General features: G+C 45.9%; 2 protein-coding genes and 1 long non-coding RNA gene across 3 annotated transcripts in view; 1 reads left to right on the top strand and 2 right to left on the bottom strand.

Annotated features, from left to right (window-relative positions):
* Positions 1–43,980: 43,980 nt before the first annotated feature.
* On the bottom strand, positions 43,981–44,335 carry LOC136484416 (uncharacterized). Its single transcript, XR_010765938.1, has 3 exons — positions 44,301–44,335; positions 44,122–44,214; positions 43,981–44,029 (listed from the first exon to the last, which is right to left on the bottom strand). It is a non-coding gene; the product is annotated as an uncharacterized lncRNA (long non-coding RNA).
* A 680-nt stretch (positions 44,336–45,015) lies between these two features.
* On the bottom strand, positions 45,016–45,819 carry LOC136481115 (proline-rich receptor-like protein kinase PERK13). Its single transcript, XM_066478479.1, has one exon. The coding sequence runs from the start codon at positions 45,817–45,819 to the stop codon at positions 45,016–45,018; it is 804 nt and encodes a 267-aa protein (XP_066334576.1).
* A 25,949-nt stretch (positions 45,820–71,768) lies between these two features.
* LOC136481114 (uncharacterized) overlaps positions 71,769–72,089 on the top strand; it is a 1,348-nt gene continuing 1,027 nt past the window's right edge. Inside the window, exon 1 of the mRNA XM_066478478.1 lies at positions 71,769–72,089. This exon is cut by the window's right edge and continues 86 nt beyond it. Within this exon, the coding sequence (XP_066334575.1) occupies positions 71,769–72,089 (321 nt within the window).

Below are 72,089 nucleotides of genomic sequence, written 5' to 3'. Positions count from 1 at the left end.
AAATAGTTCACTTTTCCCAAGAACTTTTGCAAGTCCTTCTTGCATGTAGGTGCCTGAACTCCCTTGATCTTCTCTATCCTCTTGGGATCAATCTCTATGCCTTTATCATGAATAATGAAGCCCAAGAACTTTCCAGCCGATGCTCCAAAAGCACACTTGAATGGGTTCATCTTCAAACCATAGCGGCGCATCCTCTCAAAAGCAAGACGTAAATCAGCCAAGTGAGATGCATGGGTGGCTGATTTAATCACAATATCATCAATATATACCTCCATGATCACCCCAATTATATCATGGAAAATCAAATTCATAGCTCTTTGATAAGTAGCACCTGTATTCTTCTGCCCAAATGTCATCACAACCCACTCAAAGAGACCAACAAACCCAGGATATATGAAAGCCATCTTAGACATATCTTCTTCGACCATGAAAATCTGATTATAACCATCATTACCATCAAGAAAGCTAATAATCTGGTGTCTTGAAGCATCATTGATAGGCATATCGGCTATAGGCATAGGATATTCATCTTTTGGAGTAGCTCTATTCATATCTCTAAAATCAATACAGACTCTAATCTTCCTAGAATCTTTCTTCTCAATAGGCACAATATTAGAGACCCACTCCGCGTACCTGCATGGCTGAATAAACCCTACTTGCAACAACCGATTAATCTCCTCTTTAATCTGGTCATAGATTGTAGAATTAAAGTGGTGAGGGTGTTGCTTGAAAGGCCTGAATCCATTTTTAATGGGGAGCCGATGCTCAACAAGCTCTCGGCTCAATTTAGGCATCTTTGTATAGTTCCATGCAAAACAATCAACATATTCCTTGAGAAGCGTGATTAACTCAGCTTTGTAATCGGCTTTTAAGTTTTGATTCACAAACGTCGGCCTAGGCATAGAGCCATCCCCAATATCAACTTGTTCTAAAGGGTCAGCTGACGTAAAACCGTGGCCCAACTAATCAAGCTCATCAAAATCATCAATAGCTTCAAAGGCATCGGTCTTAGAATCCTGATACTATTCAACATGATGTTTTAACGATTCAACGTTGGCATCCATTATAATAAATGATTCCACGATGATATTGAGCCGATTATTAATCGGCTTCAGAGATACAGGTACAAAGCCTTTCTTAGTAACACTAATAAATTTAAAACTAGAAAGATCTCTACCAGATAAGCAGGCAATAACATCGTGCCCCTTGAGCGAAGGAGCATCGGCCATAGCAACATCAGCCAATGAATTTGAATGCACAACCTCAACAGCATCTCCCACCGATTGGATGAGAAACTAGTGCAAGCTAGATGGTACACAACGATTGGCACAAATCCAACCACATCCAAGTATCAAGTTATAACTACCTTGCACGTCGGTGACAAAGAACGCCATGGCCAAAGTCTTGCTTCCAATGGTGAGCTCCATGTTAGCAACTCCTTTGGCTAGGATGGGAGCACCTCCTCCAACAGCGCTAATTGTCATGTTGGTCTTGATCAGCTCCTCATCAATGCCACCGAGCTTCTTGTAAAGTGAATATGGCATCAAGTTCACAATTGCTCCACTATCAACCAACATACTGTGGACCGACGTGCCATTAACATGGCCCTTCACATGTAGAGGCTTGAGATGGTTGACGGAGTCATCTAGTTTCTAAAATACAACACTCTCTGTAGCAAAATTAAACTCCGCCGCCGTTGAATCATCTCCCACAACATAGTAATCGGTGGACAAACAGACCACATTGACCTCTACCCTCTCCGGGGTAGCCTCATAGTTCACCATCTCTTCTTCCAGAACCTTAGAGACATCCACAACCTCAATACCAACTATAGCAGCAAGGGTAGAAGCAAAATCACCTAGAGGCACGTCGGAGGCACCCGAGACAGTGAAAGTCGGCTCAGCCAACTCTGGAATTGGCTTAGCCAACTCTGGGTGTTCCTGGACGGCAAGGGCAATAGTAGTCGGCTTAGCCGATTCTTGAGTCAGCCTAGCTGACTCTGGGATCTCTAGAGCAGCAGGAGTAGGGGCAGTCAGGTCAGCCGATTGGGCAGCAGCTGGAGTCAGATGGGAACCTACATGAGCACCGTTGAAAGATCCTTGTGTGATTTTGGTAATTGAGTGACAACCTAGGTGGACTAATTGTGTTTATGTGAGATACATAGGTGATTAGTCCATATGTACATATGTGTGAGCAACACATGCCATGAAGGTGAAAATGGCTTGGAGATGTTGCAAAGCTCACACATGTGATGATGAAGGAGCTCATTGCACATGAGACATGACATTGAGTCATGTGATCAAGGTAGAGAAGATCAAGACAAGACTTGGCTTGATGGACCGGTTGCAAGCATGAAGGGCAAGTCGGAGGCTTTGGAGCGATGGACCACGTGGCGGTGAAGCTTGAGCAAGACTTGGCACCGATGGATGAAGGCAACAGTGAAAAGCAAGTGAAGTGAAGATCGATGAACCAATATGATCATGTGATGATATGAAGTGGATCATATCATTGTTGATCGTGTTGGTGCATGTGTTGCATCGACATTGGAGGAGATGGAATGGAATACGCAAGGCAAAGGTATAACCTAGGGCATTTCATTTAACCGGTCATAGGTGTGTAGAGAAGTTTGTGACCGGGTTTAGGATAGATGGCCGTACTATCAAGAGGGGCAAACTTGTTTGCATATCGGTCATCTAGTGCCACTCAAGTGATCTAACTTTGCATCGTCGCTAGGATTGAGTGGCGTGGCAAGTTGAGTGGCTAATCCTTTGAAAAATGATTCTGAAAATGCTAACACACATACACATAGCGATGTACACTTGGTGGTGTTGGCACATTTCCAAAGGAGATGAAGTTGGAGTTGATGTGGATCAACTCGGCGATGGAACAGAGGTAAGAAGGGTTTGAAACTCCACCGGTAGAGTGTCCACCCGTAGAGTGCGGATAGTCCAACGGTGCCACCGGCGCTGAAAGCTCTAGTTTGGTTTTGGTTAATTGATGAAACCCTAAGTACTAACCTTGTTTATTAAGATGATCATGAGATAGGTAGCACTACTCCAAGTGATGAAGCAATGACGAAGATCATGACATTGGTGATGTTCAAATGCTTGAACTTGGAAAAGAAGAAAGAGAAAAACAAAAGGCTCAAGGCAAAGGTATAAAATGTAGGAGCCATTTTGTTTTAGTGATCAAGACACTTAGTGAGTGTGATCACATTTAGGATAGATAGTCGTACTATTAAGAGGAGTGAAACTCGTATCGAAATGCGGTTATCAAAGTGCCACTAGATGCTCTAACTCATTGCATATGCATTTAGGATCTAGTGGATCACTAACACCCTTGAAAATGTTTATGAAAATATGCTAACACATGTACACAAGGTGATACACTTGGTGGTTAGCACATTTGAGCAAGGGTGAAGAAGATAGAGGAGAAAGGAACTCAGTCTCATTGTTTTCACTGTGACCGGACGCTAGTCTTGGGTGGACCGGTGCGTCCGGTCAGGTGTAGTAGTGAAGACGACAGCATCGGTCTATTGACCGGACGCTGGGTCTGAATTGACCAGACGCTGGAAGTCTGGGTCCGGTCGAACTGACGGGTCAACACAGTATCCAGGGTTTTGCACCGGACGCTGAGGTGTATCCGGTCGAGGTGGACTGGACATGTCCGGTCGAAGAAAACCTGGTTTGGAACCTTACTGTAAACGACCGGACGCTGGGGGTCCAGCATCCAGTCACTTGTGCCAGAGCATCCGGTAGCTACTTAGCCATTGCGATCGGGTGGTTCCTGTTGAATGGACAATGACACGTGGCTTACATCGGTTGACCGGACGCTGGGTCTAGAGTCCGATCAGTCTGGCCGGAGCGTCCAGTCAGCCCGCAGTGTGCCCAGTGTAGGGGTACAACAGTTCTATTTCGTGGGGGCTTCTATTTAAGCCCCATGGCCGGCTCAAGCTCACTGACTTGTACATTTTCATTGACATAGCAACCTTGTGAGCTTAGCCAAAGCCTTCCCACTCATCTCCATCATTGATTCATCATCATTATGAGATTGGGAGAGAATCCAAGTGCATTGCCTGAGTGATTGCATCTAGAGGCACTTGGTATTTGTGTTACGCTACGGATTTCGCTTGTTACTCTTAGTGGTTGCCACCACCTAGACGGTTTGGTGCAGCGGTGGAGGATCGGCACGAGTTGGTGATTGTTCGTGGCCGTCTCCGGTGATTGTGAGGGGAGTTGTACCTTCCCTAGCGGAGTGCCGAAAGGTAACTCTAGTAAATTGCTTGTGTCATTGAGTTATCTCACTTGTGGGTAGGTTCTTGCGGTGTCCAATCGTGTGGACGAGGTTTGTGAAACACCTCTTAGCCGCCAAACCACCAAGTGTTGGTCAACACAATGGGGACTAGCGTGTTGGCAAGCACGTGAACCTCTGGAGAAAAATCGGTTGTCTCTTGTCATTTGCATTCTCCCGGTGATTGGCTTGATCTTCATCTTGTGATTGGTTCATTCCTCTACACGGTAGTATAACCATCCTACTCACTCGTTTATATTCTTGCAAACTAGTTGTAGCAAGCTCTTTAGTGTAATTAGATTTGAGAGCTTGCTTTGCTATTTGAGTTTGCTTAGTGGAGCTCTTTAGAGTAGAAAGATTGAGAGCTCTTAGTGAGTAGTATCATAGCATGTTGTGTGTCTAGCTATCATTGCAACTAGAATTGATTGGATAGGTGGCTTGCAACCCTCGTAGAGCTAGAGTAAGTTTGCATTACGCTGTTTGTCTTACTAATCAAATTGCTCTAGTTGATTTGTAGAATTTTAAATAGGCTATTCACCCCCCCTCTAGCCATATTAGGACCTTTTAAGTGGTATCAAAGCCGTGGTCACCATTTGATTAAAGGCTTAACAACCTCGGTGTCAAATTATGGCTCAAGTTGTGTTCAACCATGTGGGGGGCAAACCACCGTTCTTTGATGGCACATGCTATGATTATTGGAAGAGAAAGATGAGGATGTATCTTGGTTCAATCAATGATCAAGTATGGGAAGTGACCGAGAATGATTATGCTATCATCGATCCCGACAATCCCACCAACCAAGACAAGACTAACAAGCAATGCAACACAATGGCTCTCAACACCATATACAATGCCATTGATTCTAAGGTGTTTGAGCAAATCAAGGATTGTGAAAGAGCAAATGAGGTGTGGACAAGATTGGAGGAAATGTATGAGGGCACACCAGCGGTGAAGAGTGCCAAGTTGTACATTCTCAAGGACAAATTGACAAGCTTCAAGATGAAGGAAGATGAGAGCATTCTGGAGATGTTCCATCGATTGCAAGTAATTGTCAATGACTTGAAGGCTTTGGGAGAGAAGATCAAGGATGATGACGTCTCTCATTGGTTCTTGATGTGCCTACCTCCAAGATTTGAGATGTTGAGATTGCTCATCATAAGAGGAGGATTGAAGGACATTACCCCCAACCAAGTACTAGGTGATGTCATGACACAAGAGACATACCGTGTGGAAAGGGAGGGGGATGACAACGATGACAAGAAGGAAGAAGAGGACAAGAAGAAGAAGAGTATAGCATTCAAGGCTAGCTCATCATCATCATCCAAGAACAAGGGCAAGTCCAAGAAAGAATCAAGTGATGATGATGATCTTAGTGACATTGATGATGAAGCCATGACTCTATTTGTGCGCAAGATGGGCAAATTCATGAAGAACAAGGGCTATGGTGCAAGAAAGAGAAGAGATCACACCAAGAAGAAGGAGTATGTGAGAAGATGCTATAATTGCAAGAGCCCCAATCATGTAGTAGCAAATTGTCCCTACAATAGTGATAATGATGAAGATGAGAAGAAGAAGCACAAGGAGAATAAGAAAGAAAAGAAGGAGAAGAAGGAGAAGAGGATGACCTTCCAAAAGAAGAAGAAGGGTGGAGGTTATGTGGTCACATGGGATAGTGATGGCTCTTCGGATAGTGATAGCTCTAGTGATGATGACAAGAAATCTATCAAGAGAGCACTAGCAAGCATCGCCATCAACAACAAGCCCTCCATCTTTGACACTCCATCGACATGCCTCATGGCAAAACCTACCAAGGTACAATATGATGTGAGTGATGATGATGAATGTGAAAGTGATGCTTGTAGGAGTGATGATGATGATGAGGAGTACTCCAAGGAGGAGCTCATGGACATGTGTGAGCAAGTGCACACTTGCTTTGAGATGAAGAGAAAGGAGTGCAAGGAATTGAATAAGAAAGTCAAATTTCTTGAGCAATCCCTTGATGAGCTCAATGCCACTCATGAGAGGCTAATGGAAGCCCATGAGAAGCTTGGCAAAGCTCACTCTAAGCTTGAAAAGGCTCGCTCCTCTCTCATTGAGCAAGTCAAAGTGGAGGAAGCCTAGAAGGAGCAAGTAATCATAACATGTGATCTTATTGATGAATCTTTTCATGAGTCCATCTTAGTTGCTTCCACTAACACTTCTTGTAGCACTACTACTTCCACTTCACCCTTGAGTGATGGTCTCACTTGTGATGCCTCACTTATGGTGGAAAATGAGAACCTCAAGAAGGAGGTGAATGAGCTCACTCGTGCCTTAGGTAATGCCTATGGTGGAGAAGCCCACTTGCTAAAGTGCTTGGGTAGCCAAAGATTTTTTCTCAACAAAGAGGGATTAGACTATACCCCCAAGAAAGGCAAGGCGGCCTTTGTCACTCCCAAAGCTAGCTTTATGAAGGGCAATGGTCGGTTTTGCAATAGATGCAAGCAAGTTGGGCATATAGAGCAAAATTTCAAGACTAACAAGAACAAGCTACCTAATGTATCCTCAATCAAATTTGATTCTTGTTACATGCTTTATAAGGGTGCCAATGGTGTGAAGGCTAAGTTCATTGGTACACCAATTGTGGGCCCAAAGAAGAAGGCCATTTGGGTACCAAAGACCTTGGTGACTAACCTACAAGGACCCAAGCAAGTTTGGGTACCTAAAAAGAATTGATTTTCTTTTGTAGGTCAATTATAAAGCCGGAGGAAGGCATTGGGTGCTTGATAGTGGGTGCACACAACACATGACCGGTGATCCAAGAATGTTTAATTCAATCAATGAAAACAAGAGCAATGGGATTGATAGTATCACATTTGGTGACAATGGCAAAGGCAAGGTCAAAGGACTTGGTAAGATTGCAATATCTAATGATTTGAGCATTTCCAATGTGCTACTAGTAGAGAGCTTGAACTTCAACCTATTGTCGGTAGCTCAATTGTGTGATCTTGGTTTCAAGTGCATATTTGGTGTGGATGATGTAGAGATTATAAGTGTAGATGGCTCTAACTTGATATTCAAAGGATTTAGATATGAGAATCTATACTTGGTTGATTTCAATGCTAGAGAAGCTCAATTGTCAACATGTTTGATCACTAAGTCTAGCATGGGTTGGTTATGGCATAGAAGGCTTGGTCACGTTGGAATGAAACAATTGAACAAGTTGATTAAGCATGACTTAGTTAGAGGCTTGAAAGATGTCACATTTGAGAAGGATAAGCTATATAGTGCATGTCAAGCCGGAAAACAAGTTGGTAACACACATCCTAAGAAGAGCATGATGAGCACATCTAAGGCATTTGAATTGATGCATATGGACTTGTTTGGACCAACCACATACAATAGCATTGGTGGAAACAAATATGGATTTGTGATTGTGGATGATTTCACTAGATACACATGGGTGTTCTTTCTTGTTGACAAGAGTGATGTGTTTGCAACATTCAAATCATTTGTCAAGGGCATTCACAATGAGTTTGAAACAACCATCAAGAAAGTTAGAAGTGACAATGGTAGTGAATTCAAGAACACTAGAATTGATGAGTTGTGTGATGAATTTGGAATTAGACATCAATTCTCGGCCAAGTACACTCCTCAATCAAATGGCTTAGTTGAAAGAAAGAATAGAACTTTGATTGACATGGTAAGATCAATGTTGAGTGAGTACAATGTGAGTCATTTATTTTGGGCCGAAGCAATCAACACGGCTTGCTATTATAGCAACCGACTCTATTGTCACCCCATGATGAAGAAGACACCTTATGAGCTTTTGAATGGAAGAAAGCCTAACATAGCATACTTTCGGGTATTTGGTTGTAAATGCTATATATTGAAGAAATGCACTAGATTGAGCAAGTTTGAAAAGAAATGTGATGAAGGTTTCTTGCTTGGTTACTCCACTACTAGCAAGGCTTGTAGAGTTTGGAATTTGGCTAGTGGTACTCTTGAAGAGGTTCATGATGTGGAGTTTGATGAAACAAATGGTTCCCAAGAGGAAGATTAGAATCTAGATGATGTGAAAGGCACTCAATTGGTCAAGGCAATGAGAAACATGAACATTGGTGAGTTAAGGCCTAGAGTGGTGATTGATGTTGAAGATGACAAGAATCAAGTACTCTCTAACTCAAATGTGCAAGCAAGTGGTTCTCATGATCAAATCCAAGCAAGCACTAGTGATGGCAATGTGCAAGATCAATAAATGGCTAGTTCATCATCTCAACCAAGTGATCAATCAAATGCTAGCAATCAAGTGCAAGTGCTTCAACCAACCAATGTTGCAAGAGATCATCCATTGGACACTTTCATTGGTGATATTTCAAGAGGTGTGCAAACAAGATCAAGATTGGCTTCATTTTGTGAGCATTTCTCATTTGTGTCATCCATTGAACTTAAGAAGATAGATGAAGCTTTGAGGGATGTTGATTGGGTCAATGCTATGTATGAAGAGCTAAACAACTTCACAAGAAACCAAGTATAGGAGTTAGTTGAGAGGCCTAAGGATCATAATGTGATTAGAACCAAGTGGGTCTTTTGGAACAAGCAAGATCAAGATGGAATAGTAATAAGGAACAAAGTAAGATTAGTGGCTTAAGGTTACACTCAAGTTGAAGGTCTTGACTTTGGAGAAACATATGCCCCGGTTGTAAGATTGGAAGCAATTAGGATCTTGCTAGCTTATGCTTGTGCCCACAACATCAAGTTGTACCAAATGGATGTGAAAAGTGCATTTCTAAATGGGTACATCAATGAGCTTGTGTATGTTGAGCAACCTCCCAGTTTTGAGGATGAAAAGAAATCCAACCTTGTGTACAAGTTGACAAAGGCTTTGTATGGATTGAAGCAAGCACCTAGAGCATGGTATGAGAGATTGAGGGACTTCCTACTCTCTAAGGGATTTAAGATGGGAAAGGTTGACACTACTCTCTTCGCCAAGAAGCTTGGAAAGGACTTGTTTGTGATGCAAATCTATGTTGATGATATCATTTTTGGGTCAACAAATCAAGAATTTTGTGAGGAGTTTGGCAAAATGATGGCTAATGAGTTTGAAATGTCCATGATTAGAGAGCTTAGCTACTTCCTTGGTCTTCAAATCAAGCAAATGAAGTATAGCACATTTGTGAGTCAAGGCAAGTATATCAAGGACATGCTCAAGAAGTTTGGAATGGATGATGCTAAAGCTATTAGTACACCAATGGGGACAAGTGGAATCTTGGATAGTGATGCTAGTGGCAACATGGTGGATCAAAAGATGTATCGGTCTATGATTGGAAGCCTACTCTATGTGACCGCATCAAGGCCGGATGTGATGTTTAGTGTATGCATGTGTGCTAGATTCCAAGCCTCACCAAGAGAAAGTCATTTGAAAGCAACAAAAAGAATATTGAGGTACTTGAAGCATACACAACATGTTGGATTATGGTATCCCAAAGGAGCAAGATTTGAGTTGATTGGATATTTGGACTCCGATTATGCGAGATGCAAAGTTGAGAGAAAGAGCACATTGGGCACATGTCAACTATTGGGAAGATCACTTGTGTCTTGGTCATCAAAGAAGCAAAATAGTATAGCACTTTCAACCACCGAAGCGGAGTACATTTCAGCCGGTAGTTGTTGTGCACAATTACTTTGGATGAAGGCCACTTTGAGTGATTTTGGAATCAAGTTCAGGCAAGTGCCATTGCTATGTGATAATGAAAGTGCCGTAAAGCTCACCAACAACCCGGTTCAACACTCAAGAACAAAGCATATAGATGTCCGTCATCATTTCATAAGAGATCACCAACAAAAAGGGGACATTTGCATTGAGAGTGTGGGCACCGAAGATCAACTTGCCGATATCTTCACCAAGCCACTTGATGAGAAGAGATTTTGCAAGCTAAGGAATGAATTGAACATACTTGACTTCTCCAATATGTGTTGATGCACCCCCAATTTATATGACATGCCTCTCCTTCGAGCAATACAAGGTAAAAATTGATTGGCATAACATACATCCTTGCTAAGGACATGTTTAGTGCATCTAGACATATTTCATATTTGAATAGGCTCATACATGAAAATCAAATGAATTTGATGCTTGTATGGTACCACTATTGCTTGTATGTTTGAAATGATCTAGTGGTATCATATGACATGTTTGTGGGCTTGTAAACCTAGTATTTGATCTAGAAAATAAGCTATAAGTGTTTAACTCAACATGGTACAAGATAACCCTTATTGGAGGTGTGAATAAGCTTGTCCTTGGATCAAACCGAGTTAAATATCTTTTGCAAATAATCTAGATTGAACCAAATTGGGAAAATGATCCTCATTTCACATGATTTCACCCCAACCTATCTATAATTTGAGGTCACCTTTTGTGCTAATTATTGACATTGATAATCCTACCCTATCTATACTTTAAACCTTTGTGGTCATTGATGACAATGAGGGAGAAATAGTGTACAAAGATAGTGAAAAGACAACAAAGGAACAAAGGGGGAGAGATAAAATATAACAAAGGAAGGGGATCAATTAAAGTTTTTAGCATACAAATAGGGGGAGCAAGCTCATGAACTTGTATGGTGCATTTGAATGTGCATTACATATATTTGCTTGCATGGCATAAGTTTTAAATTTCAATATCCGTGCTTGTGTGGTGTATGATAGTTGTAGGTTTGAATGTTGAAATGAAAAACTAGCATGCATAGGCTAAAGTAACTAGACCTATGTTCATTCTATAGAAACTAGACCCTTGCTTGTAATATTGATCTCATGAGGTATTCTAGTTTTTGTGTATGTCTAGTTACTAATGGTGCTAAGGATGGTACATTGGTGCACTCCGATTGGTATCACGCTTCAAAGGTCCATCTCTTATACCTTAGCATCATTTGGTAGAAATTGTCTCCTATATTTCCTATCTAATCATATGTGCAAAGCTTCAATCCAAACTCTTAGCACATATGTAGGGGGAGCAATTGCTATCATATGGAGTTCATGAAACTTGTCCATATCCTTTACACATGGTAAATATGCTTGGGCAAGCAACATGGATTCAAATGAACTTTAATTCATATCTTTGTATAAGGGTTGTCATCAATTACCAAAAAGGGGGAGATTGAAAGCTCTAGTTTGGTTTTGGTTAATTGATGAAACACTAAGTGCTAACCTAGTTTATCAAGATGATCATGAGATAGGTAGCACTACTCTAAGTGATGAAGCAATGACAAAGATCATGACATTGGTGATGTTCAAATGCTTGAACTTGGAAAAGAAGAAAGAGAAAAACAAAAGGCTGAAGGCAAAGGTATAAAATGTAGGAGCCATTTTGTTTTAGTGATCAAGACACTTAGTGAGTGTGATCACATTTAGGATAGATAGCCGTACTATTAAGAGGAGTGAAACTCGTATCGAAATGCGGTTATCAAAGTGCCACTAGATGCTCTAACTCATTGCATATGCATTTAGGATCTAGTGGATCACTAACACCCTTGAAAATGTTTATGAAAATATGCTAACACATGTGCACAAGGTGATACACTTGGTGGTCAGCACATTTGAGCAAGGGTGAAGAAGATAGAGGAGAAATGAACTCAGTCTCACTATTTTCACTGTGACCGGACGCTGGTCTTGGGTGGACCGACGCGTCCGGTCAGGCGTAGCAGTGAAGACGCCGGCATCGGTCTATTGACCGGACGCTAGAAGTCTGGGTCCGGTCGAACTGACGGGTCAGCACAGTATCTAGGGTTTTGCACCGGACGCTGAGGTGTGTCCGGTCGAGGTGGACCGGACGTGTCCGGTCGAAGAAAACCTAGTTTGGAACCTTACTGTAAATGACCGGACGCTGGGGGTCTAGCGTCCGGTCACTTGTGCCGGAGCGTCTGGTCGCTACTTAGCCGTTGCGATTGGGTGGTTCCTATTGAAAGGACAATGACACGTGGCTTACATCGGTTGACCAGACACTGGGTCTAGAGTCTGGTCAGTCTGACCGGAGCATCCGGTCAGCCCGCAGTGTGCCTAGTGTAGGGGTACAACGGTTCTATTTCATGGGGGCTTCTATTTAAGTCCCATGGCCGGCTCAAGCTCACTGACTTGTACATTTTCATTGACATAGCAACCTTATGAGCTTAGCCAAAGCCCTCCCACTCATCTCCAACATTGATTCATCATCATTGTGAGATTGGGAGAGAATCCAAGTGTAACAACCCAAAAATCCATACACTAAAAATACCAACTACAAAATTTTTCTTAAAACTCCCATGTGTTGATGAGTGTCATGTATAGAAACCCAACCTAAGAGATGCATTAGGTCTAACCCCAACCTAAGTCAACACATAAGCATGGCATAACTCTTGGCATAAACATGTGAATTAAGTTCCCTAGCTAAATGAACCTTGCATGCACATTAATACCACTGGTGATTTGGATTTTCATTTGCTTTATGTAATGCTTAACAACTCCTTTGAAGACATAAACCATAAAGTAATTATTACTCAAACCAAAGAATAAATGCTTAAAGAGAAAACTATTTCCATTTTTGTATAACAAAAACTCCACCAGATTTGAATTCGAATTCTAAAACAAATTTGAATTCAAAACGAAGAAGAAGAAAAACAAAATAGAAAAAGAAAAAGAAGAGGAAGGCCTCGCAAGCCACCTCGGCCTGCTCGGCTTCACAGCCCAGCCAGCCCAACCGCGCCCGCCTTCCACCCAGCGCGTGTGCACGTGGCCCACGAGTTGGCCCAGCACGCCGCTTACGCCCACGTACTCGTCTGCTTCGCCTAATGTCGCTGCCGCACGGGCCCCACACGTCAGCCGCCCCCAGCCGCAGTGTCGTCTTCCTCCCCACACCGAACACTCCTCCGACCGAGCCCTGACCGGCGTGGCAGGTGTGGGCCAGGGGTCACGCTGGGAGCATGACCCTGTCCCCTTGCGCCGCACCTACGCAACCACACGCGGGCCGTTGGATGTAATGCACGTGCCTCCACCGCTCGATCGTCGTCCGCCATGGGTGCCATGGAGCTTGGCTATAAAAGCCCCGGCCCCGGGAGCCCCTAAGCTCTCTCATCGCCCCGCCGCCACTTTGTGGCCGTCCACTACGCACCCGAGCCAAGAGAGAAGAGGGAGAAGAGGAAGAAGAAGGGGGAGCGCCGAAGCTGCGTGACGTCGCCGGTGTCGCCGGAGCGGAGGACATCGCCCCGATCAAGCACGTCGACGCTGCTTCTCGGCACTGCACGGCTTCATCTCTACACGGCCACGACCCGCCACTACACCATCATCCTATCTCCCATGACACCAACGGTGAGCCCCGGTCTTTCCCCTGCTCGCCGCCAGACTTCGCTGTTTTGGCCATGGCGCTCCTCACCAGGAGCGCGTAGGCCAAGGCCGTCTCCGCCCTCTGGGTACACACGCACTCACGCGCACATTCGCGACCATGCCGTGACCGCCCCATCGGAGCCCCGTAGTGCTCCTGCGTGCCTCGCCGTTGCCACCATGCCGCCATGGATGTCATGGAGCCCCTACCGGCCACATGAGGACCCGAAGCCCCGCCTTGAGCCCTGGACGCCCTCGCCGTGCTCCCACAGACCCACAAAAGCCCTTATCCGCCTAGCCGAGCCACCAGGGAGCCTACACGTGCGACCTCACCACCGGCGAGCACCACCAAGCTACCGACCGCCATGGCCAACGCCCTAGAAAGCCCCGGCCACCACCTAGACCCCACCATCATGTTCGCCATGGCCTGGTGAAGCTTTTCCCCACCTCAATTAGATGCCAGCGCCGCCATAAGAGCTCACTAGAGAGCACATCACCGGTGGGAGCACGCCGGGGAAGGAGGCAGAGGATTCCCTCATCGGCCGCATGCGCCTGCACCCGGTGTACATGGACCAGGCCAGAGGGAAGAAGCATAGACTCGGTCCACCGAAGACCCAGCCTATGGTCCATGGATCATGAACGCCAGTCCACCGTGAACCACGCAGTGTGGGCCGAGCTGTGGACGAAGCCCAGTGGAGGCCCATGGCAACGACGTGGCAGCGCCACAGCATGCCATGTGTTTGGGCTGAGCCGGCCCAGACCGGCCCAACCCGAGCCCGCTAGAGCCCGTTTGAGACCCAGTCCGAGTTGACCGTTGACCGTTGACCGGTCAACGTTGACTGTTGACCTGGGCCCACATGTCAGTGACACAGAGCCGCTAGACCCACTTGTCAGTGGGTGACGTCATGCTGACGTCATGCGGGTCCCACCTATCAGTAATAACACAGTCGAGGTGACGTCATGCTGACGTCACGATGACATCAGCTGCTGACGTCAGCAGCCCTGGCCCCACACGTCAGTGACCCTGACCCATTGACCGTTGACTCGCCGTTGACTTTGGTCGGACCCACATGTGAGTGACCTAAGAGCCTCTAGCCCCACCTGTCAGAAACGATGACGTTGATGACGTCATGCTGACATCAAGAAGACATCAGCAGGACCCCACTTGTCAGCTCGGAGCCAAAATGATGATGTCATGCTGACGTCATGCTGACGTCAGCATGCCATGTGGACCAGTCACAGCGTGACACGTGTCAGCCCGGGATTAATTCAGCCTTTTTCCATTTTCAGAGATGATTTAGTCTTCGAAAATTCATAACTAATTCATACGACCTCAGAAAAATATGAAACTAGGACCAAAATTCATCTAAAATCGAGATCTACACAATGAACCCATGTTTGATTGCATTTGGCTCTTTTGAATTTTCATTGCTTCTTTGTGCTATTCTATAAACATCGCTAACGCGACTATAATGTGATCGTTGCAGACTCGGAGGAGAACCAGACGGACGAGGATCATGAGTACCGTGAGGAGTACGGAGATGACTACACTGAAGGTGCCACATCCCACCCAATCTCGTAGCACCTATTACGCATGGCTAATATAGAACTGCTATTGCTTTACCTTACTGTTATAATCATACTATGATAGGACTTGCATGGTAGTATGCTTACTTGATGGCCTCTACCTTGACACAACCTTACCCCTGCTTACCCTGCTATTAGGCTAGACACACGCTTGCTGCTATATTTCATTGCTTATTACTTCTACTACGCTTGTACTACAGTGATGCATGGTGGAAACTGGTGTTATCTGGACTATGGGGAGAGTGCTGTGTGTGTGCCTTGGGTGCGTGGAGGGTAAGGGTTGTGTCGACCAAGTTGGAGTATACGACGAGCCTGCGGCAAGTCTAGCCATGGGGTGCTGCCTGAGCACCCTTGGAAATGGATACCTGTGGTGGGTAAATGGTATATAAGGTGGTCCTGGGTGTGAACCTGTGATGGGAGGAGCCCGGGATGGAGGTGCTGTGGTGGCACGGTAAATGGAAACCCTGATGAAGACATTCTGGCTTGGTCATCCCTAAGGACTTACTAGTACTCAGATTCACCGAGAAGCCTTACGAACTACTCGCCCTATATGGTGCGGGATGGCCGGACTACTTGGTAGGATATTGCCACTACTGCTAGATTGATAGCGGAAAGTGCGAGGGAGGTACGGGGTGCGAAGGATTCCCCCACACCCTTCCAAGACTTCATGGACACCTTGTGGACCTGGCTCATGACTCACAGTTTCAGCCACCCCAGACTAGACTTGGGGTGTACCAGGGCTGAATGGTAGAGTGGCATTATCCTAGGCTAGCAAGCGGCTGGAATCAGCCTAGTTGACGACGGTCAGCGAAGAAGGCAGATCTTGTGGTTATGTAAAACCTCTGTAGAGTGTATGGTTGATCGATCGATACATATGCCGACTTGTCGGCTATGGACCTTTCCTGGGTTTCGCTTAAACTAGATAGTGAGATGAGTCCTTCTCTTCTTCTCCCGTGAGAGAGCGTCGGTCGTAGCCTGGGGCAACGGGCCTTGAGACAGTGCTGAGAGGGAGTTGGCCTATCGACTGAGCGATGGTATGGTTGTGATTTGGTGATGGTGTGGAGATGGTGGTATATCGATCCCAGGATCGAAACCTGGCTCTGGAAAGGGAATGGGGTGGAATGTGTGTGAGAATGGTGTTAAAACTTGACCAACTATTATTATATACTTGATATGCTATTGCATAGGAAACCCCAGCCTTATAGGTTCCTTTTGATTATATCCAACTTGCATCCAATTTCCACAAAGCGATGCTCATAGGGTGGGAGTGGCCAGTACAAATCGTATTGATAAATTTTGGCACATAGGTTCTGCTGAGGAGTATAGCTCCGAGGAGTTTGACGGTTGAGGGGTTTGTGCCTATGCTCGAGTTTGGTGATCTTATCTTCAAGCTGTTCTGAATAAATGCTACTTTTGATTCCACCAATGCGGCGATGTAATAAATTATGTAATTCCGCACTATTTGTACTCTGATATTATCGTTGTATGGATGTGGTATTCGACTGGAAATTTGGGTAATATGATCTACAACGGTCTTATTACACTTCGACTCTGTGGATTTCCCTTCGCGGAAATTAGGGGCGTTTCAGTTGGTATCAGAGCCATACTTGACCATAGGACGAAACCCTCAGAAATGGACGATAGAATAGGATGTGAACAGCCCTACTTTCGGTTATATACCGACCCTACATTTACTTTTATGCAAGGCTTATCTATCATTGACCTGCTGACTCCTGTTCCTTAAATTATGCAGATGGCAATGAATGTCGACTGGCCGCCTCTAGGACCGCTACCTCTAGACCACGCCAAGCTTACCTTCGACCTACATGAGCTAGGGGGTTTTGCACAGACCCTCTGCTGAGTTCTCGACATGTTAGGTGTCCCCGACGAGCTTGTCAAGGTCACCTGCACCGAGAAGCCAGGTCAGGAAGGAGGAATCGATGGACCGATTGTCACCTCAGTCGAGTTCCCAGCTAGCACTACGTTACCTCTGTCCCAACTTTCACCGAGTTGACTATAGAGGACACAGTCGAGGAGGGACTGCAAGCTATCTCACACAAGGCACTTCGTAGAGTGATGAGGGACCACTTCGAACACCTAAAGACGATAGAGTTCTGTCTACTTCCCTAGGCCCTCGACCTCAGCCTTACCCCCAGTGAGCAGAGTTTCGCAGCTGGCAGAGTTATCCTTGCCGAGGAGGACAAATGCCTTCGCATCTTAGCTATCCACCTACTGGAGCAGGACAGGTACGTGACCCAGCTGGAGCAGAGGAGACGTCAGGACTAGGCCCTTCTGTGGGAGAACTAGGAGCGAGACTCGCAGGGAGCACAGGAGCGAGCTAGTCTGCTTGAGACAGTTGCCAAGCTACAGGACGAGCTCAACCGTCATGAAGAAATCCACAGAACCGAGGTCGCCGACTTATAGGACAAAGCCACCGACCTAGGCAACATGAACTGCTACCTCAACAGTAAGGTCTTAGAGTTGCAGAGAGAGTTGGATGACAAGAAGGCTAAGTTCAACTGCAGAGGAGACAGAGAAAGGACCAAGGGGATTGATATGCTGAAAATCCAATCTCGGAACAAGACCATGACTCAGGATCTAGAGGAGTTCAAGAAGAAGGCCGTTCGCAACCAGGGTCACCTGATCGAGGCACTCAGGCAGAACGAGTTCCTACAGGACAAGTGTGAGAGGACATGGCAGGCTTGGCAGAAGTCTGACAGGAAGCGCCTTAGGGAGATGAAGGGTATGTGGGATCAGCTACCCAAGGAGATTCGCAGCAAGACGAAGCCTAGGATAGAGGAGTTCAAGTTAGCCCCAACTTGCCTCAACCTAGACGCCTACCCTACCCTACCTAGAGCCAGGCCTACTGAGGAGCTCGCCGAGACCTTGAAGTACGTGTCCCGACTTCACAAGTCTGACGAGGAGATCAAGATCGAGAACAGTCGTATCCCAGCGGCGGTGTATGAGTTAGAGTAGATGGCCCTGCATGGTCATGAGTCATGTCAGAGGCTTCCATAAGTTGTACCCCATGATGTACCCCTTATGAGATGTAATATGAGACACTATGCGTAGTACGATTCTCGCAAGTCTTCAGGTGTAGCTACTGGAGATGATGCTATGTAATAAAACCCATGTAATGAATGTTTTGGATCTTATTGCATCTTATGGATCTTATTGCTTCTTTGTAATGAGTGTTGGATAGTATAAATGTTTTTCTTTAAATCATCAAAATCATGTAATCATATTGAATTATAAGCACTTATGGCACAAACACTGAAATTTCTATGATCCATGTTGCAGATGCCGAATCGCCGATCTAATCGCCTAATGAACCATGGATGTGCGCCCACCCCTAAACCGGTTGAACCCAATGGGGGATGTGGTGGCAACAACCGTGGCTGTGGCCGTGGCCGTGGACATGGAGGGATACCCTTCAACCTGGAGAATACCTCGCTGCCTGAGGAGAACATTCTGCCACCACCACCACCGAACCTGGCAAAAGTGATGGCACAGCAGACCCAACTTCTTGCAGCCCTTGTTGACAGAGCAAACCATCGCCAGGGAGGTCAGTAGAATGACTTCCAAAGGAAGCTGGAAGGATTCCTGAAGCTAAGGCCACCCACATATGATGGTACCGACCCTGACCCGCTTGTAGCCGATGACTGGCTCAAGGAGATGGAGAAGAAGCTTGACCTCACTACTTTCACCGACGAGGAGAGTGTTGGAGCTGCCACACACTAGCTCATAGGTGCAGCACACACCTAGTGGGACAGTTTCAGTGATTCCCATGAGGACCCTGCCAACATCTGGTGGGATGAGTTCATCGAAGCATTCACTGAGTATCACATTCCCAAGGGTATCATGGAGGCCAAAGCTGAGGAGTTCTACAACATCAAGATGGGAAAGGACAGGGTGACTGAGTACACTACTCGTTTCACCAATCTTCTGTGCTATGCACCTCCCTATGTTGTGAACTCTGAGAAGGAAAAGCTATACTATTACCGCAAGGGACTTAACCCGCACATCAAGCTGAAGTTTGGCGGTATTGAGAGTAACACGTTGCGTGCTCTGGTGGATCACTGCATCCAGATTGAGAAAGACCGTGCTGAAACTGGAGAGGAGTACAGGGAGAGGAAGCGTAAGCCTGAGGAGTCCTTTCATGGCCGTGATCGTAAGAGGTTCCGCAGTGATGCACCATCTAGGGAACGCTCTCGCCACAATAGGGATGGCAACCCTAGATCGAGTAGGGGTAGTGGAGGCTACACCGCCAAATACTCCCGCCCTGCTCAGGATTGTTACACCCGGGACTGTTATGCTCAGGACCACAACACTCAGGACCGTTTCAACCGTTCCCTCTCTATGAATGAACGCCCAGCACAGAACCGCTCTGCACCAAGCACTAGAAACTGGAAGGCACCCGCGCCAACCCCTACAGGCAGTATGCCTTTCACCTGCTTCGCTTGTGGCCAACTAGGTCACAAAGCCACTGAGTGCCCACAGAACTCAGCTACTCAGAAGTCTCAGTTCAAGGGATCTACTACCCATGGGCGTCTCAACCATCTGGATGCCGAGGAAGCACAAGCTGCCCCTGACGTTGTGTACGGTATGTTTTTAGTTAAAGGCAATACTGCATCAGTTCTATTTGACTCTAGAGCAACTTGTTCTTACATATCATCCAAGTTTGCATGAGAACATGACCTGCCTGTAACCCTATGTGAAAAGCCTATCATCACCAGTTCACCCTTAGGAGACCTAAAATGCACCCACATCTGTAAGGGAGTGAGTCTTACCATTGAGGGTCTTATCTTTAAAGCCGACCTAACCCTGTTACCTTCCACTAACCTAGATGTCATCTTAGGCATGGATTGGCTAACCATTCACCATGGTATCATATCATGTTCACCGAGATACGTCCAAGTGACCCACCCATCAGGCCAAGTCATCAGGTGTGAACCCCAGTCTGGAAAGTCCACCTCTATCCTATGTGCCCTTAAAGCAAGTTCAGAATCACAAAAAGAGGAGAAGACAGTTCATGATGTGCCTGTGGTCAGAGACTATCCCGATGTATTCCCTGAAGAATTACTGGGTATGCCACCAGACCATGATGTAGAGTTCATTATTGATCTTTTGCCAGGAACATGACCTATTGCCAAGAGACCCTATTGCATGTCAGTTGATGAGCTGGCCGAGCTCAAGAAATAGCTTGATGAGCTCATCTCGAAGGGATATATCAGACCCAGTGCTTCACCCTGGGGATCCCCCGTTCTATTTGTTAAGGAGAAGGATGGCTCAATGAGAATGTGCATTGACTACCGGAACTTGAACGTAGTCACCATCAAGAACAAGTACCCTCTGCCAAGAATCGATGATTTGCTTGATCAGCTTCGAGGTGCCAAGTATTTCTCCAAGATTGATCTCAGATCTGGCTATCATCAGATGAAGATTCGAGAGAGTGACATCCCGAAGACAGCTTTTGTGACTAGGTATGGGCAGTTTGAGTTCACCGTGGTGTCCTTTAGACTCACGAATGCTCCCGCATACTTCATGAACATGATGAATAAGGTTTTCATGGATGAACTAGATAAGTTCGTGGTAGTATTCATTGATGACATCCTTGTCTATTCATCCACTGCTGAAGAACATGAACATCATCTGAGAACGGTGCTTGAGAAACTAGCCCAACATCAGCTCTACGCAAAGTTCAGTAAATGTGAATTTTGGCTACAGGAAGTTGCCTTCTTAGGCCATGTACTGTCAACTGAAGGTGTCATAGTTGACCAAGCCAAGATTGAAGCTGTGAAAGAGTGGGATCAACCCCGTAATGTGATAGAAATCAGAAGTTTCTTGGGATTGGCTGGATATTATCGCCGATTCATCGAAAACTTCTCCAAGATAGCTCGTCCAATGACCAACCTTCTAAAGAAGACTAAGGAGTTTGAATGGATGCCCTAGTGCGAACAAAGCTTCCGGGAATTGAAACAGAAGCTTGCCACAACTCCTGTGCTAGCATTGCCTGATATCAGCAAAGATTTCATAGTCTATTGTGATGCATCCCGTCAAGGACTTGGTTGTGTACTGATGCAAGATGGAAGAGTGATAGCATATGCGTCTCGATAGTTGAAAGAACACGAGAACCGTTACCCAACCCATGATCTTGAGTTAGCAGCAGTTGTGCATGCTTTGATGATCTAGAGACACTACTTGATAGGCAACAAGTGTGATATCTATACAGATCACAAGAGCTTGAAGTACTTCTTCACTCAGGAAGATCTAAACATGAGGCAACGTCGATGGCTAGAGTTGATCAAGGATTATGACCTAGAAATTCACTACCACCCGGGAAAAGCTAATGTAGTCGTAGATGCTCTCAGTCGCAAGAGTTACTGTCACACTTTGATCACTGAATCCATACCACCTGAGCTCAAGGAAGAGATTGAAGATTTCCAGCATGAGATACTACCACATGGCTTGTTGAATGAGCTCCGCATACAGTATGATCTTATAGATCGCATCCGTCAAGCTTAGAAAAGTTGTGAAGAGATTGAATATCTCCGTGGTCTGATGAAACTAGGCTACAAGACCAACCACCAAGAAGATGAACAAGAAACCATCAGGTTCAAGGATAGAATCTGTGTCCCTTTTGATCTAGCACTACGAGAGAAAATTCTGTCTGAGGCCCATGATTCTAAGTACTGTATCCACCCTAGAAATTCAAAGATGTATCAAGACTTGAAGAAACACTTTTGGTGGAAAGGCATGAAGACAGACATTGCGGGACATGTGGCACGATGTGACACCTATAATAGAGTCAAGGCTAAACATCAAAGGCCCGCAGGATTGCTAAAGCCTCTTGATGTTTCTGAGTGGAAATGGGAGAGCATATCCATGGATTTCATAGTTGGATTGCCCCGTTCACAGAAAGGCAATGACTCCATCTGGGTGATTGTTGATCGTTTGACCAAGATTGCTCACTTTGTACCAGTTAAGACCAAGGCCAATGCTAAAAAATTAGCAGATCTATATGTTGAGCATATTCTCAGACTGCATGGAGCTCCCTCTAGTATTGTATCTAATCGTGGTCCTCAGTTTGTGTCCCGATTCTAGGAAGCTCTACACAAGTCCATTGGAACCAAACTTGATTTCAGTACCGCTTATCACCCACAGACAGGTGGATAGACAGAACGAGTAAATCAGATCTTAGAAGATATGCTTCACGCTAGTGTACTGAATTATGGCTCTGATTGGGAGAAATGTCTACCCTATGCAGAGTTATCATACAACAACAGCTACCAAGCCAGTATCAAGATGTCGCCATTTGAAGCTCTGCATGGCAGACCTTGTAAGACACCTTTGATGTGGTCCCAACCGGGAGAAAGATCGTTCTTTGACTCCGCTAAGATTCAAGATGCAGAAGAAGGAGTTGCGCAAGTAAAGGAGAATTTGAGAATTGCTCAAAGTCGATACAAGAGCTATGCTGACAAAAGGAGAAGAGAACTTGAGTTCAATGTGGGAGATTTCGTCTATCTCAAGGTATCCCCGCTACGTGGAACCGTCAGATTCCATGTGAAAGGAAAGCTTGCCCCTAGATTTGTTGGCCCATACAAGATTTGCAAGAGGATTGGAAAGCTCGCCTACAAACTTGAGCTACCTGAGGAATTGGCGGGTGTACATCTCGTATTCCATGTCTCATAGCTACGCAAGTGTTTGAGAGTGCCCAATGAAGTAGTTCCAACTGATACACTTGACATTCAAGACACCCTCGAGTATAAAGAACATCCTATCAGAATTCTGGGGAGAGACACCAAGGAGACCCGAAGCAAAACTATTCCTATGTGCAAGATCCAATGGAGCAATCACACAGAGAGAGAAGCAACATGGGAGAAAGTGTCTGACCTCTGGCTACATTACCCTTACCTCTTCGAAGAGTATGTTACGCTTTAATCTCAGGGACGAGATTCTGTTAAGGGGGTAGGACTGTAACAACCCAAAAATCCATACACTAAAAATACCAACTACAAAATTTTTCTTAAAACTCCCATGTGTTGATGAGTGTCATGTATAGAAACCCAACCTAAGAGATGCATTAGGTCTAACCCCAACCTAAGTCAATACATAAGCATGGCATAACTCTTGGCATAAACATGTGAATTAAGTTCCCTAGCTAAATGAACCTTGCATGCACATTAATACCACTGGTGATTTGGATTTTCATTTGCTTTATGTAATGCTTAACAACTCCTTTGAAGACATAAACCATAAAGTAATTATTACTCAAACCAAAGAATAAATGCTTAAAGAGAAAACTATTTCCATTTTTGTATAACAAAAACTCCACCAGATTTGAATTCGAATTCTAAAACAAATTTGAATTCAAAATGAAGAAGAAGAAAAACAAAATAGAAAAAGAAAAAGAAGAGGAAGGCCTCGCAAGCCGCCTCGGCCCGCTCGGCTTCGTGGCCCAGCCAGCCCAACCGTGCCCACCTTCCACCCAGCGCGCGCGCACGTGGCCCACGAGCCAGCCCAGCATGCCGCTTACGCCCACGCACTCGTCCGCTTCGCCTAATGTCGCTGCCGCACGGGCCCCACACGTCAGCCGCCCCCAGCCACAGTGTCGTCTTCCTCCCCACGCCGAACACTCCTCCGACCGAGCCCCGACCGGCGTGGCAGGTGCGGGCCAGGGGTCACGTTGGGAGCATGACCCTGTCCCCTTGCGCTGCGCCTACGCAACCACGCGCGGGCCGTTGGATGCAATGCACACGCCTCCACCGCTCGATCACCGTCCGCCATGGGTGCCATGGAGCTCGGCTATAAAAGCCCCGGCCCCAGGAGCCCCTGAGCTCTCTCATCGCCCCACCACCACTTTGTGGCCGTCCACTGCGCACCCGAGCCAAGAGAGAAGAGGGAGAAGAGGAAGAAGAAGGGGGAGCGCCGAAGCCACGCGACGTCGCCGGTGTCGCCGGAGCGGAGGACGTCGCCCCGATCAAGCACGTCGACGCTACTGCTCGGCACTGCACGACTTCGTCTCTACACGGCCACGACCCGCCACTGCACCGCCATCCTATCTCCCACGACACCAACGGTGAGCCCTGGTCTTTCCCCTGCTCGTCGTCGGACTTCGCTGTTTCGGCCATGGCGCTCCACACCGGGAGCGCGTAGGCCAAGGCCATCTCCGGCCTCTGGGTACACACGCACTCACGCGCACATCCCACCCAATCTCGTAGCACCTATTACGCATGGCTAATATAGAACTGCTATTGCTTTACCTTACTATTATAATCATACTATGATAGGACTTGCATGGTAGTATGCTTACTTGATGGCCTCTACCTTGACGCAACCTTACCCCTGCTTACCCTACTATTAGGCTAGACACATGCTTGCTGCTATATTTCATTGCTTATTACTTCTACTATGCTTGTACTACAGTGATGCGTGGTGGAAACTGGTGTTATCTGGACTATGGGGAGAGTGCTGTGTGTGTGCCTTGGATGCGTGGAGGATAAGGGTTGTGTCGACCAAGTTGGAGTATACGATGAGCCTGGGGCAAGTCTGGCCATGGGGTGCTACCTGGGCACCCCTGGAAATGGATACCTGTGGTGGGTAAATGGTATATAAGGTGGTCCTGGGTGTGAACCTATGATGGGAGGAGCCTGGGATGGAGGTGCTGTGGTGGCACGGTAAATGGAAACCCTGATGAAGACATTCTGGCTTGGTCATCCCTAAGGACTTACTAGTACTCAGATTCACTGGGAAGCCTTACGAACCACTCGCCCTATATAGTGCGGGATGACCGGACTACTTGGTAGGATATTGCCACTACTGCTAGATTGATAGCGGAAAGTGCGAGGGAGGTACGGGGCGCGGAGGATTCCCCCACACCCTTCCGAGACTTCATGGAGACCTTGCGGACCTGGCTCATGACTCACAGTTTCAACCACCCCAGACTAGACTTGGGGTGTACCAGTGCTGAATGGTAGAGTGGCATTATCCTAGGCTAGCAAGTGGCCGGAATCAGCCCAGTTGACGACGGTCAGCGAAGAAGGCAGATCTTGTGGTTATGTAAAACCTCTGCAGAGTGTATGGTTGATCGATCGATACATATGCCGACTTGTCGGCTATGGACGTTTCCTGGGTTTTGCTTAAACTAGATAGTGAGATGAGTCCTTCTCTTCTTCCCCTGTGAGAGAGTGTCGGTCGTAGCCAGGGGCTACGGGCCTTGAGACAGTGCCGAGAGGGAGTTGGCCTGTCGACTGAGCGATGGTATGGTTGTGATTTGGTGATGGTGTGGAGACGGTGGTATATCGATCCTAGGATCGAAACCTAGCTCTGGAAAGGGAATGGGGTGGAATGTGTGTGGGAATGGTGTTAAAACTTGACCAACTATTATTATATACTTGATATGCTATTGCATAGGAAACCCTAGCCTTATAGGTTCCTTTTGATTATATCCATCTTGCATCCAATTTCCACAAAGCGATGCTCATAGGGTGGGAGTGGCCAGTACAAATCGTACTAATAAATTTTGGCACACAGGTTCTGCTGAGAAGTATAGCTCCTAGGAGTTTGACAGTTGAGGGGTTCGTGCCTATGCTCGAGTTTGGTGATCTTATCTTCAAGCTATTCTGAATGAATGCTACTTTTGATTCCGCCAATGCGGCGATGTAATAAATTATGTAATTCCGCACTATTTGTACTCTGATATTATCGTTGTAAGGATGTGGTATTTGACTGGAAATTTGGGTAATATGATCTACAACGATCTTATTACACTTCGACTCTATGGATTTCCCTTCGTGGAAATCAAGGGCGTTTCACCAAGTGCATTGCTTGAGTGATTGCATCTAGAGGCACTTGGTATTCGTGTTGCGCTGCGGATTTCGCTTGTTACTCTTGGTGGTTGCCACCACCTAGACGGCTTGGTGCAGCGGTGGAGGATCGGCACGAGTTGGTGATTGTTCGTGGCCGTCTCCGGTGATTGTGAGGGGAGTTGTACCTTTCCTGGCGGAGTGCCAAAAGGTAACTCTAGTAAATTGCTCATGTCATTGAGTTACCTCACTTGTGGGTAGCTTCTTGCGGTGTCCAATCGTGTGGACAAGGTTTGTGAAACACCTCTTAGCCGCCGAACCACCATGTGTTGGTCGACACAACGGGGACTAGCGTGTTGGCAAGCACGTGAAACTCGGGAGAAAAATCGGTTGTCTCTTGTCATTTGCATTCTCTCGGTGATTGGCTTGATCTTCATCTTGTGATTGGTTCATTCCTCTACATGGCGGTATAACCATCCTACTCACTCGTTTATATTCTTGCAAACTAGTTGTAGCAAGCTCTTTAGTGTAATTAGATTTGAGAGCTTGCTTTGCTATTTGAGTTTGCTTAGTGGAGCTCTTTAGAGTAGAAAGATTGAGAGCTCTTAGTGAGTAGTATCATAGCAAGTTGTGTGTCTAGCTATCATTGCAACTAGAATTGATTGGATAGGTGGCTTGCAACCCTCGTAGAGCTAGAGCAAGTTTGCATTACGCTATTTGTCTTACTAATCAAATTGCTCTAGTTGATTTGTAGAATTTTAAATAGGCTATTCACCCCCCTCTAGCCATATTAGGACCTTTCAGGTGCCCTATACAGAAAAGACAGGGTCTCACAGAGTGGACCGAATGCTGGTCACGTGGTGACCGGACGCTGGGGTCCTACATCCGGTCAGTGGCGGTAGAGAGCGTGCAGGCGTCGGTCTTCGACCGGACGCTGGCACTGGAAGTGACCGGACGCTAGCAGGGTGGGTCCAGTCAGGCTAACATACGGTGACGTAGGTGACACAGAAAAGTTGGAGAAGGACCGGACGCTAACACTGTGTCTGATCGAGACCGACCGGACGCGTCCGGTCGCGACTGGTACCTTACTGGAAACGACCGGACGCTGGGGTTGCTGCGTCCGGCCAGTTTGTGCAGCTGCGTCCTATCATCACTTGACCGTTGAGATAGAGTGACTGAGGTTGAATGGAGACGACATGTGGTGAGCATCCGTTGACCGGACGCTGAGGTCCTGCGTCCGGTCGATACGACCGGAGCGTCCGGTCGTCCCGAGTTTTGCTCAGTGAAGGGGTAACGGCTAGTTTAGCCCGTGGGGCTATAAATAGAAGGTGGCCTCGGCCATGGCTGGTGATGATATTCAGTAAGTGGATTGAATGGATTTATGTCTTGTGAAAGTATTCAAACGAGTTAGTTTCAAGTTTGATTCATATTTGATGGAGTATAGCTCAAGTGATTGAAATCTGTCCTATATTGAAAATCTGTGTGAGCTGTGATCTTAGCCATGTTTAAGAAATCAAAACTTATTGGATTGGCATAAAAAATGGTGTACATGCTCTAGACTTATGGTAGAAGATGCTGTAAAATTTTCATGAGAATTGAATAAGAAATGCTTCAGTTTTGGAGTGGATCTTGTCAGCTATAGTGCAACAGTTTTCAGCATGTAGCAGTGGTGGAAGAATTGAAATCTGGTAGCAATATAAAAGTCAAATGAAGCTCAAATTTTTACAGCTGCTAGATAACTTAGTAAAGCACATCTCCACCAAATTTTGTGATATTTGGATTTCTACTTTGGGAGATATGCTTATTTCTTTAAAGGGTACAGAATCTGCCAGAAAAGTGACAAATATTGGATTGATCTAGAGTCACTTTGATTGAAAGGTCCTCAAATTGGTAACATGTTTATAAGTAATTGAGGCATATAAGTTTGGTTTTGAGAAGATCTAGAAGCATGACAAGCAAAGATTACAAGGCCATTTGATTGTGGAGTGTACTTTGCACACTTTTGGTACTCAAGATGAAGATCAAGATCAAACTCAAGTTGAAGATGAAATTTAAGTTCTAGATATGATTGGAGATCATTTGGTAGAAAGAAAATGACTTAAAGAAGGAATCGAGGTTACTCATCAAAGTTAAGTCCATAACTTGGATTAATCAATCAAGTTAATTCAAGTTAGTGTCAAGAATGGTTCTTTGGACAGAGGTCACTTCTCCCTAGTGTAGGGGCTTGCCGCCTATGTATAGGTGAACCAAGTGTGGTACTTGATTGATTAATCCAAGTTTGTGTAGCGTCCGGCCAGTTTGTGCAGCTGCGTCCGATCATCACTTGACCGTTGAGATAGAGTGACTGAGGTTGAATGGAGGCGACATGTGGCGAGCATCCGTTGACCGGACGCTGAGGTCCTGCGTCCGGTCGATACGATCGGAGCGTCCGGTCGTCCCGAGTTTTGCCCAGTGAAGGGGTAACGGCTAGTTTAGCCCGTGGGGCTATAAATAGAAGGTGGCCTCGGCCATGGCTGGTGCTAAGCACCTCGAGAGACTTTATGTCCATGCTTGAGAGTGCTTGGGAGCCCTCCATCTCACATATGCTTGATAGTGATCATCCGATTGTGTGAGAGAGCGATTCTACTGCGATTGCACCGTGAGGTTGCATCAAGTGGCACTAGGTGATCGAGTTGCAAGCCGGTGGTGCTTGTGCTCGCCCTGCGGGAGCCACGAAGAGCAACTCTAGTTGAGCGTGTCATTAAGCTACCCTCACTTTTGGGGTAGGTTCTTGCGGTGCCCGACGTGCGGGCTTGGCGGGTGATGCCAATTAGTCACCGAACCACCAAGTGAGCGGTCGACACAACGGGGACTAGCATGTTGGCAAGCACGTGAACCTCGGGAGAAAAATCACCGTGTCAACCTTGTTCTTCCTGTTGGTTTGCATCCTCGTTACACAAGCTTGTAATTACTTTCATATACATTGTGCTTGTGTAGTTGCTCTTGTATTTAGTTAAGCTTGTGTAGCTCACTAGTTACCTTCTTGCTTGTGTAGCATAGAAGTGGCTCCCTTGCGTGGCTAATTTGGTTTGTGTAACCTTGTTAGTCACATTGCTTAGTTTGTGTAGCTAAGTATTTGCGCTCTCTAATTTGACATTGGTTGCCTTGTTATTGAGCATTGCTAGTGAGCTTAGGTGGCTTTGTTCTCTTGCTTACTGGCTTGTGTAGGAGCTCCCTTGTTGCTTGAAGTACTAGTGGCATAGGTTTGTGTGACCTTGCTTCTAGAATTGGTTAGGTGAGCTCTAGCTAGCCCGACACCTTTGTTGCTTAATTAGTATCTTTGGAAGGTGCTAGATAATATAAATAAAGGGGTGTAGTCTTGGCTAGACCGATAGTTTTAATTCCACACTTGTTTCGGTTAGCCGACGCGATTAATTTTAGAAAAGACTATTCACCCCCCTCTAGTCTGTCATCTCGACCTTTCAAGTGGTATCAGAGCTAGGTCTCTCATTTGTGGTCTTCACCGACCCAAGAGGATGGCGTCTAGTGGGCTAGATGTTTGTGAGACACACATTTTTGATGGCACAAACTTTGCACTTTGGAAAAATCACATGCTTGATCATTTTCGTGCAAAGGGACCTAAGTTTTGGTGGATTGTCACTAGTGGTCTCACTCATGTCTTGGACCATAGAAATCTCACCAAAGCTCAAAGAGTTCTCTATAAACTTGATGCACATGCTTGTTGTTTTCTAATGGATGCATTGAGTTTTGATTTGATGAAACAAGTAAACTATATGGGAACCGCTCGTGAGATATGGGAGTCCATCAAGGACACCTTCGGTGATTCCTCCACATGGGATGATGGCAAATTCAAGAAGGAGGCGCATGAGTGTGTCGAGCATGATCACAATTTGGTGATTTGTGAAAGATTGCTCCACCTCATGGTCAAGTGATGATGATGATGATCGATTCACTACAAGTTCACTTGACAAGGTTGATGATGATGCCACAAGTGTTGCAAATGATGATGCTACCCCATGCACACTTGATGGTTATGATGATGGATCATGCTCGAATGACATTGCTACTACAAGCTCTCCTACTTCACCACATTGCTTCATGTCACAAGGTGACACCAAGGTATCAAATGATAATGTGGTTGATCATGTTGATTCATATGATGAGCTTGTTAGTAGACTTGCTAGCATGACCATGTCTTTAGAAAATGAGAAAGCTAAAACATTGAAATTGGAAAACAAAAACTCATTTCTAAAGAACTCTTGTGAAGAACATAAGAAATTACTTGATGCTTTCAAATCTTCACATGATGAGCTAAAATTGAATCATGAGACACTACTTGCATCTCATGATGAATTATTAGAACAACATGCTTCTCTCATTAAAGTGTTAACAAAGAAACTTAAAAATAGTGAGAGCTCATCACATGGATCAATTGATCAATCATAAATTGTTGCTAACCCTTGTGATGTAGGCAAGAAGCATGTATCCACCTCTTGTGACGATTTATTAGAAATGCCATGTTCTTCGCATATAGATGCTTGTTCTACTTCTATGTCTTGTGAGACTAACCTTTTGAAGGAGAACAATGAGCTCAATGAACAAGTGAAGAAATTGAGCAATAAGTTAGAGAGGTGCTACAACTCTTAAATCACCTTTGAGCATATGTTGAAGACTCAAAGAAACTTTGGTGACAAGAGTGGAGTCAGCTTCAAGACTAGCAAAGTCAATCATGAAGAAAGATGAAATGACATAAGTGGCATTGGCTTCAACAAGAGCAAGATCAAGGGCAAAAGATGGGGTAAGAGAAGATATGAAAGAGAGATGAAGAAGCAAGAACAAGAGAAGCTCTCTCATTTCATGTGCTTCAAGTGCCATGAGCTGGGACATCTTGCAAATGGTTGCCCCAATGAAGAAAAGCTCAAGTTGAAGAAAGAAGAAGAGAGGCTAAGGCATGTGAAGAGCTTCAAGTGCCGCACTTGGGGTCATCTTACCTCAATGTGCCCAACCAAGCAATTGGTGAAGCAGCAAGTGAAGCCCCAACCAAAGCCACAAGTTGAGCAAGAGAAGACACTCCTAGAGCAAATCAAGATCAACCATGAAGATGATGGTGATTTGATGATAAAGAAGAAGAAAACAAGAAGGGGTGGAAAGACAAGACATCCAATGCAAACTCAAGATGCCAAGATGATGAGCAAGAATGAAGATGAGAAGAAAGATTATGCTCACATCAAGTGCTTCAAGTATGGGAGTATGGGACACTTTGCCTCTAAGTGTCCTATCAAGCTTGAGAAGAAGGATCAAGCAATCTATGAGAGGCAAGGTAATGAGAAGCACCATATGAGCAAGGAAGAGAAGGCTCAATCAAAGAGAAAGTGCTACTCATGCCGGGAAAGGGGACACATGGCATATTCATGTCCCCTAGGTAACACTCCTAAGCCTATTTCAATTGATGATGATTCTATGCTTAGGAAGGATGGAAATGGTACCTCTATGGTTGCTATTGCAAAACATCCTGCTATTCATACTAAGGCTATGCCTAAGTATGTTGCTCCTAACTTGAGAGGACCCAAACTTGTTTGGGTACCATCAAAAAGTGGATGATAGATTATAGGTACCATCAGCATTGGAGACTTGATTCAATTGATTTCATATTGATCATCATATGTTGAGTCAAGATATGAAGCCTAGTGCGCATCCAAATTCAATGCCTAGTGAAAATTGAGTGAAGTCCAAGTGCTATCAACATACAAGTGCTATAATTCAAGTTATTGGTGATTCATTGGATATATTTGATGACTTGCAAATAATTGAGTTGAGGCTTGCTAGTTGGATGATCATGAGCTAACCAAGGTATATCTCTTGTTGATCATTTAATTTGGGTGCATATGAGTTGATTGAATTGGATAAATATGCAATGTTGCTTGCTATGAGATGATTGAATGTATAATTGATTAGTAGTCAAGTTTGGATTGATTTGTGTTAGATAAGTTTATAAGATGATATTCAGTAAGTGGATTGAATGGATTTATGTCTTGTGAAAGTATTCAAACGAGTTAGTTTTAAGTTTGATTCATATTTGATGGAGTATAGCTCAAGTGATTGAAATCTGTCCTATATTGAAAATCTGTGTGAGCTGTGATCTTAGCCATGTTTAAGAAATCAAAACTTATTGGATTGGCATAAAAAATGGTGTACATGCTCTAGACTTATGGTAGAAGATGCTGTAAAATTTTCATGAGAATTGAATAAGAAATGCTTCAGTTTTGGAGTGGATCTTGTCAGCTATAGTGCAACAGTTTTCAGCATGTAGCAGTGGTGGAAGAATTGAAATCTGGTAGCAATATAAAAGTCAAATGAAGCTCAAATTTTTACAGCTGCTAGATAACTTAGTAAAGCACATCTCCACCAAATTTTGTGATATTTGGATTTCTACTTTGGGAGATATGCTTATTTCTTTGAAGGGTACAGAATCTGCCAGAAAAGTGACAAATATTGGATTGATCTAGAGTCACTTTGATTGAAAGGTCCTCAAATTGGTAACATGTTTATAAGTAATTGAGGCATATAAGTTTGGTTTTGAGAAGATCTAGAAGCATGACAAGCAAAGATTACAAGGCCATTTGATTGTGGAGTGTACTTTGCACACTTTTGGTACTCAAGATGAAGATCAAGATCAAACTCAAGTTGAAGATGAAATTTAAGTTCTAGATATGATTGGAGATCATTTGGTAGAAAGAAAATGACTTAAAGAAGGAATCGAGGTTACTCATCAAAGTTAAGTCCATAACTTGGATTAATCAATCAAGTTAATTCAAGTTAGTGTCAAGAATGGTTCTTTGGACAGAGGTCACTTCTCCCTAGTGTAGGGGCTTGCCGCCTATGTATAGGTGAACCAAGTGTGGTACTTGAAAGGCTAACATGGAAGTGGTGATCCGAGGAACATTTGAGATGCTTAGTTGAAGCAAATCAAAAGGGTTGATCAAGAAAAGCATGCAACACCCAAAAGAGAGCTAGTCATGATATTTCAAGTGGTGTTCTCAAATTGATGCTCTCACGCAAGTAAAGATGAAAAGAAGAAGCAAGCCAACCACAACAAGAAAGTGCACTTGATCATAAGTGGTATTCATTTCATATGGGTGAAGAGTGAAATTTAAAATGGTGTCTATTGGTCTTCACCAAGCTTATAATTAGACTTCACATTGCTATTGGAGTAATGAATTGGAATCTATGTGACTATCCTCTACTCCAACATAGCAAAGGTATCATTGTAATGTGCATGATCATTTCATCCCTTACTAGTATGCGGTTAGTGCATATAGTACATACTTCATAGGATCATGCATAACAAATGAAATGTTTAAATTCGTAGCCTACCACTATTGCTTGAATGATTACTTGATCTAGTGGTTAGTATATGAATTTGTTCATGAGCTAGTAAACCCAAGTACTTGATTTAATTTGGATTGCCAACATGTGACAAGTACAACATTGGCAAGATAACCCTTGCAAGAGGTGTGAAGAAGCTTGTCATTGGTTCAAACCGGACTTGAAAGCTTAGGCAAATCAATTTAGTTCAAGTTAACCATAGAAGCTCATGATAGTGATAAGAGTACAAGCACAAGACAACAATGCAAATGGATATCTAGTTCGTTTGCTTCAAGTGGTATCTAGACTAAAGCATTTCATCAAGAATCTACAAATGATGTCTAGATCAACTCACAAGTGATATCCTATAAGTGGTACTCATAAAGATAACAAATGTTCAAGAAATGGTTTTTATTGATAAATCCAACAAGTGGTTCCATACTAGAAAATTCTTTCAAGTGATATCATATCTACACATGGTATCAATCATGTAAGACGATGGTTCTACAAGTGATCCTCAACTTTAAGTGATCATCAAATGAAGAATGCATCCTTCACCTACAAGAGATCAAGTGTATCAAATGGATGACGCATGCTATCACATAGGGGGAGGTGTCCCACAAATTGATCTCAAGATCAAAAATCTTATGTGCAGTATCTCAAGAAGTCCTACACAAGATACAAGTGGTACAAGTTACAAGTGGTATTTACAAATGGTGTCATTCCAACAATCAAGTGATGTCCATAAAAAATGCAAGATTCAAGCCTCAACCATCTACCCTAAATGCATACCTTTGCATCAATGAGAAGCACACCTTTTATGGAAATTGATGACAAAGGGGGGAGAGATTGTACAAAGATATGAAAGCTTTGAGATTGAGATTATACAAGGGGGAGAGATAAGATATAAAAGATAAAAGAAGTAGAGGTTGGACATGAACATGGACAAAGAGGGAGCAACATTGAAGAAAAGAGATGGATCAAAATTCTTGGACAAGAGAAGCACACAAGTAGGGGGAGCAAGCTCATGAACTTTGATTGATTGCATTTGATATGTGCATATTCATGTGCTTACTTGCATTGCATAAGCTTTCAAATTCAATATGCATGCTTGTGTGGTGTATGCTAGTTGTAGAACTTGAATGATGATTTGATAACTAGCATGCATAGGATGATAGCTAGACACTTGGTATGCTTTTCAAGTAATGCTAGTACCTTGCTTTTATTGTTGATCTCACAAGGTATCTAGTACTTTTATTTCCAAGTGATATCTAGCTAACCATGGTGCTAAGGATGAACTTAAAGGTGCAACTCCGATTGGTACACGCTTCAAAGGTTTATTCTATACACCTTAGCATCATTTTGTAGTAATTACTCTCCCACAATTTTAATCTATGCATATGTGCGAGCTTCAAATCAAACACTCTAGCACATATGTAGGGGGAGCTAATACTACCATCTCGGGTTTGTGGTACTTGTCCAAAATCATTTTCACATGGTAAAATTGCTTGGGCAAGCAACATGAATCCAAAAGAGCTTAATTTACATATCTTTGTAGAGTTGTCATCAATTACCAAAAAGGGGAAGATTGAAAGGTCCTTGTGTGGTTTTGGTAATTGAGTGACAACCTAGGTGGACTAATTGTATTTATGTGAGATACACAGGTGATTAGTCTATAGGTACATATGTGTGAGCAACATATGCCATGAAGGTGAAAATGGCTTGGAGATGTTGCAAAGTTCACACATGTGATGATGAAGGAGCTCATTGCACATGAGACATGACATTGAGTCATGTGATCAAGGTGGAGAAGATCAAGACAAGGCTTGGCTTGATGGACCGGTTGCAAGCGTGAAGGGCAAGTCAGAGGCTTTGGAGCGATGGACCGCGTGGCGGTGAAGCTTGAGCAAGACTTGGCGCCGATGGATGAAGGTAGTGGTGAAAAGCAAGTGAAGTCAAGATCGATGAACCAATATGATCACGTGATGATATGAAGTGGATCATATGATTGTTGATCGTGTTGGTGCATGTGTTGCATCGACATTGGAGGAGATGGAATGGAATGCGCATGGCAAAGGTATAACCTAGGGCATTTCATTTAACCGGTCATAGGTGTGTAGAGAAGTTTGTGACCGGGTTTAGGATAGATGGCCGTACTATCAAGAGGGGCAAACTTGTTTGCATATCGGTCATCTAGTGCCACTCAAGTGATCTAACTTTGCATCGTCGCTAGGATTGAGAGGCATGGCAAGTTGAGTGGCTAATCCTTTGAAAAATGATAGTGAAAATGCTAACACACATACACATAGCGGTGTACACTTGGTGGTGTTGGCACATTTCCAAAGGAGATGAAGTTGGAGTTGATGTGGATCAACTCGGCAATGGAACGGAGGTGAGAAGGGTTTGAAACTCCACCGGCAGAGTGTCCGCCCGTAGAGTGCGGACAGTTCGACGGTACCACGGCGCCCTATACAGAAAAGATAGGGTCTCACCGAGTGTACCGGACACTGGTCACGTGGTGACCGGACGCTGGGGTCCTGTGTCTGGTCAGTGGCAGCAGAGAGCGTGCAGGCATCGGTCTTCAACTAGACGCTGGCGCTGGAAGTGACCGGACGCTGACAGGGTGTGTCCGGTCAGGCTGACGTACGGTGACATAGGCGACATAGAAAAGTTGGAGAAGGACCGGACGCTGGCGCTACGTCCGATTGTGACCGACTGGACGCGTCCGGTCGCGACTGGTACCTTACTGGAAATGACCGGACGCTGGGGATGCTGCGTCTGGTCACTTTGTCCAGCTGCGTCCAGTCATCACTTGACTGTTGAGATCAAGTGACCGAGGTTGAATGGAGGCGACACGCGGCGAGCATCCGTTGACCAGACGCTGAGGTCCTGCGTCCAGTTGATATGACCGGAGCGTCCGGTCGTCCCGAGTTTTGCCCAGTGAAGGGGTAACAGCTAGTTTAGCCCGTGGGGCTATAAATAGAAGGTGGGCTTGGCCATGGCTGGTGCTGAGCACCTCAGGGGACTTTGTGTCCATGCTTGAGAGTGCTTGGGAGCCCTCAATCTCACATATGCTTGATAGTGATCATCCGATTGTGTGAGAGAGCGATTCTAGTGCGATTGCATCGTGAGGTTGCATCAAGTGGCACTAGGTGATCAAGTTACAAGCCGGTAGTGCTTGTTACTCTTAGAGGTTGCCACCTCCTAGATGGCTTGGTGGTGGTCTCCGTCAAAGCCCGCAAGAAGTTTGTGTGGTGCTCCGGAGAAGAGCTTTGTGAGGGTCATTGTGCTCGCCCCACGGGAGCCACGAAGAGCAACTCTAGTTGAGCGTGTCATTGAGCTACCCTCACTTTTGGGGTAGGTTCTTGCGGTGCCCAACATGCGGGCTTAGCGGGTGATGCCAATTAGCCGCCGAACCACCAAGTGAGCGGTCGACACAATGGGGACTAGCGTGTTGGCAAGCATGTGAACCTTGGGAGAAAAATCACCATGTCGACCTTGTTCTTCCCATCGGTTTGCATCCTCGTTACACAAGCTTGTAATTACTTTCATATACATTGTGCTTGTGTAGTTGCTCTTGTATTTAGTTAAGCTTGTGTAGCTCACTAGTTACCTTCTTGCTTGTGTAGCATAGAAGTGGCTCCCTTGCGTGGCTAATTTGGTTTGTGTAACCTTGTTAGTCACATTGCTTAGTTTGTGTAGCTAAGTATTTGCGCTCTCTAATTTGGCATTGGTTGCCTTGTTATTGAGCATTGCTAGTGAGCTTAGGTGGCTTTGTGCTCTTGCTTACTAGCTTGTGTAGGAGCTCCCTTGTTGCTTGAAGTACAGTGGCATAGGTTTGTGTGACCTTGCTTCTAGAATTGGTTAGGTGAGCTCTAGCTAGCCCGGCACCTTTGTTGCTTAATTAGTATCTTTGGAAGGTGCTAGAGAACATAAATAAAGGGGTGTAGTCTTGGCTAGACCGATAGTTTTAATTCCACACTTATTTCGGTTAGCCGACACGATTAATTTTAGAAAGGACTATTCACCCCCCTCTAGTCCGCCATCTCGACCTTTCAATCGTCTTGACTTACTTTGTGGAGAATTGGGTGTGTGGAGCCATGGATCTCATTCTCTATCTTCTCAAGCTTCTCCCTCTTTTGTTGCCTATGTCGGTCATGCTGCAACTTGCGCCGTTGAGTTTTATTCAACCCACAAGGACACCATGTACTTGGAATTCTTCTCGGTGTTCTTCTCTTTCTCGACTCTAGCAAAATCTTTCGGAGCTTCATTTTGCTAAGGCGCTGGAGAATCTTCAATCACAATCGGCCCAACATAATTAGTGATTGGTGCCTCCAAAGAGCCGATTGCGATAGTTGGAAGAGGATTAGCTTTTGGTGCGGGAGCAACGGGAACCTCGACTTTCTTTAGCACATAAGCTTGCTGCACTATCGCCTTTCCTGATTCTTGTGGAGTCCAAGTCCTAGAAGTAGTCACATAACCTTGACCTACACTACTGTAGCTCGATTGATCATTGTTCAATCGGCTAAGCACAGAAGGTCTTGGGACATGACCAGCAGTCTCTACCCACCTTTGCTGATAATACATGGACGCCGATGGAGGATACGGCACCCCCATGGGGACCTCATTATGGAGGAGGTGAAACTGGAGGACCCCAGCGAGACACACGAGGAGCAACTCTTTGAGGTGGAGCTGCTGGTTGCATCATTGCTAATTGCTTGGACTTATCATCTTCTCTCTTGGGAGGAGTGAACTCTCTTTTTTTAACAACTAATTCTTGGAATCGGCCTTTTGCTGCTTATACTTAGCCATGAGTCTATCGAAAGTGCATTGCTTCTTCACTATCTCTCCCTGGTTCTTCTTCTCATTAGTCTTCCAAATGCCGATCTTCGGCCTCTGCGGAACAAATGTGCACAAAACTCGAACACTGGAGGCACCGGGGCTGCTGGAACTAGGGGAGTCAGCTCAGCCGACTAGGCTGCTGTTAGGCTGGACTCGGCTTGGCCGAGTGGAGGAGTCGGCCTGGCCGGCCTCTGCTGTGCCACTGCCATTTCATGCCATCTTTGCCTCCTCAAGTATTGTGCTGATCCAGCAATGATTTTGAGCTTGTTCTTACCATCATCATCCTTCTCAAGCACCACTTTGTGCCCTGAATTCTCTTCAACATTCGGTGCTACTCGTGGTTCGCTGATTACAACATTCTTGCCTTCAGCTTTATCGGCTTGCTTTGGATGAATCAAAACAGCGGGTGCCCCTGCTTCAACCATATGCATTGGAAAAGGGGACTTATCAACTTGCATTTCAGTAAGACTCAATCGTCCCTCGTTGAGAGCCGATTGGACTTGCCGACAAAAAACATTGCAATCATTATTGGCATGAGAAAGAGAGTTATGAAATTTGCAATAGGCCTTTCTCTTTAACTCATCAGCTGATGGCAATGTATAATTAATTGTAATATAATCGAATTTAAGCAATTCATCAAAGATTCGGTCACATTTAGAGAAATCGAAAGTAAACTTCACTTCTTCATTCTGATTTTTATGAATCGGCTTGAGAGAAGGACATGTAACTAATTTATTCTCTGCTGGCCATCTAATTTTAGCAGCTAAGCATTCTTTATTTTCATTGTCAGAGCTATCGGAACAACCATCTATAATATGCACATTCTAACGATGTGACTTGTAAGCATCACGAGACTCTTTGAGGCGCTATTCGATTGAAATGGCCTTTTGCAACAATTGATTAATATTAATAAATTCATAATGCTCAAGTCTCTCTCTAATGTTAGGTAATGTTAGGATGTAGGCCAGCAAAACATAAATCTGTTAAGTCTCTTTCTGAAATCATTAAATGAAAGCATCGGTTCTTGATTTCTCTGAATCGTTTAACAAAATCAAGGATGGACTCATCACGCCCTTGACAAACCTATGTAAGATGAGACAATCTAGTTTCATGGACACCATTATAAAAGTGATTATCAAATTTCTCTTCTAATTTAGCCCACGAACCAACAGAACAAGATGGTAATGAAGCAAACCATGTGAAAGCTGTGCCACTAAGTGACAAAGAAAAATTTCAAACTTTCATAAAATCATAAGCACTAGCTTCACCTAATTGTGCAAGAAACATGCTAATATGCTCCGTAGTCAATTTGCTATCATCACCACTAAATTTATAAAAATCTGGTACCCTCCACCCATCGGGTGCTTTCATAAAATCAAAATGCGAAGGGCACGGCTTGTGGTATGTAGTTCTAGTGGGCTTGATTTGCACACCTAAACTCTCCTCAATGGATTTAGACAGTTCATCTTTAAACCGATTCAAAGTGTCACTGAAATCGGTAATGGGAGCTTTAGGAGCATTATCAAGCACAGAAATTTGACTTGGTGACTTCGGCGGGTTAGGAAGAACCATGTTTTTCCCTGCCAAAGTTTGGTTTGCTCCTGATCTTTAATCAGTTCATGTGTTTCGAGCCAAATTTTGACCATGGATGCCCATTTGTGAAGATGGAGCAACACCAACTAAACCGGTCCTATCGGTTTCAGGCGCCGAAGAGACCGATTTGCCTTTATTTGCTGTTGCATATAAGCTTTGATTCTCATTAAAATTGAAAGGCATGCCAAATTCGGGTTGTTTAGAAGCAGAAGCAACACCCGATTGATCACAATTAGTTATTTTCCCTTCTAACTTATCAAAACGAGCCGTGATCATATTTACCGCAGCTAAAAGATTATTATCAATGACTTTCTTATGATCATCCATCATAGTAGCATAATTGGCATGCATAGGATAAGGATCAACATATGAATCATCGTCATACTTGGGTTTGTCGGTGGTCCTTACCTCAGGTGCAGCGTGTGCGAATGATGTAGAAGTGATCAATTCGCTGAAATCTGGCTCCTTGTATTGGGTGACCTTGTCCCGCCGATCTTTAGTGCAACTCTAAAGAAAAGCCTTCAGAACGGCGTTGAACTTGGACTCTGCTTGTTGCTTCAGCTCCTCGGGAAGCTCTTCAATGGACTCGGGATGGTTGATTTTAGCATTATGAGGGATGCTAGTCTTGTCGCCCTTCTCACCTGCAGCATCACCCTTGCTTCCCAAGTCGCTAGTAGATTGAATCTTGAATCGCTTTGCTTTCCCCAGCGGAGTCGTCAAAAAGTGTGTTGATGTCGAGATGTATCCTGGATCACACACCCGCAAAGGCTAGTATGCCCGTGGTTGCAAGCAACCAGTGTTAGTAACAAAAGGGCTAGTCCGCCCGTGGTTGCAAGCAACTGGTGGTAGTAACAAAAGGGCCAGTACGCCCGTGGTTGCAAGCAACTGGTGGTAGTAACAAAAAACTTCAGCAAATCGATGAGACCGATTGAGGGATCGGTTAGGCCAATGTTGAGCCCGTTCTTCGACTGATAGACTCCCGAACTTCTCCCGGGAAGACCCGTTAGGGAGGAGCACGTGGAGGATCTCCTAGGACTAGCAAGGCCGTCTAGGATGCCAACAAACCTCGCCGGGAGATGTGCCGAACAGCAGGAGAGGTTGGAAGAAAGAGTAAAGAGGCAAAAGAGAGGTAGTAGATGTATTTTTATTCGATTCGACAGATGAGAACTCAATCGGCCATGTATCCCTTATTTTATAAGGTGTAGGGGTGGGCTTATCCCATAGGTAGGCCAATGTGGTACTATTATTATGTCGCTTTATGGAGTTTTTCTTGAATTGGGCCAAAACTATCATGGGCCTATTTAAATTGGCTTGGGTCCAATTTGAGTGTCAACACTTAGACTGCTTCACATACCACTGAAACTTGAAGAAACACCTCTTATGGCACTGGTCCATTTATAGTGTTTATCCCATGGAAATTTTATGGCACTGGTCCATTATATTGTTTCTTTTATGCAGTGCATTTGTAGCTGTTTAGTACAATGGCTATCAGATTTACTTTATTTTGTACTTTAATATGATGCCCCTGCCATAGACAGCAGGTCACCCACAACAATATAATTTCTTTGGATGGGTTTTTTTTTTGTGTTGGAAGATTTTTTGGGTTCCAGCCGAGTAGAAGTTGGATTCCAACCCTGAATATTTTTTTTGTGCAAACATTATAAAAAAAGGAAATACAAAACTAGTGCATGCTTATTAATAATACTTCCTCCATTCTAAATTATATGCCGTTCTAGCTTTTTTAGGTATATTGCTTACTATGTATCTAAATGTACATTATATCTAGATATATAGTAAATGTTATGTTTCTATAAAAATAAGACTGACTTATAACTTTGAATGGAAGGAGTGAGTTTTATTGAGAAGTTTCTCTTATTTCATACTAGGCAGTTACTATTTACGCATCATGTCATAATCAGAAATGCTAAATCTTGCTTCAAAGACAGGCATTGATTTTAAAATACAAATATAATCTTTAGCACTGAACATACGCGGTAATGTGCTTTTTTTTCTTCTTCTTTGCTCTGCATTTAACGTTAGTGCGGTGGGTTCCAGAATTGTTGGTGTTAACACAGCCACAGTTGTCTTGCAGGACCAAGGGACCTCGGAGCAGCAGAGGACACTGCAGGTTTGTCTGTGGTTCATAACCATATAATTCATTCAATTTATCCTGTCAAAATCACATCTCATGACTCAGCCTAGCGAATCTTGAGAAAACCACACTTCTCCCAACAAGCAGCAATCACAGAAATTCAGCACTGGGCATATCTGAAGCCTGCGATCGATATATCATGATACTGTCATAGCACAGCCATCATATTAACTCCTCGTTTGGATTACAGCTCTCTGTGGCGATGCAAGATTATTGTTAGCTTGGCATATATGAATAAGGCAAGCAATCGGAGAGCAGGCAGGCAGCATGGATTGATCAGGCCCATGATGTGTATGCCTGTCGTTACAGACATGTCCAAATCCAATCACCGTAGCATATTTGCAAGGGACAGTCCTGTTGCAAATTGCAGGCCTTTATTGACACAAGCAGATATGACAATCTCAGTAGCTATCCATGGATATACCCTTGTCTAGGATGAAGTCTTGCATCCAACTGGATGTCGAATGTGCATGGAGAGGAAAATTAGCGGTGCTGCAAACCTAACTGAAGCCATCTCCTAAGTCGGTGCCATGTCATTTTGTATCATGTCCCTAACTGCATCGCCTGTCCCTTGCCTCATGTGTTGCAAGGAAAAAGACCTGATAATCATGTAGTATTTGGACGCTGTAACACCCTAAAATTTACTCATTTTTAAAATAGATGAAAAATGACGTGAAATTGCATTTTGTGCCATAAAAAATATAGGAAAAATAATATTTTTCATAAGGTAGCAATATGTTTGAGCAGTCATGCGGTTGCATTTGATTTACTGTGATGAGTGGTTTTGATCTAAAACTCAAAATGATTCAAATTGCTTTTAAAATGGTTTTAAAAAAGATTTTGAAATAAAAAAAATAGAAAACTCTTCCTCTTTGTTTTGGCCCGTAGGCCAGCCGGCCTGCTTCCTTCCCCTCAACCCGTGCCCGCTCCTCCCTTCCGGCCCGCTGCTCCTCCCCATCCGTCTCTTTTTCACCCGCGGCCCAGTAGCAAGCCAGTCTCCTCTTTAGTCTTTTTAGTTGTGAGAGATAAAAAAAATATTGTATATCACTAGTTGAGTGCCCGTGCGATGCTATGGGTGCTTAGAATCTCATGACAGATAGCCACACATATATAACATATGCAAAATCTCATCCATTCATTAATAATTTATTTGACATAGAGCTAAATATTAACCATAGAAGAAAAGATGCATGTTAGAAATAATAACCATCATATTACTAATTAAACATAAATTCACACACTGATGCTAAAAATATTTGCGTAGGCGTCCCTTGCCCTTTGCCTCTTGCGTTGTTTTGGGTCCATGACTATGATATCTGGGTGCAGTGTGCCCACTTTCATTGTTGGTGTTGTTGGATATATCACTGGTACAGAAAACGTTTTCACAGGCGGTGGTAGAGGCATTTATACAGGCGGCCAAGTCCACCGCCTGTACTAGGGGTCAGTACTAATCGGCCCACAGTACAGGCGGCGGGCTGTGAGCCGCCTGTGAAAAAAGGGTTTTCACAGGCGGCTCACTTTGTCAGCCGCCTGTGAAAACCCATTTTTCACAAGCGGCTCACTCTGTGTGCCGCCTGTGTAATTATTTTTTTTTATTTCAAATTTTAATATTTGCCTCCACACTGTACTATATTTGTCACACACACACACACACACACACACACACACACACACATATATATATATATATATATATATATATATATATATATATATATATATATAAGATATGCAAACATGAACCATAAAATTGCATCATACATACAACACATAAATATTACAGATGTGTACACATGAAATCAAACATCAAGCATAAAATTACATATAATACACGTCATTTCATGTTATGAGTTCAACCATTTGGTGTTTACATGTCATTTCGTTTCAAGTTTAGACCTGCTAGGTCTGTCAGCGCTCTAAATCTTTCACTTGCTAAATCACCGGCTTCATAAAAATATGATCCGGTACTTGGAATTATTTCTCTCATAATAAAACTGCACAAGTCTGCTACTATATCTTCCATAGTTTTTGGAGTGAATGGCACGTCCTTTCCTTTGCTTCTCGGCTGGAAACAAAGTTTAAAAGCATCATTGACACATGTCCAATATTAATATTTCCAACTTTAATGAGAAAACTTCATACATAGATATTTTTTACCATATTTTTGTCCCTGACGTATCGTCCCCGCTGCCTTATGAACTCACACACATAGTATCCACAGTAGACCGATCCAGGTGGTTGCTTGTGGCACTATGTAATTAATGAGCAAAAGATTAAACTAAAATTGTCATGCCTTGTGTATTATTTATATGATGATATGTGTTCGGACAACTTACCGGATAATGGTGTTGTATCGTCAATGGCACACTAGGATCTGAGCGGGCGGTGTCGACCGGTCCTTTTTGCTTCTTATAAAACCGCCATGCCCTGTAGATATCGAATATAAAACACTATAGTTATTTAGAAACTCTAATTCATATAAGTACGGATGTGGTTGCATGTTGGCTCACCTTTCTAAATGAATCAGGAATGTTTGATACGACTGAGGAGGATAATGTAAGGAGTCTAGGACAAGCACCTTCCCTTCGAATGGATAAATATAAAAAACAATCCAATGGTCACTGCATGAATAAACGAGTGAGCGACACATGTACTTAGGGTTAACACGATAATTTGAAGTACGTATACGAGGTCACGCTTACCCAAAGTTGTAGGGTGCCAATATAAAATCCCTGTACTTATATCTCAGCATTGCTCTACCGAGATAGAGGGCATATTTGTCCTCGTATTTTCGTTGCAATTCCTTTACAGCTTCTGCAACTTGTTCTGGTGTTTTGTCCTTCTCTATCTTTGCTCTATCTTCATTTGTAAGTACAAATTTGTGCATATTTTCTTGTAACCTGATTGGACTCAGGTAACCGACCATCGATCCTGTAGTTAACGATCTCTGCTCGTGGTCTTGCAAACTACATACAACATCCACATATTAGAGTTTATCACATTCCAAATTTAATAATAACAATGTGTGTGCATGAGTGATACTTACAGGCATCAGATTGTAATGAGTTGGACGTCAAGTTTCCTATAGTTCAACAGTAGGTGCATGTCCTCGAAGGTAACAAATGCCCCGCTTTTATCCTTGCCAGTAGCAAACACGTCTGCTGGTATGTCAACACTAACTGCATGCAGGCCAGCATTCACTGCTCTCATGTACCAGTCATGAAACCTTTTTATCGTCCATGGACCCTTTTCAAGCACCGTCCATTGCAGCATAGGCCTTCTGGGCACATAGTTACTGGGGACATTGACATAATCATCAACCATTGGCTTTCTTATATCCTTAAGGGTCAATGGTGTATTTGATGGCGGTTCGACATGTACATCGCCACTTGGGGCTTCCTTTGTTGGTGGCACGGCTTCAGTTGCTTGGCCGGCGGCTTCCTTATTCTGTGACGGTTCGAGCTCAACGACTCGTGCCGTCCACTGCTTTCCAAGCCCTTTCAGAAATAGAACTGTGCCTGCTGCTTTCCCCTTTTTTGGCTCATAGGGAGAAACCAATTTTGGAATTGGAAATTTCTTTGCCTTCTTGGAGGCCGGTGCTTGTGGGGGAGTTTGCTCTGCTTCCTTATGCTTTGGTGGTGGCGGGGGAGTTTGCTCATCTTCATTCTGCTTTGGTGGTGGCGGGGGAGTTTGCTCTACCTCCTTCTCTGGTGTTGTGTCCTTCTTGGCTGGCGGAGTCTGCTGCTCAGGCATGTTCTTGGCTGGCCCCTCGAGCTCATCCAGCGAGAATGACATATCATGTATTGGGGATGACGACGGTGGCTCATAAATATACGAGGATGCTGGGGCATGCATTGGCGATGCTGGCTGTTGACTTGTTTCGGCCTCTTGGGATGCTTGATGCACTGGTGGAGAGGGTGCCGTTGGTGGATCAATCAACCTTACGTACCATCTCGGCCATTGTATGAAGTTCTTGATTGCTTGTCCAAGCTTCTCTATACCCTCAGAGGTCGGGATGTCGATGAAGTCGTCTTCATATCCACTCTCGAGAAGGGGAAAGAGGTTTTAATTAAGATTTGTTTAATTAAGTTAGAAAATAATATCATAGTCCAAAGGTATACAACAAGGGGAAATGTAAACATCTTGCTTAATAAGAAAGAGTAGCATTAGGTACAAATGATAAGTGATACATTAGTTACATGATAAACAATCTAGCGTGCTACAGTCCTTCCTTGTCCATCATGGCGCACCCAGGGCAAAGAGGTTTGCGGGATACTTTTCTCCACATTTTTGATCTTTTCTTCAAAGTTTGTAAAAAGAGACATCTCGCTGAACTGGTTAACATCCTCTAAATCCATTACACCATCAACTCCTACAATTTGTTGCTTTCCAGGGATTGCTACGTGCTTTGGCTTTTGGGTACTTTTCTTTTCATTCGTAGATAGAATTTGTTCCACATAGAACACCTGTGCAGCACGGTTAGCAAGGATCCACGGATCATCTTTGTAACCTACTTTACTTAGATCAAGAACTCTTTGGCCATAGTTATCCACAGTGACATGTTTATCTTGAACCCATCGACATCGGAACACTGGAATCTGCAGGCGTGGACCATATTCAACCTCCCATATGTCATCAATGAATCCAAAGTATGTAGTTTCTTCACCAGTTGTATCATCTACAGCCTCACATTGAACGCCACTATTCTATGCCATGCGCTTGGTGTCCCTAAAACTGGTGGAAAATGTGAAGCCACTAATGTCATAGCTCTGCCATGATATGACCTGGCTTGATGGTCCAGATGCTAAAATCTTGATGGTTTCTGATTCATCTGTCATGTCCAAATTCTTTAGCCATGCGGTGAACCGACGCTTGTGTTCCTTGTGTACCCAATCATTTGTGCATCCTGGATTCTCCTCACGAAGCTCTTTCATGTGCTGCTTGGTGAATGGGTCCATTATTATGAGTTGTTGTAGTATGCTGTAATGTACCTCTAGGACTATGTTGTAATCTGGCGGGATGAATGATTTCCGTCCCATCCTCCCTCGTCCACCAAGCCTTCCCTCATGTTGCAACGGAGGCAAACCAATTGATACCTGGTCTTTTAGGAGATTATTACATAATGGTCCTCCAGACTCAATGCCCTCTTCTGTAGTGTATGCCTCTATCATGGAACCCTCCGGATGAGCACGATTTGACATATAGCCATTCAATATTGACATGAAACGCTCATACGTCCACATTTCATGGAAATACATGGGGCCCAATGCCTCAATTTGAGGCACCAAATGAACAATAAGGTGTACCATGATATCAAAGAACGATGGGGGAAAGCACATCTCCAACTGGCTCAATGTCTCTGCAGCAAATTTCTGTAGGGACTCTAACTCATCATGGATAATTACCTTCTCAGATATCTTATTGAAGAAGTAGCACAACCGTGTGATTGCCATCTTTAAGAACACTGGATTTATAGCCCTGATGGCAATAGGAAGAAAAGTGGTCAGCATTACATGACAATCATGTGAGTTGTAGTTGGTGAGTGTAAAGTCTTTCATCGAAACAAGACTCCTTATGTTGGAGCAGAAACCAGATGGAACTTTTAAATTCTTCAACCACACACACATTGCATGTTTCTCCTCTCTGTTCAGGTTATAGCTTGCTGCCGGTAGATGGTACTTCCCATTCTCTAGGAGTACAGGGTGAAGTTCTTTTCTGATCTTTAAATGTTGCATGTCCAAACGTGAATTGAGACCTTCCTTTGTCTTGCTCTTTATGTCTAGCAAAGTTCCAACTACGCTGTCAAACACATTCTTCTGAACATGCATACCATCGATCGCATGTCGTACGTCTAAGTCTTTCCAGTACGACAAGTACTTAAAGAAAATAGACTTCTTCTTGAATGTGTCCCCCTCATTTGCCTTCACAACCTTTCTTGGTTTCCCATCTTTGGTCTTTTTTCCAAACACAAACTTGACATTCTCAACTATCTTATACACTCTGTGCCCTTTACTATAACCTGATGGAGCAGTAGATTTTGATTCATCCATATTGTCAAAGTACTTATTCATCTTTTGTAAGCAGTACTTATGGCCTGCCGGTAGCCACCTCCTATGCCTCATGTACACTATCTTGTTAGATGGAGGAAGAGACACGTGCCATGTTCCATCTATGCACTCTACACAACCAACCTTTCCCTTGAACTGGCCTGATAATGAGAAGAGAGCAGGATAATCATTAATTGTGACAATAATAATTGCTCTCAGTGTGAATGTCTCTTTGCGGAACGCATCGATCATTTTCACACCCACTTCCCATAGTATTTGCATCTCTTGCATTAAGGGCTCTAGAAATACATCCATATCAACTCCAGGTTGTGTAGGTCCAGAAATAAGAATGGTTAGCAAAAGATATTTTCTTTTTTGACACAACCATGAAGGAAGGTTGTATATTGTCATGATCACTGGCCATGTGCTGTGCGTGCTGCTCCTCTCGGCAAATGGATTCATTCCATCAGTACTCAGAGCAAACCTTACATTTCGTGGATCCTCGGCAAAGTCTGGATATTTCTTATCGAATTCTTGCCATTGCTTTGCATCGGCTGGATGTCGTAACTTTCCATCATCTTTCCTTTCATCAGAAGCATGCCAGGTCATAAGTTCCGCATCATCAGGGTTTGCAAACAAACACCTCAAACGATCAACCACAGGGAGATACCATATCACCAATGCAGGAATTCTTCTCAACGCATAATAGTCCACTTCGATATTGCTAGTGGGCTTTGAACGTTTGTCTTGTTGAGTCTTTGTTTGCGTCTTCTTTCGCTTCCTCCCTGAAGAAACAGAGGCTGCATTCTCTTCCTCTCGATAATCTTTATTCGTCTTGTACCTACTAGCACCACAGTTTGGACAACTGTCTAAGTCTTTATACTGATCACCCCGATATAGAATACAATGATTTCTACATGCGTGGATCTTCTCAACACCCATCGTAAGTGGACTGACTAGCTTCTTTGCATAGTACGTGTTAGCAGGCACTTTGTTCTCCTTAGGAAGAAGGTCTCCAAGTACACGCAATAAATCATTGAAACTAGCATCGGACCAACCATATCTAGCCTTAATCGTCAAAAACTGAAGAACAGCCCATAGTGTCGGCCACTCTTTGGTACAACCTTTCGACTCGTCGTACAAAGGCTCTTCTGCTGCCTTCTTCAAGGCTTCCATTCGCTTCATGAAGAATATTGATGGATCCGCACAACGGTTCATTATTGCCTCTAAGAAATCTGCATCTTCAATGGCATCAGTGTTAACATGCTGAGTTTCATTAACATCGGACGTAGAATTATGAGTTTGATTGACATCTGGCATAGCATGATGGGTTTCATTGATATCTGGCATAGCATCACATTCATTGGGATATGGCATTGGACCCTCCACATTGATGTTACTTGCAGTGTTGTCAGTTGTCCGCATATAAGGTGTAGAACTACCCTCACCATGTTTTGTCCAAATCAAGTAGTCCTCCACAAATCCTCTGCAAACCAGATGAGAAGTGATTGCTTCCACATTGTCAAATACCACAATATTTTTACAGTCTGCGCATGGACAACATATGTGTTTCGCCTTTGTTCTCTGAGCATGTATCTTCACGGCATCAATAAATTTTTGGACCTCCACTACATAAGATGGTTCTAATCTTGATAAGTTGTACATCCATAATGACCTCTCCATATTTATCTGTAATTAGTTAGGAAAATATTGTATGTCACTCTAAAAACAAAACGAAAATAACCCCTCATAACTAAGATTCTATCCTCCATCAATTAAATAGATATGAAAACCTACCTCTTACAGAATTTACAAAATAAAAAATTTAAATAATTATTTAAACTCATTTTTATAATTATAAGAATTAATTAAACGGAGATGGCATCTTGATTAACAAACCCTAAGTATAAGCAAAAATAACAAACCCTAATTAACAAACCCTAAGTACATGAAATACTAACTAACCCTAATTAATAAACCATTAATTACTAAATAAATTAATTAACTAACCCTAAGTACATGAAATATCTAACCCTAAATAATAAACCATCAATTACTAACAAAAATTATTGAAAAACCTAAGGTACATGAAATAATAACTAACCCTATTTAACAAACCCTAAGTATAGACAATAATAACTAACCCTAATTAACAAAACATTAACTACTAAATTAATTCATAAACCCTAAGTACGTAGATTAAAAAACTAAATTAATTCACAGTTTATAATTACAGGAAATAAGTATAACAATTGACAAGACTTTATAAAGTGTTAATCATTATTCTATTACATAGATCTACTCACAAGAATTCTAAAAAGTATTTATTTTCTATAATCCGAGCAAGATACAATTTACTATGAATTTACAAAAAAAATAGCTAAAACTCTCTCTCTTGCCCTAGCTATGAACCCTAACCCTAACCCTAGATTTAGAGCACCTCCAATACAAGAATTGAACCAAAGAATCACTAAAAAAAATGGCGGCAACGACACTAACTAACCTTTTGGAAGTTTCTCACCAAAGAAATGAAGTTCAAAACCTCCCCCCCTTGGAATCGCCACTTCTCTGTCCGCCACTGTGCACACAGCACGTGAGTAACTGTTCTTGTCTGGAGGTGGACGAAGGGAATTTATAGCAGCATTAACACAGGCGGTTGGTAAGGAGGACCGCCTGTGTAAAACAATTTACATAGGCGGCTCTCCTATCTCTACCGCCTGTGTAAATACCTGTATTTACACAGGCGGTTTATAATGTCAGCCACCTGTGTAAATGGTATTTACACAGGCGGTTGTCATTGTAAACCGCCTGTGTAAATACACGTATTTACACAGGCGGTAGAGATAGGAGAGCCGCCTGTGTAAATTGTTTTACACAGGCGGTTCTCTTGCTGGGCCCACCCTATTTTTTGTACTGGCATCATGAAATTGTGAACCGCCTGTGAAAAAAAAACAACGTGCCAGCAAAAATGATTTCTATAGTAGTGTATCTTCTAATGGGGTGCGACACCCAGTAGGTGTTGACGGTAGTTAACCCTCTATTTTTACCATCAATATAGCATGCAAAATTGGATAAACAAGATCACCAACATGGTTTAAACTAATGAATTTCATAAGTTTTGGTGAATCTGTGTTTGCAGGAGGATTTAATCAGAAAACCGTCAATGTGGACCTATTCGTTAAAGCAAATCACATCAAACCGCGGTGAAACTAACTTAGGAAGACTCCAGAACACTCAAGAAGCAAATCCACCATGACCCGACCCGAGCCGCCACAGGGGAGGCCGGTCGGCCCCACCTGTAGGCCAGGCAGCCTATGGGGCCCACAGGGCAGCCCCTCCTTCCTACGTTGGTTTGCCACCACCTCCAAGATCCAATCTACGTCGTTGCTCAAGGTCGGTTCGTATCAAGGGATGAGATGATGCGTTGCCACGGATTCATGGGACCACAGGGTGCCTGGTGCCCCCTATAAAAGGAGACCCCCCTACCCCCTCCAGAGGGCATTCAATCCATTCCAATCGTCCCGAATCATTCGGTGGAATCCTAGAGATCATTCAACCTTAAAGCTCCCTACACAAACACTCATAGGCATAGCTAGCTAAGTTAGATCTAGAGAGTCAAGCTTCCAGCTTGAGTTCCCGATCCCGATCCTTTATCATTCATACATTTGCTATGACATTATTCTTCATATTTGCCATGTTCTTAGTTTACATGTTCTTAGTTTGCATTGATTATATGTTTGGTGTAGTTAGAGTTATCATTATATTTATGCATAGGATCGCAAAGCGCTCATTCTTCTTGATGAATAGGGTGAGTGGTCGACATTGTGTAAGCGTGGTGCTTATACGTTATTTACCTGCGGATGCACCCTACATTCCGGATCGTGTGGTAGATCGCGGGGGTGACAGCCTCGTTGAGTCCTTTGTAGTCCACCTCTGTCTGTAGGCCAAGTAGGAACCGTTTGCAAGGGAAGTAGTCAAGCTCTATTCTTGCTCTTCTTTAGTAATGTCCCTAATGCATGATATAGAGGTGATCTTTGACTATTGCTAAGTATATATGCACATCATTGTATGCTTTGACTTGTTACTAGAATAACTTAGGAATTAACCTTTCTCGTTTCTACTTAGACTTTGCTATTGCCATCTATTGGAGTATGAGTGTTACATTTATCATTTCATATATTATTATATCTCTTGGCTTACCCCTGTTTAGAGTTAGTGGTCAGTTCATTGATCCATCATAAGTATAAGTTATCAGTATTCATTGTCAGACCTTCCCAGTGGTAAAAATATAAATAATGATACGTGGAATACTCTTGGGTGAAATGCTACAATGGTATTCTGTGTGCTTGCAGAATTTCATATCTTTCTAAGTCACATTAAATACCACCAGTATTTCTAGCACCATTGCTATCTTTAGTAGCGACGTTAAGAAGTACCAACAGTAGGTTCCAAAGATGCCAGAGATTTAAAGTGTCATCAAAACATGTTATTTGTATGCATCTCTGATAGTGTTAAAAATCATATGCAATATCCCATCTAACTCAAACTCGACTAATGTTGCAAACTGAATAACAACGTTTTGCAACACCGGTGGACCTCTTATCATCACTGTTAAAAAAATAATGAAGAGACTATCTATTGACCTAACAGAAATTTCAATAAAATTATTAAAGAGACCATTGTAGTAGACAGGGAACTTGTTAAGACAATCATCTGAAAATTGAGGAGCAACACATTGCTCGATTAATCAGCATTGACAGAAGGGAACAAAGTATTTAGTAGAAACAATTAAGGTCTCCTTTATCTTTATAGCTGAAAATTTTAGTTCTAGCACTGTAGTAATCTCAAGCAGAATATTGTCCAACTTCAATTCTTGGTGGATTATTATAAAAATGAAACCATAATCAGGTTCAAGGAAATATGAATAGTTGAGTGCATGTGCGTTGCTACGGGTACACATGATCTCATGATAGATAGCCGTACGGGTAGAACATATGTAAAATCTCATCCATTCATTAACAATTTATTTGACATAAAGCTAAATATTAACCATAGAAGAAAAGAGGCATGTTAAACATAATACCACGTTACAAATCAAACATATAAATTCACACATACTTATTGAATGTATATTATTATATAATGAGTACATCCAATCAGTAACATGTCCACAAGTCATCATATGCTACTTGTCTCCTATTGTTCTCATACTTCTTCAATTACCTAAAATACAGATGGATATGCCAAATGTTAGTAACAAAGGAAACATACGTAAGAAATATAATAGTTGTACAAAATAGAAGACAATACCTTTTCATGGAGTTAGGACCTCTTTGTAGACAATATTTTTCATGTATGTACCATTTATTGTTGTCTTTTTTTCTTATCCTTCTTATCATTGGGTGGGACGGCAAGAATCCTAATGTTCGATCTGGCGGTGGCTCTAGATAGCGCAACATACAACTGACCATGGGAGAACACTAGTTCAGGCAAATACACACCAACATTGGGGATAGTCTGTCCCTGTGCCTTGTTAACAGTCATGGCAAAACTGAGCCTAATAGGAATCTGCTTCCTCTTGAACTGGAATGGGAACATCTCATCTTCAGAGGGGCATAACAGAATCTAGGGGTAGGAAGATTCACTTTCCGGCATTGTCCCCCACCATAATTTCTACATCTATGGTATTTCATTGGAACCCGCGAACCACCAGCCTCGTTCCATTGCAATGTTCACCTGTAGGGTCGATGTTCCCTAGCAATATGATCGGGCACCCAATCTTGAGCTTTAACACATGTGGAGGAAGACCGTTGGGGGTCAAACTGTTGAGGAACTCAGATGGGTAGTAATTGTGTGGATCATCCACCACATTGTCAAAGCTATGGTACACCATCTCATCCCCATGGAAACGGCTTATCATCTTCATGTTAATCATATCAACCTAGTCGTTCTGCGTAGATAATATCGCTCGTGAGGTGATGTAGCTCTTGTTTGACATATTGACATTGAGGGCAGGGAATATGCAGTCAATTAATGTATCAAGATCACTGTCTTCCCTAGTCCGCGATACACATATCATCAGGAAGGCGGATTTCACCATCACCATTAGCCTCCTTAGAGCCTCCCCCGATGCATAGCAAGTATTCTACAAACCATGGGTCGCTCTTTGCCCTCATGTTGCACATCAGTTTGAAATGTTGCATACAATTACAAAGGTACGCCATCCGTAGTGAGGCACTGACTACTTGAGCCCTAGACCCTCTTCGAACAACTGGGAGAACCTACCTAAAATCTCCACCAAACACCACAATCTTCCCCCAAATGGCAGGTTAGGACGGTCCATGATATCACGGAGCTTGTTGTCTAGCGTCTCGACACCTTGCCTCTTCATCATTGTCACCTCGTACCAAATAATAAGGGATGCGGTCCGAAGCAACTTAGTAGTACCACTCTATTTTGTGAAGTTGCAAAAGGCCCCATCATTGATGGTGAGGGGAACCTTGAAGCACGAGTGGGCAGTTCTGCCACCAGGCATTATTGAGGCTACAACACCAGATGTTGTTGTTGCCATGACAATCTTGTCCCGACTACGTATAGGAGCGAGCATGGCCCTATATAGATAAGTCTTTTCGGTGCTGCCAGGTCCATCCACAAAGAAGAAACCCTCATGATCGCTATCAATAGCAAACATAATCTCATTATAGGTAGACTACTGCTCCTCATTAAGGGTCTTTGATAGTGCCATGTCATCAATGCTTGCCTTAATGCTAGCCTCCTCGAAAATCTCCCTAGGAATATCGCTAGACAGATCATATGTGTCGTCGATATCAGGAAGTGGGTACATCTTTATGTCCTTCTACATTGATTCTAACAACTTTGGAATATCTAGAAGGACCATCTGCTGCACTACGAAGCTAGACTAGTTATTGTGCTTGTGGTCCTCTGACATTGCTTCCTTGTGCTTTTCCTAGAGTTCTAACACAACACTCGGCTCACAAAATACCAAGATTGTTGCAAAGAGCCTTTGTAGTGCATATGGCATCATCTACTGAGTAGCTTGAGCAAGGCCCTCGCACAGTGTGTTGTCCGCTTCAATGAGGCCCCTTCTTTCCGTAGCTTAACGAAAAGTCGGTAGGAGTACTCCAGAAACTGTCCTTAGATTAGTGAAGGAGGTTGCACCAGCAATGTGGTTTAGAAGAACCCCAAGACACTAATGCTCCCCTTTGGCTAGATTGGCACATACAACTCTTCTGATCTGTCTTAGATGATTCGTTTGTGCCCTCCTAATCCATGATTTTCCTTATGAGTCCCACTTATAGTACTTAGGAAAGTCCCGATACAATATACCGCGGGCATGTTCAGATGTGTTGTTCTTCTCAAAGTAGGCTGTAAGCATCAACCTTTCAACACCTGGATGATTAAGCACTCGTCGAACACCCTCACGCTGGTGAAATGACACCATGTTCATGTTAGGAAGATGGAGTTGCAAGGACAACACCGAAGGGGACCTATCAATTATATCAAAACCATATATCCTCCACAAGGCTTCTAGAGGAGTTACCCATCTAGCATCCCTATATTGTTTGATCTCATCGATGTTTCCTTCATTGTCCTCCTTGTCAGCCTCTCTCACAGCAATAGACGCGCGGTCATGACCCTTGTAAATGTACTTAAATAAATACTTGACAGCCTTGATGCTCCCACATGCCTCAACATTGATGTGGCAATTGAATAGACGTAGGAGGTATGGGTTGTAAGGCATGACCCATCTGTTATCAAGGTCATGCCCATGAACATTTTCTTTTCTACCATCGTCACACCGTCTGTAAACTGGGTATGAATCCTTGCTCTGTAATGTGGCATCATAGAAAGTTCATGGGTAATGGTTCTTGCATGATTCACGACCCTTTGTGCACGGGCAATTGCGATTAAGTGCTCCACAAGGGCCATGAATCATATGCTTTGTAACCATTTTATACAAGTCTGGATACTTCTTGTTTGGGAGCTCGACTGATATGAGAAGGTCATACTACTCTGGGTACTTGATTTTGTAGGGTCCCTCCATGATTAGCAAAAAATGTGCATGCGGTAGACCCCTCTTCTGGAACTCCACAACATACATGTGTGCATGAACCTTTCCAAGGATATCCTTTTTTATCAACATGTGCTTAAGCTCTTCCAGTTTTGCCCTAAAGACGTGATCAATAAGATCTGGACGATCCTGTGGTGTTTGTCCAGGGTACAACTCACGCGTGATCTCATCCCACTTTGGATTACATGTCATAGTTAGGAAGATGTCTAGTTTTCCAAACCTTTGCACCAGTGCCATGGCATCCAAGTACCTATGCCTCATGTCCCTTGGGCCTCTGATAAATGACAAAGGCATCACCGTGCACTTTCCAACAACTTCTGATCTACCCTCACCAGCATGCAGGCTATCAACCAATCCTTGGTAGAGATCGGCCGCAATCTCCTTTTGATGATTGCGTATGTAATCCAATTGAGAACTCTCAACTTTGATGTATGTGTCAACCGCAAACTGTTGGAAAAGACGCTGGCCATAAAGTATGTGATTAAAGATTCCTGTCTGTATCTGGAACTTGTAGCAATAGTAGTCACAAACAGAAACACATAAATTTCTCGGAGAGTCTAAAAAAACTATGGTATTAGAGGTGTTTCTAGGATAATGGTTTGGTATACATGAAAACTATAAGAAGATAAACAAACCTGTTTCTTCTTCTTCTATACCACTATGAGCCTTATGTAGGGCACGAGCCATGTTGACATCTTCCATAGTAACACCTTTCTTTGGGATATCCATATGCCATCCAAGCTCACCCCTAGGGAATAAGAGTGGGTATGAAAGAGCATCATAGCATCCATGGTATGATCAGATGCCATGTTTGCTCCTATCTTTCCCATGCAGGACAACACTATTCTAAAATTGACCAAGGAGTTCACTACCCTCGATCCAAATAGCAGCCACCTCTGAAGCCATCGACACGTTGTATGTCCTTTGGTCCAATCGCTGATCAAGGATAAGTGTGAGACTATAGTCCTCGAGATGTTCAGCCTGCCCCATACTACTCAAATGTCTTGAGCACGGGTTATCACGAAGGATGGCCACTAATCTCTCTATTACTTCATGACACCTTCGGTACCGGTGCTCAAGGCTCAGATCATCATCATAGAAGTAAAGCTCAAGATGTCTGGGCTCCTTACCATCTTCCCTACCAAATGACCTTATGTTGTGATAGATCATGCCATGTGCACGAAAGGTATATATGTCGCTGTTTCTCATGTTAGCAGTAGCACTATTGAGGCGACAGTAGAGGGAAGTGAAAGAGAAGTGGCGATTGAAAAACCTGATATTGTTACGGAAGTGCCTAGCGTCTGCGTCGGAGCTCGTCCAAAGCCTCATGAGTTGGTCTGTTATGACTGGTGCATTCAGCTCAACCTTTCCGCTGTGGCAACAGAACCCAGGTGTCGTGGCATCCGGCGTCATCGACGAGCGCGTGGCGTATGGCGGTGGCGGCGGCGGAGACCTCGCTTGGTGAGGGTGCTAAGGGTCGAGCCGCGGTTGTCTGGGAGGGAGAGAAGGGCCTGGGTGTCGTGCGGGCGACCTTCGAGTCGTGCGCTTGCGGCGGTTGTGCGATACAGGGAGTGGGGCGGTGGGTTATCTCGGGGCAGGGGATTAGCGCTTGGGGCGGGGGATTAGCGTGCAGTGTTTTTTTTATCAGGCGGTGGGTTATCTGGGGACGGGATTAGCGGTCAACGCAAGGTATTAGCGCGCGAGGGGGGGGGGGGGGGGGGGGGGGGCGATTAGGGAGCGGTGACGATGACTTCCTGGTCTTTTTATTTGTAGAGATAGAGATTTACCCAACTTCCCCTTGGCCCCACCCACTCGTCTACCCGGTAATTCCGTCACCCGCGGGCCCCCTCTCCCCGTCTATGATCTATGCACTAACAGGTAGGGCTCATTCAGTCTAACCCCCTGCCATGCCCCGGTGCGCACCGTACCATCACCCAGTCAACTCCCTGCCCCGGCCCCAGCGAGCACTGTCCGTAGCCCCATGCCCCCACCTCTTCCTGCCCACGATATGTGCGCCTGCAGAAAGGGCCCATCTGCTCTAACCCCATGCCTTCCACCTCTCCCAGCCTCTGATCTGTGCACGACAGGTCGGGACCAGCCGGTCTAACCCCCGCCCTCACCCTTTGCGAGCCCAGTCCTTGCGCCCCGCTCTGCCCGCCACTCCCTGTTTGCGATATGTGCATCGGAAGGTAGGGTCCAATCGTTCTAACCCCCAGCCCTAGTGAGCACTGTACCCACTGCTAAACCAGCCATGGCCCTGCGCAGCGTTAACCCCATCCTCAGTTCCACCGAATGCTGAGAGTAGTTTTCATTTTTCAACCAAGCACCACCACCACATGCCGCACCACCAAGGTGTCTTCCGTGGTGGAGAGCGCAGTCAGGTGGGAGGAAGCTGTGGAAGTGTCGAATCTGATTCGGGCGAACCGGCCATCACCTGCAACCCTCCTCTATCGCAGGCCGATGGTAGTGGCAATGAGTCAGATCAAGATCAATTCTCCCCTGAGAGTGTGGTCATCTAAGGCTTCGACTGCCCTCGGTTGCGGTGCTGAGACGGGCGCCGGCGTTGGCCGTCCCGAAGGCGAACAAGATCTACTAAGTTATTGGAGCATATTGGAGTAGTGCCCAACTTGCCTTAAAAGTGCTTCATCTTTGAGATGTAAGTTGATTAGCTATCCATCTCGTATGGCCAACAGTAATATCCATGCTGATGTGCCTGACACGTGGATGCGAACTTCCGCTCTCGATGTCGACAAGGAGCTCTTGGTCTGACCATTTGGCGACCACGCACCTGCTCCGTAGGATCTTGCCTGTCCGACGACAGTGGCTTCCAGGCGGGCAATGTGACAGCAGATTGTTCACGTCGATTGGTATCGTCCGCTGCCGAGTCCACCGTGTGTCATCGTCGGTGGACAGCACCCACACCTGGATAATGGGGCCCCAAAGCGACTGTATCAAGGACAGCCGGCCGTCGCTGGACATTGACAGGATGGATGTGGTGGGTTCAGGAGTTGTAATAGGGCATTGCACTGGCAGCTCCGTCGTCCATGTCCAGCCAGTGCGGACGTCTAGGGCGAACACGCATGTGACCTCACGTGAAGGCCCGGCAAGCCAATACACGCAGTATCGCCTGGCCGCCGTGCTGCGGCGATCCATCCACACGCAGAGACGACCTGCCTCTAGCTCATCGCCGGAACATTTGATGAGTGGGCCTCACACCCCAGCCCTATGGCCCGATGTGGAGAAGAGCTGGTACGCCAGCGTTTCTTCATCAGCCTCAAAGATAGTACTAAATTCTCTCCTTCTGTGCACGGCGAGTATCCGCACCGCCGGGTTGTCGTCGTAGGGGGAGGAGGAGGAGGAGGAGCCGGTGAGCAAGATGTACTTGTTGTGCTTGGCTGCTGCGGCAGGCACAATCGTGCAGTGTCCGGTCACGGGGCTGCACAGGCAAAGACTGTTGACGCTTCTTGCTGTGAGCAAGATGAACCCGTCCTTGCACCACAGCAGTGTTGGGAGCGCGGTTGACGCAGCGGCCGGGATCAAGGAGTTGGCCAGAGTCACGTTACGGACGCCACCGTTAGACGCGGGAGCGCGGACTGGAACGGCCCCGGCATGCGCCACAGGCACGCTGCCGTTCTGTCATACTGGAAGATGCCGAGCAGTAAGCTGGGGCCGAAGAAGCGGTCGAGGTGAGTACCAATGATCGACGCGTTGTCGATGATGGCGCGCCGCCACGGCTTGCAGACGCCTGCGCTGCAGACGACGGCGGCGGGTTCCAGGCGGAGGAAGATCTCAAGGATGAGATCAATCGGTAGCGATGCTGCCCACATTTCGATGACATCCACGGCGTCCGAGTCTAGAGGTTCTTGGACTTGTGGTGCCGGCGATCAAAGAGAAGACGACGACGGCTTCTGTAACATTGTGACGTAGATACGGAATTGGAATGTGCATGAAACTCTGAGTAATAGATCGTTGAGGTCACGTATTTTATTGTGTATATGCCGGTCTTGAATGAATTCGAGGATACCATGGTATGAAAACTCATTGCAACGGATTAAAAAAATCATGATTCATGGTTACCTAGTGTTTTTAGGAACACATAATTGACTTGTTGAATCTATTGTAATTAAACTAAAGGACGTTACTAGCTCCCGCAAGTGCACGCTGAGGCGACTTCCGCCCGCACGTTCCATCCCACGCACGCATCCTCTTCCTCCTTCCCACCCCGCCTCCTCGTCTGCTTCGTCCCTGGCTCCGGCGCCTCCCCCGTAGCTTCCTCACCCCGCCCAACACCGGATCCAGCGACGCCGCCCACGGCTCCGCTGAGTGTCCCCGCCTCCACCACCTCCCACCGCCCCGGCGCCCGCCGCCCTACCGCCGTCTGCAACCTCCTTCTTCCCGTCCCCCTCCCCCGCCACCTCCCGCATGCGGCCATGGCAACCTCTGACGACCTGCTACGAACTCCGGCCATGGCACCCCACCCCGACCTGGTCTGGCCGCCGCCGCCGCCAGCTCCCCTAATCCGCCCGGCCACTATCCCCACCGCCTGGGCGTCCTTCCTCCCTAGGCCGGCCCCTTCTAAGCCCACCGGAGTTGGGGAACAAGGGGTGGCGTGGCTCACCGGAACCCTAGCCGTCGCTGTCTTCTTCAGCGTACACGATTAATATACTGCTAAAACATTATTTTATTTTTATACCATCTCAACAACCTTAAATGAAAAACCTCAAAACTAGAAAGTTGTAGATCGCATCGAGAGCTACAATTTTCACATAAAAGTCATCTTCATCCGAGATCGTATGAAAAATCCTAACACATCTTTTGCTTGGGAGGGGCAAAATGGTCATTTCCAGATCAACTTAACAGATTTTGACGAAAATGGCAACGAGGGAAGTGTGAATTATTCTGATGGCAGTGAGGGAAGTTCGAAAGTTTCGATGGCAGGTAAAAATTCCAATGGCACTGAGGAAATTGGCTCTTTGATTTTGCTCGAATACATATTTTCAAACTCTAGGAGTACTGTAGCACGTAGCGCAACTGTGGCGGAGCTGCCGGATCCCCAAACACTGGCAGAGCTGCTGGAGCCGGAGCTGCTGCAGTGGCCACTAAGGGACATGCGCAGGCGGAGCGGAACCAAACACGGCCAAAGTCGGTGAACGGGGATAGCTAGCTTACTAACGATCCTGAAAGCATGAGGCTTCCAACCTTCCGGGTGCGCGTGGATGGAACAACTGCTGCTCACCAACCGATTGGCGATTATAGTTGGCCATTTGGCCCGGGCACTACGGGCTGGCCCAAGCACGACACGAATCAGCACGGCCCAGAAACGGCCTGGCCCGACGGCCTTCGTGCCAGTGCCTGGGCCACCATTCTGGCCCGTAGTGCCGGCCCGGGCACGGCATGCTATATGGGCCGGCCCGGCAGTGGCACGGCTCGGCCACAGGTGGCCGTTGGATCCCCAGTGTCGCTCCCATCCAACCGTTGGATCCGGCCGTTGGAATCGGGGGTATAAACCGCAGCGCTCTCAGTCACCGTTACCCTAATTCATTTGCTCTCAGTCTCACTCTCTGTCTCTCTCGCCTCGCTCTCGGCTCTCCTCTCTCGGCTCTCCCCCGCAGCACCGTCTCGCCCGCTCCTCTCTCGCCTCGCTCTCCTCTCTCGGCGAGTCAGTGTCGCCGCATCGGTGACTCGCTCTCGTCTCTTGCCTCCGACTTCCTCTCTTCTTCTCGCTCTCCAGTGGCCTCTGGAGCCATCGCTGGCTGGCACTGGCACTGGCACAATCCCTAACCCTAACCTTTGATCTCGCTTCGTCCTCGCCGGATCCGTCGTCGACCTCGTCGGATCCATCGGTTTCCTCTCTGGATCCGTCGGTTTCCTCGCCGGATCCGTCCCTTGTCGTCTGTGCTCGCCGGATCCGTGCCTCGTTGACCTCGCCGGCGACTATGGTGCTCTGGCTTTGAAGGTAAGTCCATAACCCTAACCCTAACCCTAACTCTCAATCTGTACTAACCCTTGCTCTGTTTTGTCTGAAGCCGTTGAGGGACCGGGGCGCCGACGAGTGGCGATGGCTAGATCCGACGACGAGACGCTTGAGTTCTCTGCTGTGTTTGTGTGATTATGTGACTTTGAGTCTTTGATAAGTTCTCTAAACATGTAACTTTGTGTGACCTATACTCTTTGATAAGTTCTTTGATTCTGTTTAGTTTGTGATTCTGATCAGTTTGTGTGACTCTTTGATTCTGATTAGTTTGTGATTCTGAACATTCAGACTTTGTGATTCTGATCAGTTTGAAGTGTTGATCACTTATAGGGCCAGTGCCGGTACGGGCACTGCTGGGCCACCGTGCCCAGTGACACGGCACGACACGGCTAAGACCTGATAGTGTTGCCTAGGCTGGCATATCGGCACGGTGGCACTAACAGACACGGCACGGCTAGTCTACCGTGCCACGTAGTGCCGTGCCTGGCTGTGCCCGTGCTAGTGTCCTGCGCCCCGTTTGGCCAACTATATTAGCGATGCTAATTAATGGATCCCATGGCCCATGGAACACCTGCACACATGGCCTACGCCAAGGCGATGCCTAGTCACCTGTGGACTGGATGTGATAGGAATTTCACACATTAACCAACCATAATGAATCAACATAATACTGGGACCCAAACGGTCTAATTATTATAATCCATAACACTGACTATAATAATCTTATGCATAACGTAGATATAATAATCTCCAGTCCAGAACTCCAGATCCAAACAGGTTCTAAGTTTCTTATTATTGTTGCCATATATTTATAATAGTGAGGCCAAACCAACAGGTGCTTAGAAGTGCTTCATCTTTGAGACGTAAGTTAATGAGCAATCCATCTCGTACGGGCAGCATTCATATGATTCATGGCAGTTGCCCATGCACCGAATAGGTGATTGCGAACTGCTCTCGACGTCGATGAGGAGCAGCGTGTCCAACCACATGCCGATCACGCACCCGCTCTTTGGGCAAAAGGCACTCAGGTAGGTCAACTTGTTGATGTAGCGTGGGATGTCTTGGTCCGGGCAACATGGCAGCAGATTCTGCACTTGGATTGATATCGTGTGCTGCAGAGTCCATTGAGCGACATCATCATTCATCAGCACCCACACTTGGATCTGGGGGCCTCGCAACGACCGTATCAGGGACAGGCGGCCATCCCTGGAAGTTGCCAGGATAGGTTCTTCTTCTCCGTCGTCGTTGCCAATGCCGCCAGTACTGCCAAAGCATTGCTTGGGCAGGTCGGTGGTCCATGTCCGGCCAGTGTGCACATCAAGGGCGAGCGTCCCTGTGATGTAGCAATGACCTCCACGCCCGGCAAGCCAGTAGACGGCGCCACGGCAGACCACCGTGCTGCGGCGTCCTATCCACGGGCACACAGCCTGCTCCATCTCCCCGAGAGAGTGCTTGACTGGCCCCCACATCCCAGCAGCGCCGTCACCGGAGCCGGAGGTGGAGAAGACCTGGTAGGTCAGTCTTTCTGTTTCCTCGTTAGAGACATAATTGTATGTCCTTTTCACGGCAAGTATCCGCACCGCCAAGTCGTCGTTCCTGGCGGCGCCAGACGGCGAAAGGTCGTCGTGGCCGGTGGTGAGCAAGACGTACACGCAGTCCGCATATGGTGCAGGTGGGTGGAAAAACGTGCAGACTCCCGTGATCGGGTTACACAGGCAAAGCCTATCCACTATGCGTGCTTTTAGCAGGATGTACCCGTCACGGGAGGACAATAGCTCGGAGTACAAACCTCTGATGGCGCCGGCGGCGGAGGCGGATGCGGCCGGTACGAAGGACTCGACCGTCTCGTGGCCGCCGCTGCCGTTTGATGGGAGCGCTGATTGGAACGGCGATGGACCCGGAGTGCGCCGTAGCCACGTTTCGTCGCTGTTCACGTGGAAGACGCCAAGGAGCAGGCTGGGATCGAAGCGGTCGTGGTGAGGACGACGACGGAGGCTCGCGGCGTTGCCGATGATGGCGCGCCGCCAGGGCTTGCACACACAGGCGCAGCGGACTACGGTGGTGTCCTCCATGCGGAGGACGATCTCCAGGAGGAGGTCAGTCGGTAGCGATGCCCATGTGTCCACGACATCCACGTCTCGCGCCGATCCAAGAGATGGTGCGTTCGTGGATTTGGCAAGCCAGCCGAATAACTTCCGTAACATTGTGTATGTGAATGTGATGCAGATCAAGTCGTAATACCGTGGATTTGAAATCAGTTTAGTTATATAATCGATGTGCTATATAATTGGACTTCAAACAGTATCCGTTCCGAAACTGGAACTCGTGTGAGACTCTTAAGTCTGAACCAATTGTAACTCTTAGGCCCCGTTTGGATATATGGAATTGAATTTATTTTAATAATCATAATTTAAACACATCTTAGTTAAGCTAATATGGTTTTATATGGATTATATGTGTATATTATTGTTGGCTATACGAGAAAGATATTTATGTGTTGCATTTCTACTTTAGGGGAGCGAGTTGAAGAGCATGTTATTAGTTGCAAAGTAAAAAACATAAAATGGTGATCTATAAAATCAATTTCTATCTCCCACCCTATGAATTTAAGATAAGCTTATATGTAAACTTTATAAAGTGGTGGAATGTCAAATTAGTCTAATTTATTAAGTAGATTTCAAACCTTCCAATTGAAAGGATCCAAGCGGCCTCTTAAAGAAATCGTGACGCTAACCTGCAGTCCACAGGCATATATAAAATCAGACTCCACTAGTACAAAAAAGGTTTTTAGGGGCGGTTAAAATGGGTTTTCAGGGGTGGTTGTAAAAAAACAATACAGTGCCACTGATTGTAAAGATAGGGTGTTTTCAGCAACGGCTTTTAACTATTCCTGGAAATATATTTCTAGGAGCGGTTCCGGTAGGATATCTGCTCCTGAAAATAGCATTTTGAAGGACGGTTGCAGTAAGACAACCGCCTCTAAAAATCATTTTTCAGGGGCCTGTAAAATATTTTTCGGTGGCGGTTGCTGCACCGCAACCGCCCTTGAAAATGTTTTATTCAAGGACGGCCGCTGCAACGCAACCGCCTTTGAAAATGCATTTGCAAGTGCAGTTCTATGAACCGCCTTTGAAAATCAATTTTAAACTTTTTGAATTTAAAATTTCCTGCAATATTTGAAATCGTATTTTCCTAGCAAATTTCAGAGCCGATTGCAATTGATTCAAATTAACTTCATATATACATAGTACCAAGTCAGAGTTAACTAATACACAAATGATCAACAAAGTATTTCTAGCACAATTTCAAACACATTCAAACTACAAAGTAACATTAATTGTGCTTCTGCCCAAAAAATGAAAAGAAGGGTTGCTCGTTTGCAGCGCGAAGAGATTCAAAGTTAGGATGTGTGGCATACTCCGAATCAGGATAAAAGAATAAGCACCCCGGTTTAAGAACCTCCCGCATCAAGAACTTGCAGAAATCATCTTGATCTTCTTAAATATCATTTTGGGTAAATACTTTGTTTGGCCTAAACTGTTCATGCTGCACAAAACAAAAGGGGCACATTTAGCTACATTCGTATTAGTGAACATATGCATATGATATGGTTCGATAGATTGACTTACCTCTTTAGGGTGATTGTAGTAACACCCATTCGTTCTCATCCATTGACATACATAGTAGCCACAAAGCACACTTCCTATAGGCTGCCTCGAGCATTGCAGGTCGGTGACATGCAAAAAAAAAACAATACAGTGAAACACATTGTTCTATATAATCAATATTCTCGCTATTTGAGTTCGGAAATGGTTGTATCCATTGATGTAGAGAAACAGTAATCCTATCCTGCTTACTTGGATCATGAGGTCCACCTTTTCTAACGTAATATTTGTAGGCATTGTTTAATGAACAAACTAATCACTTTCACTATAACAATAATCGGATGAAAAATTAGTGTCACAAGTAATAAACTATGATTACTTACATCTGTAATACGCTGAGGAAATTTTGGTACGTTTTGCTATATTTTTTCATAGAGTCATAGATGGTTATCCAGCCAACTCTCAAATTGATGGTTGCTAAGATGAAGTGGTCGCTACATTAGTACAAAAAATATAATGGTGTCAATGTAAACCATCTACCAAAAAAAAGATACTAGTCGATGTTACTCAAAATTGTACGGGGCTTCTATGTATTGGAATCTCTGATGAGCTCAGAACGCCTTCTTGATATATATTTGTAACACCCTAAAATCTGTCTCTTTTGAAAATAGGTTTAAAATGATTTATTTTTGAATTTTTGGTGCTCATGAAATATAGGATAATAAAATTTTTCATTAAATTAAAACTCATCATAAGCTAGCAACATGTTTGAGCATACATGCCCTTGCATTTGATTTATTTGGTTTGAGTGGTTTGGATTGAAAATTTAAAATGGTTGAAATTGCTTTTGCAAATAAAATTAAAAATGACTTTGAAGTAAAAGAAAAGAAATAAAAGAAAATTAGGAAATAAAAGAATTTAAAAAGTTGTAAAAATTATTTTTGGGAAGATTTACTAAAATTACTCATTTTTACTTGAGTTGAAAAAGTATATTTTAAACTCTATTTAAATTTGATTTGGTTTGTGTTTGAATTTGGTTTTGAAAACGAAATAGGAAAAAAAATTGGAAAAAAGGAAAACTCACTCTCTCCCTCTCTCCACTGCGCCAACCCGTTCAGCTCCGTGCAGCCCAGCTCCCGTTCCCTGACTCCGTAGCCCAGCCGTGCGCGCAAACCCAGCTCCTCCTCCCGCTCTTCCATGCATGCCCACTGCTTCTCCTCCTCCGCTTTTTCCGGCGTGGGACGAGTCGGCCCAAATGCTTTTCCCCCATGCACCCCGGTAGGCCAGCCCAAAGGCAGTAGCCGCTCGTCCCCTCCCTCTCTCTTACGCCGACATGTGGGCCCCATCCGTTAGACCTTTCTCTTACCTTCCGTCACCGCGCTGGACTCCACCGCCGTCGCCATGGAGGCTATGTCTGCGCCGTTTTTGACTCCTCCTTCGCCTTGCGCCTTACGCCGCCTGTGTCCGACCACGCCACACCTCGAGCATCGTGCCGCCCAAGTCTCCGTGCCTGTCGGTGTTTTGGACCGAGGGGTCCTCAACCAACTAGTGAATTTGTTCTGCGTGTTCCCGATTCCAGATGATGATGCAAAGAGACACAAGGCTTATACTGGTTCAGGCAATTCGTGCCCTACGTCTAGTCTGGGAGATTGATCTTGTATTCCTTGCACCGAAGTGCATGGGGTAGGGGGTTACAAGCTAGGCGAGAGAGGAAGCTAGTCCCAGGTCTCGGCGGGGAGTGATGTGGGCTGTTTGAGACGTTTCCCTCAAGCGACAGGGAAGTAAGCATGTTACAAGGTATTGTTCTTCATGAGAACCTCCTTGCCTAAATGGCCCAAGTCCTTTCCTTTTATAGTTGAAGGGAGGACAAGGACAGTACATGTGCTAACTATACGGCGTCGTGCGAACAGAGGTGGCGTGTCCGAGCCCTGTAGCCTGTTCCTGTGGCGGTGTGGTCGTCGGAGTGACCCGTCCTTGGAATGCTGGGGCGACGTGCTGGTCACATCAGATCCTACGCATCATGGGAGCTCCAGGGCTGCCTCGGAGCGGGCGCGGTGGTTAGTCTGTGGGTCATCGTGGATCGACTGTGCGCGAGGCCGAGGCTCGGTCGATGCCGAGGCCGTACCGTGGTGGGGGGTCTCGGCAGACACGAATCCTGAGATAGCCGAGATCCTGGTGCAGAGTGCCGATGCCCGGAGGGAGCGGTTGATCTGGTATGCTAGTTCGGAGGCGATGATGACCCAGGCCAGGCTACCCATGTCGTGTTGTTTTCGAGGTGGAGATCGCGGGGCACAGTGTAGTGCGGGTGCTGATCGTGGGCACAGCGTCGGAATACATTGGCCGTTAATCCCCGCCGTGCCCTGTCTTAGCCGGTATGGCACTAATGCGACCTCATGTCCCGTCGGCCACTCCGTGGTGTCGAGCCGTCGTCCGGCTGAGATTGCGGGAGTGGTTGACGTATTAATGGGACATGACATGCTGTCGGGAAGACCGGTCGAGGCGGGGACGATGGCTATGGACAAGCCGGCCTCGAGCGATACGGAGAATAAGGCCTCGCGCGAGACGGAGATTGGGCTCCTTGCCGAGGCCTCTCGTGAGCGGCCTCGCGCGAGGCGGAGATTGCATTAGGATGCCGAGACCTCCCGTGAGAGGCCTGAGGCGAGGCGGAGATCCTGGTGGGCTCAGACGTGGCCGGTGATGAGCCCATGGCTTACCCTCTAGCTTTGTTGTTGATGGGATTTAAGTGACCTTTTTGGTGTACGCTCGGGGTACCCCGTTCTATGGTACCCGACAGTAGCCCCCGAGCCTCAGGGGGAGCGCGTGCACTCTCCCTGAGGGTTTGTCGAGGCTTGGTTTGTAGCCGCTCCCGTAGGGATCGTGTTTTGCTTCTTGAGGTTTCGGTGGGTGCGCGCGAGCGCACCCGCCGGGTGTAGCCCCCGAGGCCCTAGAGGAGTGGAGTTACTCCTCTAGGGGCTTTTTCGTTTTCATGTTTGAGTGAGGAGTTTTTATCGTATTTGCCGAGCCCACAAGTGCGAGTTTGGGTCGTGGGGATCTCGGCAAGGTTGCAGGAAGAGCCCCCTAGCCTCCGCACGGAGCAAGAGGTCCGTCAGGGGTTCCCCTGGCTTTTTGTATGACCCTCACGCTTCCTTTTCGCTCGGAAGGAGGCGTGGAATGTGCCAGGCTACCCTTGGTGGGCACGAGCGTTGGCACTTCCGGTGAGCTGTTATCGGGTAAGTCCGAGTGGAGGCCCGTGCCCCGTTCGCTAGGGGACGGCTAGCGGTCCAGAGACACAGTCCAAGAGTATCGGAGGGTTTCTCTAGTGGGTGCTGAGGCCGTTCGCTGGGCCTCGGTGGCTCGGTGCCTCCCTACGGTGGGATCCCATTTGGAGACCTCCCTGCTGGTCTCGGACATGACTTAGGGTGCCCCGAGCGATCGTTTGCTCAGGCCTCAGCCATTCGTGGGCTCGCCCATAGTCGTCCCTGACTCTGTTGCCCTAGGGTGGCTGTCAAAACCTCAGGGGGCCCAGCCTTCAAACCCCTAGACCGTAACGGGCTCGGTGCCCTTTATCGTATTTGTAACGAAGCTTCTAGAGCGGGCTTAGGTTGCTTGTCTTTGTCTTGGGTGCAGGAGGAGCCCCCGAGCCTCCGCCCAGAGCGAGAGGGCGGTTAGGGGTCCCCTGGCTTTTTTGTTCGACCCTCACATATCCTTTTCGTCGGAACGGAGGGGTTGTTTGCTGCCCATTCGGGTGCGAGCCTGGGCCGCTGGGTCTTGGCAAGGTTGCAGGAAGAGCCCCCTAGCCTCTGCACAGAGCGAGAGGGCCATCGGGAGTTCCCTTGGCTTTTTTGTACGCCCCTCGCGCGTGAGGGTTTGTTTGCCGAGGCCCCTTTGGGCGTGAGCCTGGGTCGCGGGGTCTCGGCAAGGTTGCAGGAAGAGCCCCCTAGCCTCTGCACGGGGCAAGAGGTCCGTCGGGGGTTCCTCTGGCTTTTTTGTACGACCCTCACGCTTCCTTTTCGCTCGGAAGGAGGGGTGGAATGTGCCAGGCTACCCTCGGTGGGCACGAGCGTTGACACTTCCAGTGAGCTGTTATCGGGTAAGTCCGAGTGGAGGCCCGTGCCCCGTTCACTAGGGGACGGCTAGTGGTCCAGAGACACACTCCAAGAGTACCAGAGGGTTTCTCTAGTGGGTGCCGAGGCCGTTCGCTGGGCCTCGGTGGCTCGGTGCCTCCCTACGGTGGGATCCCATTCAGAGACCTCCCTGTCGGTCTTGGACACGACTTAGGGCGTCCCAAGCGTTTCGCTTGCTTGGGCCTCAGCCCCGTATAGGCTCGCCCATGGTCATCCCTGACTCTGTCATCCTGGGGCGGCTGTCGAAACCCCTAGGGGCCCAGGCTTCGAACCCCTGGACTGTAATAGGCTCAGAGCCCGGTTCCTTCATCTAAAAGGAATAGGGCAGGGGGAATATCTTCCCCATCGGCTTGGCAACGGGTGGCATGACTTTTGAGGTGGTTTCCTGGGGAGGCGAAACGACGTCTGCTGCCGTAGTGGCCAAGCGTGACGTGGTGGATGTGACGTAACTGTTCCCGCAATTAATGAGAAAGAAGTGGGCGCATGGGTGGCAAAATCGGATCGTGGTTAACTACGCCGGATCGAGGGGAAACTTCCCTGATTTCATAAATACTCAAAGAGTCTCGCCCCTCCTCACCTTACCTTGTCTGCGTTAGCTCTGCCTCCATCGAGCCGTCGCTAGAGAAGCGGGTGCCGGGAAGAAGAAGGGAGAAGAGCGAGCCAGGGAGAAAGCGAGAAAGAGCGAGAGAGTAAGAGAGAGAGAAAAACTCAGCACCGCATTCAATCCCTCCACCGCATCCATGGCCGACGACATCGTTGTCATCGAGGCGGACCCCTGGGATCCATCAGACGTCACCGAGGAGATGCTTCAATCCCTCGTCGACGACAGACTCCTTCGTTCGGTGATGGACCCCAATAGGCCGGAGTGGATTGCTCCATCGGGCGAGCTGGAGCCGAGGCCTCGCGATGGTTACGTCGTGAGCTTCGTCTCTTTTCACGAGCATGGCCTCGGCGTCTCGGTGGATCGGTTCATGCGGGCGCTCCTGCACTACTATGGCATGGAGCTCCACAACTTCAACCCCAACTCCATCGCACAGGCGGCCATCTTCGTTGCCGTCTGCGAGGGGTACTTGGGGATCGCTCCCCATTGGGAGTTGTGGCTCTATCTCTTCCGGGCGGGGCACACCACTAAGCCAACGGGCACGTCGGGCACGAGGAAAGCGACGAGGGCCGGCGACTGCACTCACCAAGTGCGCCAGGACCGCCAGCACCTCTACATCCTGGCCCAGCTCGCGTCATCCAATCGTTGATGGTACACGAGCTGGTTCTACCTTCGCAACGACGATGGAGGACTTCCCCCCTACACTGGGTGGATTGTGGGGAGCTGCCCGGAGAGGTGGAAGTACAGCATCCCGAGGGAGGATCAGCCCAAGCTGCAGCCGCTTCTGGAGGGGCTGGAGAGGCTACAGGGCTGTGGCCTTACCGCGGCTGTGGTCATGGCTACCTTCCACCGCCAGAGGGTGCTGCCACTGATGGCTCGGCGGCGGTGTCTGTTCGAGATGAGGCCGGGTGAGCCCAATGAGGGCATCTGGATGTCCTCCTCCGCCCTTTCTGACGAGGAAATTCTTCGTCGGGTGGGGGAGACGGTAGAGGCGAAGCTGAGGGGTGGCAACTTGACCCCCATCGCGATGCGACCGTTGCGGGGGTTCCTCTCACTGGTAAGTCGTGCGCCGCTATAGCCCCCGAGCCTCCTCTGTTTCTCCTTATCTTTTGTTCCCTTATGCGTGTTCGCCGTTCCTGCAGGGGATGAGGGATGTGCGCACCTCTCCGCCGCCCGTTCCCAAGGACGCGAGGCGGCAGGCGATCAACCGGGCGCACACCGAGGCATAGAAAAAATGGAAAGACGCCAAGGCGGCGAAGCGCATGAAGAAGATCCTCGCGCGCGAGGAGCTAGATAAGCGCTGCCGTCAACAAAGGAAGGATGGTCTCCCGTTGGAGGAATCCCCGTCGCTGTCCCTGTCGATGGAGGCCTCGGATGGGGATGACGAGGGCGAGATGGGGCGGGGTCCCCTAGACCATCTCCTAGACGTAGGGGAGGTGGTGCCCGGGGCATCGGCCAGTAGTCCGGTGCTCCTAGGAAGAGGAGGAGAAGCAGACCCGGGGGCGGCAATTGCCTGCTCCGGGGCTGAGACCGACACGCCCGAGGCGCGGGCGTTGGGTAAACGCGCCGTCAGCCCGGTGGGCTCGGCCACGGCGGTGGAGCAAGTGGCGGCGGAGGCGATGCAGCTGCCCCCGCAGAGGATCGAGGGGGCGCCGGGGTCCGTTGAAGACCAACCGACGCCG

The sequence above is a fragment of the Miscanthus floridulus genome, chromosome 9 (assembly GCF_019320115.1).
Source record: "Miscanthus floridulus cultivar M001 chromosome 9, ASM1932011v1, whole genome shotgun sequence".
Taxonomy (NCBI): domain Eukaryota; kingdom Viridiplantae; phylum Streptophyta; class Magnoliopsida; order Poales; family Poaceae; genus Miscanthus; species Miscanthus floridulus.
Note: the sequence above shows the minus strand (reverse complement) of the source record. Positions and strands in the feature narration are given on the sequence as shown.

Excerpts from the sequence above, each read along its gene's own strand:
- LOC136481115 (XM_066478479.1), bottom strand. The coding sequence starts at position 45,819 with ATGCATGCCCCAGCATCCTCGTATATTTATGAGCCACCGTCGTCATCC.